This window comes from Ictidomys tridecemlineatus, chromosome 2, assembly GCF_052094955.1.
Source record: "Ictidomys tridecemlineatus isolate mIctTri1 chromosome 2, mIctTri1.hap1, whole genome shotgun sequence".
Taxonomy (NCBI): domain Eukaryota; kingdom Metazoa; phylum Chordata; class Mammalia; order Rodentia; family Sciuridae; genus Ictidomys; species Ictidomys tridecemlineatus.
In genome coordinates, this window is record NC_135478.1 from 178,905,558 (window position 1) to 178,977,646 (window position 72,089).

A 72,089-nucleotide genomic window follows, 5' to 3' on the forward strand; every position below is an offset into this window, starting at 1 on the left:
AGGAGGAGCAGGTGAAGTCAGGGCAAGAGCCTTGGGAGGAAGGCAGGCTGGGTGTCACCAGCTGGGGCTGCAGTGGCCAACATCTGCTGCATAGCAGGTCTGGGATGGATTGAGCGGCTTCATCCCAGTGACACCCAGGCTCCTTATCCAGCAGGGGATGACCTTGGTGGGGACTGCTGCCCTCCCCTTAGTGCTCTCCCTCCCTCCCCCATCTCTGGCCTCCTGCAGACCTTGGGCAGGGCATCTCCTTGTCCTCTCCGTGGGAGAGGGTAGAAATGGCTGAAACAAAATCTCTGTCCAACCCAAAAGACCTCCCCACAAAGGGAGAGGAAAAAGAAAACAGCTTTATTATTAAATCAAATTAAGTCAATGCAATGTGCATCCTGAGCAATCCACTAAGAGACTTCAAAGACAGAAAGAAGACTCATCCTTTAACGTAGCCAAGGTCCTCAGGTAGGGGGACCTGCTGGCACCATTTGTTGCACAGAGTTTATCCCAGATCCAACTGGCCAGATTCAACTGCTAATTGACTTTTCCTTGGTTTTTGCAGTGCTGGGGATGGAACCCAGGGTCTTGTGCATGCTAGGCAAGTGCTCTACCATGGAGCAGCACCACCACCCCCTGCTAGTTTGCCTTCATCCAAAATAAAAAGAAACTTCTCATCTCTTTATGACAAGAGGTAGCTCTACAACTTGGAGCCATAATTAGGCTCCTTCCCTGCTCCCTAAAACTAGGAGATGGATATATCCTTCAATGATTGCATTCAAAGGGAGACTCCCCAGGTCCCTGGGTGGAAGCTGGCAAGGACTTACTGAATTTTTAAAAAGCTGTACATACATTTCAAAGAGACAGAGAAAGTGCTTCCAGTATAAGTTCTCTAAAGTAAGTGCTCTAAGAAAAGGGAGTGGGGTGGGGATTGGAGGGTCTCTCCCATTATCTAAGCTTCTTATTTTTATTTGTTGGTACTGTAGATTGAACCCAAGAGTATTTTAGTATTGAGCTACATCCCCAGCCCTTTTTATTCTTTATTTTGAGACAGAGCTTCACTAGGTTGCTGAGACTGGCCTTGAACTTGCAATCCTTCTGCCTCAGCCTCCCAAGTCCCTGGGATTACAGGCATGTGCTAACATGCCTGGTGCCTCTTATATTTGTCCTTATAGAATTCAGCTAGGCCCTCATGTAATGCCTGCCAGGGAGGGAATGGGCATGTTAGGCCCTAAGGACAGTCCTTGGCCAATGACACAAGAAAATCCAAGGAATAGAGTTAAACTGGATTTGATCTTGCCATCTTGGGAGGCAGAAAGGGTGGATGGAGTGCAGCACTTGGATAGTTTCTAGATTTGGCTAGGATGTTAGCAATGACAGGTGGTCCCTGCAACCCCAGAGCCCCTGACCCTTCAGCCTTCCTCCCTTCTAGATCTCATCTAGTCCCCTTGTCACACCTCCCTCCCTGCCACACCCTGGTATCTTCTCTCAGTTCTCTGTGGGGGAGGAGGGCTATTCAAGATGCTGGCCTGGTATGGCCTGTGGCCTCGGGGCTGTGGCTTTTCTCCTCCCTCCCCTCCCCAGTACAGCTCACGGCTTCTGCTCTACTCCAATTAGACTCTAACCCACTGGCAGCTGTAGCCAATTCTGCAGAAAGTTCAAATCTTTAGGGACTTCATAAATTAGCCTTTACTGCTAAGTATTCTTCAGAAAAGAAAAGAACTGGAGAGCGGGGGCAGGGGAAGGGGGGTACAAAGCGCAGCTCAATTGCTGCTTCTTCTATCCAAGCTGAGCGTTCCTGTGAAAAAGAATCAGGGCAGAACCATCTGGAGAGGGGCGTCGGGAGTGCTGGGGTCGGCACAGGGAGAGTGGACTGGCCCAGAGGGTATTGGGTGACTCTGGGCAAATCGGGGCACAGTCCTGAGGTATAGGCACTGTGATCGCTAATTCTGTGTTGGCAAATTCTGAGCCACATCTTGAATTTTAGTGTATGTTTGTGAGCACATGGCATGAGTGCTCTTTCCTATTTCTGTAGAAAATTCAGCCTGGAATCCCACATTTCTGCACACAAGTGTGTCTCGGCATTCTGTTGTGTACCTACATCTGTTGTGTTTCGTGGAGAGAGGAGACGTTTCCATGGGATTCTGCCTGGCGTGCGGGGGCCAAAGGCAAGGCCGGCAGTTTCTTGGTCCTAGGCAGTGTCAGCAGGGAGGGAGGGCCACTGAAGCTGGGCTGATGGGTTGACAGGGCAGGTTCCAGCTGCTTCCTTCCACACAACTATTCTCTCTGGCCTTGACTGTGCCCTTGCCCACTATTCTTTCTCCACCCCAGAATTTGGTGACCGAAGCTCCCTCCAAGTGTGCAAAACTTGCTCACTCCTCTCGCCATTGCACCTGCAGGTCTCTCTGCTCTTTCTTTTTCTGGCTAAATGCAGTTCATCCTTCAGAGATGTCACCTCTTGCAGAAAGCCCTCCTCAATCCTCTGGGGCTCCCCCCTCTTCTGGATGAGCCTCTATGGTAGCATCTGCCACACCCTATTCGAATCCTTCATTTATTTGTCTATCTCGCCCACTAGACCAAGAACTCCCTGAGAACAGATTGCATCTTATCTCCTGGCTTTCCACCCCCTAACACAGTTCTTGGCAGAAAGTGTGCTTGTGAAATGAATGAATGTTGGGTAACAGCACCCCATATTTGCATAGCACTTTTCCATTCACCAAGCACTTTCACATATATTGTTCTCTGTTCGTCTTCGCAGCAACACAGCCGAGCAGGAGAGGTAGGTGTGGTTTTTCCCCATTTTCTTGGTGAAGATCCAGGAGGTTAGACTGGGGAAGAGTCTCCAGATTCCTGTCCCCCAGTGCCACGCCCTCTCTGGGCAGCACTCCAGTCAGGAACAGTCTCCACCTTGAGGGAGGACTGAGCTCGCTCACCCAGGGCAAACTGGCTCAAGGGAGCTTTGCCCTAAAGCCCCAAATCCCAAACACTGATTGCTAGACATTGCTGGCACACACACACACACACACACACACAGGCAAGTTGCTGTGTGTGTGGGTGCCAGTGGAGATAGTGTTGCACAAAGTGCATCGAGTGGGGCAGCACGTGGACCTGGACCCCTACTCCCTTTGAAATGCCCCCAACCCCTCTCTACTCTCAGGCTCAGGGATCCACTCTATATTTCCCTAGATAAGTGTAGTAGTTAGGATTCTCTGGAGAAACAGAAACAGGTGTGTGTGTGTGTGTGTGTGTGTGTGTGTGTGTGTGTGTGTAAAGACATTTATTATAAGGAATTGGGTGATTATGCAAACTGACAAGTTCAAAATCTGCAGGGCAGGCTGGCGTAACCTGGAGACCCAGAAGGGCATATGTTTCAGATGCAGTCTGAAGGCAGTGTGCTGGAGCGTTCTTTCTTACTTGGAGAAGACCAGATTTTTTTGTTCTATTCAGGCCTTCAATTAATTGGATGAGGCCCACCCACATTATGAAGGGTACTCTGCTTACTCAAAGCCCACCAACTTACATGTGAATCTCATTCAAAACCCCCTCATAGAAACATCTAGAATAATGATTGGCCAATTATCTTGGCCCTGTGGCCTAGTCAATTTGGCATATAAAATTAATCATCACTGTAAGGGATCTTTGGGATCCTGTCCAGGACACTCAGGGAAGGGAAGGCAAGTTGCTGATTCCCAAAAATCTACTTCAGCTGTCCCTGTTCCTTTTATAATGAAACAGAAGTAAATGCAGAGATGGATGGGAGATGGATGGGCAGGTGGGTGGATGGATGGATGGATAGGAGGATAAGAGAATGGATAGAAGGAAGTAAGGGAAGGTAGGAAGAAGAGAGGATGGATGAATGCATGTATGCATCGGTGAGTAGGTAGATGGGTGGATAGAAAGATAAATAGATAATTAGGAATAGATAGACATTAGTAATGGTGACTAGTAACTTTTCAGTTAGTATTAGACTGAAAATTTCAAAAACACAAAACTGGCTGGGCAGGGTGGCTCATGCTTGTAATCTCAGCAGCTCTGTGGGCTGAGGCAGGAGCATCGCAAGTTTAAAGGCAGCCTCAGCAAAGGCGAGGCGCTAAGCAGCTCAGTGAGACCCTGTCTCTAAATAAAATACAAAATAGGGATGGGGATGTGACTCAGTGGTCAAGTACCCCTGAGTTCAATCCTGAGGACCCCTCCCCCCAAAACCCCCCCAAAAAAAACCCAAAATACAAAACTGGAGAATGCAGACCAGAATGATTAATTTATCCACCTCTAAATTTCACATGAGGAAAATGGTACCCAGAGGAGTACTCCCTTCAGGCCACACATGAGTAGAGGTTCTGCTCCCCTCCGGTGTGGCGGCTGCACTGACACAGGAGTGAGGGATGTATGTGCTGGATCAGGCTGAACTGAAGGATCAGAGAGAGGCTCCACACCTCCTGGGCTTGCTGTGTGCTCACACGTGTGCTGGTAAGGCTGGTGGAGGAGATCTACTCCATACTCTGCCTTGACATCTCAACAGGTGGCCTCTGTGGCCCCTGAGGCAGGAGAAGAGAGAGAGTTGGCATGTGGAGTGGCAGCTCTTACATGCCCAGAAGCAACATCTGTCACCTTTCCTACCAGCTACCAACTAATAGAAGAGTGCTGGAAATGCAGGTGAGCACATGGATTTTTTGGGAGAAACAAGGGTTTCTGACATAGAGTAGTTTGTCATCTCTTTGTTGGGGTTCCTTTCCTACAGCTTTGAACCAAAGAAATTGCCCCAGGATATCTCAGAACCCAAGGATCACCCTTGTGCTCTTTGAACCTCCCAGGAATCTGAGTTTACACTGCCCTGAAGGCTTTCACCCATCACGTTGCAGAACTGAACTCAACTGTGCTTTCTGTGTGTATGAAGGTAGGGGAGACATTCCTCTCATCCTTCCCACCTAAACAAGTGGAAGCTGAGCCGCTTACAGCCATTTTTACCTGAAGTACAGAGAAGTGCCAAGTTGGGTCCCTCTCTCATTGTTATTTATTCATTTTCAGGACATTGTCTGTATTTTCCTACTTTAAAAACTTATTCCTTCCAGGATATGGTTTCTTCACAAGTATCGATCAAGCATTATGATGGTTACAAGAACTTGATAGGTTCACATGGCAAATGTGCTACAAACACATTTCCTTTGAAGCTGCTTGCCCATAGTGGAAATGAACTTCCACCGAGGAGCCAGCCACATATGAATTGCTTGTGTCACCAAAGGCAATAGTAATTACAACATTCATTTCTCGTGGCATTGGTATCCTTTAAGTAAATTTAAATAGAGCTTTTTATTAAAATAACTAAGAACAGATAATTTATCATTTTAATAAAATACCAAAAATATCAATTCAAAATAGGCTATATAGTTGGAGTTAGATTCAAAGAAATACAGACACAGGCATAAATTGATGTCTTTAATTGCTAGGGCTGTTGACTTTTATTTAGTTTAATCCTGGTTCTTCTTTAGACTTGGTTAGAGTTAATTCCGACTCTTCGAACTTTCTTAGGTATATGTCAAATATGGTCAGGTTGACCACAGCTTCTCTCCAGCCTTGATTTTCTGTATCTAATTAAGGACTCTTTTTTGACTCTACAATTTTTCTGGAGAAGGCTTTGGTTTCTTTGTTTCAGTCCTATTTTCTTGAAGTCTGCAGAGAAAAGGAGAATGAGTTATAGTAAGATGTGATGTTTCCAGAAAATTTCAAACTCATGAGTTTTTCTGAATCAGCAGTAGGATTTTTTCCTTACTTGAATTCTTGTCTCAGCCTCTGCTCTTTGCTGAGTTTGTTATCACTAACCTCCATGGACAGGTCCCTTAGAAACCAGGGCCTTGATGAGGTTAGATGGATCTGACCCTTTGTGTCACCTGACTTTGCAAAGTCTGCTTTTGGATAGGTACAAAACAGGTCATTCCAGAACATGACTCTTAAAGTATCTTTGAACAGAAGGCAACATGGAGAGACAAAGTGACTTCTACCTAAGCCTCCGTGTGTGCTCAGCAAGATCCCACGGGATGTGAAAATAAAAAAGTGCTGAAGGAGTTTTCACCTGATTTAGGTGGCGGTGCCTGGGGAGTCGGGTACAAAGCCCAAATGCCGAAGCTGGCTTCACTGGGCCAAATTCCAGCATCATGTGGTTCCTCAGTTCTGGGTTAGGACCACCTGTGAGCAAAGCCCTGTTTCCTGCATTTAACCAGGTGCTGTAGGTCTGAATTCTCCTGTCAGTTGATTTCCACCCTTCACCAGGACACCAATGGTCTGGCTCATGGTGCAGGAAAAGAGAGTTGGAAGACAAGGGGTCTGGAGTTCAGTAAAGCTACAGGAGGTGTGTCCTCCAACAGCACATGTGACCGAGAGGATCAGAGAGTGTGCTGGGTTCTGGGTGTGCTGGGTTCTGGGTGTGCTGGGTTCTGGCAGGGTACCTTTCTTGGGGGCGGTCACCCAGTTTCATTCTGGGTGTTGGGGAAGGGCTTGGAGAAGGCTTCAACAGGTACAGGGCTTTTCTTAGTAAAGCTGAACTCAATTGGTTAATGAAGCTACCAAGACTGTTCCTAACAACAGCATCCAAATTATGCCTCTGTGGCCACAGCTGCCTTGGGGTGGGGGAGAGAAGTGGCGTGCAAGCTGCTTGTGGGCACTGGATATATAGAAATCGTTACCATTTATTGAGCACTTGCTGAGAACCAGGCTCCCTGGGAAACGTTTACTTCATTATCTTATTTATTAAGATGCATAGTTTTTTTTTTTTTTAGAAGGGCTCATCACATTTGGGAATAACCTAGGGGCGGAGAGGATTCAACCGGGGAAGGTCTTGGTACCAGATGCTCCCTGGTAGTGCAGGTCACCAGGAGAAGAAACATCTTGCCCCCTCAGGCACTGATCTCCCTGCCCCTTCAAGTTCCCCACCAACCCAGTGCCCAGGGCAAACTTACCAGTCTCTAGGGCTGGCTGAACCCCAGACGGCTTTGCTTAGTGGAGGGGATTGCTCCTTGAGCACTGTTCTGTGTTCTTATCTTTCTGCCATTTTGCTTTATCCTTACCATAATCCTTGAGGGAGGATAATATTTTACAGATGAGGATACAAGGGCACAGAGGAGATGAGGACAATTTACACAGCTAGAAACTGGCAGAGCTGAGTTCTACTCATGTTCAATCTGACTGTCAGCTGCTGTGGAAACCTGCTGAATTCCAGCTCACTCTACATGGCCCCACCCTTGGGCTTCACAGATGGGTGACTGGGCACATTGAGAGTCTTTGTCAGGGTTGAGAGGGTCTGAAGAATGGTGGAAGGCTTTCAATTATCCTGTAAACCTGATCTAAAAAAATCAAACAAGAACAGAAAATACAATCTAGATTGTCGAATGCATAAACCAGCTAGCTCTTTGACAGAATACCAGGGACTGGATGGCTTAAACAATCACAATTCATCTTCTCACAATCCTGCAGGCAGTAAGTCCAAGATCAAGGTGCCCACAGAGTTGGTTTCTGGTGAGGTTTCTGTCCTTGGCTTACAGACACAATCTCTCCTGTGTCCTTGTGTGAACTTTTCTCCTTGCATACCCATCCCTGGTATCTTTTGCGTCCAAATTTCCTCTTTCTTTAAGGACACCAGTCAGATTGGATTGGGGTCCAATCCTTGTGACTTTATGTAACCATAATTGTCTGCCTAAAGGTTCCATCTCCAAAGTCACATTAGAGGCTATATGAAAGACACAATTCAGTTCATAACATAGATTCTTCAAAACTCTCTGTCCCACCCACAGGAGACCCCACAGCAATGGGCACAGTGAGCTACAATCCGGTGCTAGCCCCTCTCTGGAAGGCTTGGAAGCCACTTCAATGCAGCTCCACAGAGAGTTCAATAAAGGCTTTCTCCAGAACACCACTGCAGACTCCTGCAGCTACGAACAACCCAACATTTGCATGTAATTTTCACTTCAGCTAAAGCGTTTAAATTTAAAACCTCAGTGACTGAAGTCACAACCCCCTATCTGATAGTTTCTTTCAATGTTAAAAGTGATTTTTAAAAAGAGTCCTCAAAGCTGTCTAAGGTTCCAGAGAACTCTGTTCTTTCCATACACAAAACCAATGCCTCTGATCCCATTGCCATCCCTGGAATAGAAACTGCACATGCCTTGGTAAACCAGGAAGAGAAGGAGAAGGAGGAGGACAAGGAAGGGGAAGAGATCAAGGAAGGAGGAAGGGGAGGAGCAGAAGCTATGGCCACCTTGATTTGTAGAGTTTACCAGTCCCTATGGTAATAGATTTTAAGCTGTGTGGTTTAAAAATGGTTCACAGGCCTCTGAACATTTTCACTTGGCTTACAAGCTATTATGAGTTCCACTACACCCCTATTTGCCTCTCTCATGTTCTCAGAAACCCAATTTGTTGATTTTAATCTGGGTCAGGTACAGCCTGGGATCTTGATCAAAATGAGGCTGATGCCCTTTCAGGATTCAATTTCACAATTTTATTTCCATTCTCATCATGCTTTAACTCCACTAGCACTAGCCACAGATCTATGTACATCTACTATATGCTCCTGGGTAAGCCTTCCTACCTTACAAGAGTCACCCAACTGCTGAAGGTCAGAGTCGGCCCTCTACCATAAGATTTCTCATGGGTCCTTGGTCTGTGTGGGAAAAGTCAAGAGCAAGTTGGGGTCCGATTGATGACAGGTGTAAACATAACCCAAGTAGTGGTGCTCTGTCCCTTTATTTTTTTTTAATTCAACAAAGTCTGTGGGGGCCTCAACAGGTGCTTCGTGATGATTCCAGGTGGTTAAGGTGGTGATCAAGGTCCCCTTGGATCCTGAGAGACTGTCTGCACTCCGTGTGTGTGATATGTCCACCTCAGAGGCAGAACTGAGAAGACCCATGGGTCAGGTCATATAATTAATTCCGAGCTAATGACCAGGATGCAGCACGCCAAGGGAAAACATGATCTGAGAGCTTAGAGAAAACTGGCCTTAGAAATAACATAATCCAGTAAATCATATTAAAGTGGGAATTGCACCCTGGAACTTGACTTTTCCAGAGCAAATGGCATAGCAAGGGAAGGGCCACACAGAATTGGAATGGTCCCCCCACCTCCTTCCCTGATTGGTTCTGCTCCTCCATCTGGCCAGGCTTGGTGGGCATCAGGAGGAGGGAGGGTCCCTCATCCGTTCTTTCTCTCCCTTCCTCTGAAGTCCACTTTCCAGATTATTCCTGAGTCCTAGGTGAGTCAGACAAAGTGGTTATGATAATACTAATAAGCTGATTTAAGAGAAGAGCTGGGCTTGCTGAACCTTCGGGAAAGGCCTCTCTGCTGGCTTTGCTTGGTAGGATAACAAGCCTCCGTGGGGCTCACAGATCCTAACCCTCCCCACCGCTGTAGTCTGATTTCATATGCTGAAGGTGTCGATAATCTCTCCCTTAAGTGGACTCTGCCTTTCTTCTGGCAATAAAAAGGTTCAATTGTAAATGGCATCCTTGGCATCTCCTCTCCCTTTAGGGCTCCTCTGAGATCAGGGGAAGGTGGGCACAGAGGACTCCACATAGTCCCTCATGCTTGGGGTCCCTGGCCAGTGTTCTCCATAATATTTGATGATCTGAAACAACAACACTCCCGTGTGCTCTTTACTCAGGGCTGTTTCTAGGAATACATGAAATCAAAATAATTATAATTGAGCATCTACTGCATGCCAAATCCTGTGCTAGGTATCTTGTATTTACAAACCTTATAAAAAATATTGTGAGATAGAAGTCATGCCTACCATTTCATAGACAAAGAAACTAAGGGTCAGAATGTTAACAGATTTGCCCATGGTCAGTAAGTATTAAGATTCCAGTCTTGATCTTTTTAACAGTAAAGCTCACTTTTTTTTTTAACTATGTCATTATGTTATAGAAAACATGTCAGTCAGCACAAAACCAGCTTGTACTGCAGTTACAAGGGGCCCCAGAATCCCAGTGGCCTAGAACAATGATGTTTAGCTTCACTCTCTGTGCACTACCTGATTCACATGCAGCACAACTAGCCTGGGGACTCTGCTCCACACCATCCCAGGACTCAGGCTGATGATGGAAGAGACGCCAGACTGATGCAGTTCTCATACTGGAGACTTAGGGGAGCTCTAGTGGGTCTAAAGTTAACAAAATGCTTGGGCGTTGGACTGACATGTTACTTCTACCCATAACTCAATGGCCAGGATTTTGCAGGACTCTTCCACACCGCGAAAGGGAGAAAACACAATCAGAACAGCTGAGGACACATTAAATGCTGGTGAACAGCATTAAAACCTACCATGAGTGTCGGGGACAGGGCTTGGCACCATTTAAAATGGTCAATAAACACCGTGTCATGCTCCCTTCCCTTCCTCAATGGTGAACAGCCATGGTGGAATCTCTTTCTGGACCAAAGACAGGCCCTTCGTAATGTGCTCTGTTGAACACTTTCCTGCTTCTCTGGCTGACTACTGGATCATAGGATGCTGGTAACTGTCCACATCTGGATCAGATTGTTCCAGAGCCTGAGTCTCCAGTGACTTCATGTCCAACCATTCATCAGGGGTCTCCATCAGCTGTCTTGCAGATAGACATTCACAGACACAGCACATGACATCCTCCTGTCAGCATCCAATAGGCTGGGGACAACAGGCACTCCCTAACCTATCGTCCCTGGTTTGCTAGCTATAATTTCACTCCTTCTTCTTCAATACAGGGAGGCATATCAGAATGCAAACGACTGGCAGGGGTGTTCCTAGAGAGACAGACTAGGTCTATTTTAATTGATCAAAAAAGTCATTAATCATTTGAAAACCTCAACAGCTTATTATGAGTAGCCAATTGCCTATGACACACCTCAGCACTGATCCAGGCACGCTGCACATCAGGACATCGCGAGGAGGAACCACTGGTCAAGATGATCCCAGTGCACTCAGTTGTGAAATGAAAAATGGTGCCAATTAATTGGTTGTTTTATGTATCCTGGGCCAAAAAATTGATTGGAGAGAACATCTCGTCCCCACTAACTCCACTGGCTAGTGGTCTTGGCATTGTGTAGACATAGCCTGAATATTAAGAATGTGAGTCTAGTGTCAAACGGTCAGATCACACAATGTTAGACTGGAAGGAACCTCCAGAGATGCTTTTCATACATTCCCTTCATGTCACAGGTGAGGAAACTAAGGAACAGTCAGGTTAAAAGATTTGCTTTAGGACACGCAGCACAATCGTTAACTATTGTTTTAGAAAGGAGGTCAACGCGGGCACATCTTCACCCACAGCATTTTTAACATTTTCTGTAGCTATTTCAGAATCCAGATGCCCACTGAATGCCATTGCATACTTTCTAAAAGTAGACAAGAATTTGAGAAACACCCCGTGGTGCAATTGTTCATTGCTTAAACTTGCTGCTGACTCATTTGCCCTTCACCACTTCTTTACCAACATCAGTGGTGGCATCCGTACTTGTACTTACTGGCTGTTTTCTCTAGCTTGTTCTAGCCACCCTGGCTGAGCTGGGAAACAGGATATAGTGACGTCACCTCTGCACGTCCTCATTGGCTGGTGGGCGGGGTTCCACTGTGAGGTCCTGATGGGATGCGCTGGGCTTATGGGGAAGCCTCCGGTCCTCCAGGCTGAGTAAGCCACCTGTTGTCCAGAGGGCAGGCTGTTCAAAGCAGACAGAAATCTGTTGAGCAAGGTCACTGAGGTTTTCAGGTTTTATCTTTTTGATAAAAAACAAATGTCCCCTCCAAACAAATTCTTATGGACCATGCTTAAGGTGTTGGGTGGGTGGGTGGGGGCTCCTTGGATCAGGACCCTCCACACATCCACCTAGCTGTGAATTGTACAAAGTGAATTTGCATTCACTTCAGGTCCCTGCCTCTTGAAATGCCTTTTTTTTGGAGACAAGCAGTTTGGTGGTGGTCCCTTTAATCATCCCTCACCCCCACCCTCTTCTCAAGTCAATTTCAGAGGTTCTGAAGGCTCCCTGGTTCAGGGCCTGTGGGAAGACTAGTTCTGTCTGGCCCTGGGGCTGAAGCACAGGGTCAGTGGCCAAGATCTAGGCTTTTCACTGTCACTGCCCAGTCTAGGATTTTGGCAGCTCTCCTATCCCCACAGGCCCAGATGCAGCAGCAGCCTTTGGCATGGACAGAGAACACTTAGGCTGGGGGCCAAAAGTCAGCCCTTTACCCCAGATGAACACATGGAGTGCCCCTTCCCCACACAACACACCTCTCTCCCTCTCCCCTGGGCTTACATGGCTTAGAGAAGTGGTAGGGAAGCAGGTAAGATGGAACCATAGGGTGACTTCTTGGGATGACCCTCCCCTTGACCCACAACAAATTAAGAGGGATATCCACCTCTTTTCTGGGGTTGATGCATTGTTGAGAAGACATTAAGGTCTGGCTCTTCCCAGTTTCTTTTCCTTCTTGCCTTTGATACAAAGCTACAAAAATGACACACACATACTCCACCCCATAATATTCAGGCCGGTTGTCCCTTCTTGCTGTTAGGTTCAGATTCTGGAAAATCCTAGTGGGAGAATTCGTGACAGAAGAATTTAAGACTTTAAGGGAGGGCTGGGGATACGGCTTAGTTGGTTGAGTGCTTGCCTCGCATGCACAAGGCCCTGGCTTCAATCCCCAGCCCCACCAAAAAAAAAAAAAAAAAAAAGACTTTAAGGGAAAATAGAAACAGGAGAACAAAAGCCAGGAATGATATAATCCTTGAAATTGATTTTGCATTCAGGAAATAATACTGTCCAAGAGCATACTGAATAAATAGCATTTTAGGAGGTATCATGTGGCACTAGTAGAAGTGGGTACTGGTTTAGATATGCTAGTGAGCAAATTGGACACATGTCAATAACGAGGAATGTACTATCCCTATGGCCCAATAACCCACTTATGTTTGTGGGGTCTTCTCTGGGGAAACATGTACAAGGTTGTTCACTATAGAATCATTTGAGATTGACAACTCATAAATGACTTTATCCTCATCCATTTTTTGTTACTTTATTTTTTAAAAATTGCCTTGGCTGGGCACTGTGGCTCATGCTGTAATCTCAGTTCCTCAGGAAGTCGAGGCAGGAGGATTGAATGTCCAAGGCCAGCCTGAGCAACTTAGCAAGAGCCTGTCTCAAAATAAAAAATAAAAAGGCCTGGAGATGTAGCCCAGTGGTAGAGCACACCTGGGTCTAATCCCCAGTGATGATGACGATGATGATGATGATGATGATGATGATGATGATATACCAGGACTGGTACAAAGAATAGAGGTTTGTTTAGCTCACAGTTCTGCTTGGCACCTGGTGAGTGTCTTCTTGCTGCATCATAACATGCAGAGTGCAGCACATGGTGAAACAGAGAAAGCTAGCCAGAGAGTTCACCTTATAACAAAGCCATTCCTGTGATAACCCATAAATCCATAGGTTTAATCCATTCATAGGGCAGAGTCCTTTGACCTAATCACCTCTTAAAGGGCCCACCTCCCAACATCACCACAATAGCCATTAAATTTCAACCTGAGTTTCAGGGAGGACAAACCATAGCAAAATTAAATATCTATCATTGGGTGAGTGGATGAATTGTGGTTCCCTTTAAACAGTCTGTTATTTAGGTGTCACAATGAATGTGCTAGAATTCTACCAGCAACATGGAAAGAGCTTGGAAACACAAGGTTAGATAAAAATAAGCAAGTTCCAGAATGATAGGGTCAGTGTGACACCACTTATGTAAATTAAAAAGCACTCAAAGAATTGCTAGGTATAATTATGAGAAATTGGGTTGGAACACATGCATGCGAAAAATACTCACCAATTTGAGGATAGTTGCTGCATATTTAGAGAAAAGAAAGGGGACACAAAGGGAATTTTTAACTGTATCTTCAAGTCTTATTTCTTTAAAAAATCTGACATAAGTGTGACAAAATGTTAGCTTTTGCCATCTCTTTTTTGGTGGGGACAAGATTATTGTCATATTTCTCCTTGTATTTTGCTGTATGTTTAAGTATTTCAAAATTGGAAAAGGGAAAGAAAATCTCAGTGGCATTTTGCACACATTTGCATGAGTAATAATGGGTAAGGTACTGTGACTTCCCATTTTCACTTTTTCTAGGAAAGAAACAGGATATCCTTTCCCTGTATCTCCAATGCAATGCTTTTAATGTGTTTTTCTTTGTAGCAGAAATATGCATCCAAAGGGGTATTTTTTCGGCCAATTATTCCATGCCCTTTGGATTCTGTGACACTTTCTCCTTCATGTGGATATGTGGGAAAATGAGAACAAGGTGAAGTATCCTGATCCAATCTACTCTGCAGCAGCTGGAGGTTCACCTTTCCATTGACAACCCATAGGTTCCTTTTTTCTCATGATCCCACCAGAGCTGACCTATGGGAATGGTAGTTCTCATATTTGATTATGCATCAGAATCACCTGGAAATATTATTAAAATGCAGGCTGCTGGACTCCACCTTCAGAATTTCTGATTCAGTAGGTCTGAATGGGGCCCAGCAGTATGCAGAAAGCAGTTTAACGGGGCTCTCTGAAAAGAAAAACAAGCACTGATTTGAAGTGTTTGCCAATTTCCACAGTGTAAATACTGCCACCATGGCTGATGTCAAGCCCCCGAAATGTGACTGTCACTAAATGTGGCATTGGGGAGGGAGTGTGCTCAATCGGTTCTCCCAAGGGAATGCAAGCCATTTCCTGCCCTCCCTGGGCACAGAGACTTGAAGATTTGTGTTTCTAATAAGATTTCAGGTACTGCTGGGCTGTAGATCTCTCACAGTGGTTCACACTTCAAAAACCACTGCTCTAGAAGGCAGAGCACAATAGTGTGGGATTTGGGAAGAGATCCTTGGATTGTGTAAATAACTCTGCAAACTTGACCTTAAAAATCCCATTTTCTTAAAAGAAATCCAGGGCCAGGTGCAGTGGTACATGCCTGTAATCCCCAGAAACTCAGGAGGCTGAGGCAGGAGGTTTATAAGTTCAAGACCAGCTTAGGCAATTTAGTGAAAAAGGGGTTGCGCATGTAGCTCAGTGGTACAGCAGCCCTGGGTTCAATCACAGTACTGTAAAGAATAAGTAAGTATGGGGCTGGGGATGTGGCTCAGCAGTAGCGCGCAAGCCTGGCATGCGTGCGGCCCAGGTTCAATCCTCAGCACCACATACAAACAAAGATGTTGTGCCCGCGGATAACTAAAAAATAAAATATTAAAAAAAAAAGAAAAAGTAAGCAAATAAAAGGGAAAAAGAAAAGAAAAAGGATCCCGGAAGCAGATTTCCTGCTCTAAAAGCAAAAGACATATGTCATGGGGCTGGGCCCAGATTACCCTGTAGATGAAACAAGCCCAGATTCTACCCCAAGCTGGTGCACTGGCCTGGGGGTTCTGCCCCTAATTTAACTACCTTCTGACCGTAGCAATCCAAGCAGCACAGGCCAACAGATGGGTGCACCCTAACCTCTAGAGGCTCTGGAAGGGAGAAACCATGTCTGAGAATGCTTCTGGCCAAACAAGTCTAGGTCCTCAGAAAGAAGGAAAAGGAAGGAAATGGGAAATGAGAGTGAGAGAAGGAAAGGATAGATGTGGAGGTGGAAGGAGGAATCCAGAACAGAGATGCTAATGTGGGGTCATCAACTGCCAGGGATTTGGAGTACACCCCAGATTAGGCAGAAATGAAAGCACCAAATGCAGTTATCCATTCCCCTTCAGCTGACATGCCAGCTTCATGCCAGGGGTTCTTTGATTTTTCACTTCCTACTGTCACTTCCCCCGGGCCCATACTGGGCCAGGCCACCTCTGGGAAGAACAAAGAAGCCCTGCAGGCATCCCATGGATAGGTGGGATGAACTCCCGGAGCACTGCCCCAGGCTGTTGGTTGCAGGATCACACTTCATTAGGATTATGTGTTGCAGTGGCTCCAGGAGCATTTGGCACCTCTAGTGCAGCTGGACTTTCGGGAAGCCACAGCTCTTCACTGCTGGCAATTTCTCTGACTCCTTCCTCCTAGGGCCCAGGATTCCATCTCAGCCTGCCTCCCCCAGGTGCCAGGCCTCCCCATGCCCTCTGTGGCTCCTACCCTCAAGGACAGTGGCTGGGGCCCCAGTCCTCACCTGCCTGTTTGGAGTAGGAGGGGGTGTGGAAGGGGAGGTGGTGGCTGACAGAACATAAAGGCTGGAAGAAGCACATTTCTCTTGTTTTACAGATGCAGAAACTGAGGCCCAAAGAAGGACGGATGCAAGGCCACTCCATCAGCACGGGCCAGCCTGGATCAGATCCCAGCTCTTGGTCTCCTGGGAGAGCAGATGCATTGCCCAGGTGCTGCTGCTGTCTCCTTGAATTGGTGAGAGAGGGGAACATCAGGCGCCTGGAGAGACTTCCCTTTTTGCCTCGCTGCTTCCCTTTATTTCTTGACTTTCCTTCCCCCATTCTTTGCCACCTTCTTCCTCCCTCTCCAAGGCCCTGATGACGCACAGGCCGGGACAGTCCCTCCCAATCTAGGTCTGTGCCAGTAGGGCCCTCCCTGGCAGCTGTACACTCTCTGTCCTTACCTCTTGCTCCCAGGGCCAAGGAACAGGCGTGATGAACAGCTCCCTCCATCTTCTTCAAGTCTCTCCTGCTTAGGTGGGCTCTCCCCTGTTTCCTGAGGACTGGTGGCCACCTTTCCCACAGTGCCCACAGTCCTGGAAACACCCGTGTTGGCTCTCAGCACACCCCTGTCTGTTTAGGTAGGTAAGGTAAGGGGCAAACAGCCATGGCTGATTTAATTGAAAAACTCATTGCCAAACACACACACACACACACACACACACACACACACACACACACACACAGAGCTGTGTACAGGGGGCCAAGCTAATCCCTTCCTCAGGGATGATAGCTGCTAGATCCAGAGTTGGGGGCTCTCTTTTCTATGATAGGGGTCATTCATTGTCCTGAATCCTCTCATTACGAGGTCTCAAACCTGGTAAGGTAGGCATTATTACCTCTGGATTGTAGATGAAGACACTGAAGCACAGAGAGGATAAAGGACTTTCCTGAGGTCACACAGATAAGATAGGGAAAATCTGAGATTTGACTTCAGGTTCTTTGCATGAACACTGGAAACAGAAGCCTTTTTTGTATAATGCCTCCTGGTGGGAACAGATGCCCAAGGGTGACAGGGTTGCAACTCAAGAGGCTCAATGAAAGGCTGAAGGTAGTCAGATGCCCAGAATGTGGCCCCTGAAACCCACTTTGAAAGGTGACCAGATCCAGGAGAGCAGTGGGCTGCAGGCATCCTTGCTGAGACCCAGCTCCCCTGTAGCATCTTTTCAAACCCATCACCTCTCCCTCTCCCTTGTCTTCTCTTCTACCAGCTCTCAGGCCATCAGCCCTTCTGGACTGCTCTGCACAGAACTCAGCTCTGCTGGGAAAGATCCTTGGCATCCACAACAGCACAGGCAGGCTACACTTGCTGAGTGACCTTACACATAATGGAGGGTGTGGGGTGCACTACCCAATATGACCGCATGATGCCACCCTTGAGCTACATAGCCGTTCCCACCTGCTTGCAGGGGGCAGGTGACCTAGCAAGACCTGCTTTGCAGGGGGTGAGATGGAAGGTCAAGACAGCATCAGGGGCAAGAGCTCCAGAGGTGAAGGACAAGAGTCATCCTCACAGCATCACCTGCTGTCATCCTCTCTTCTCCCACTGCTTGTCTCCAGGTTGGGGCTGTTTGCCTCACATACCTACAGTTATTGTTTCTGGCCCATAAACCCAGCCCTTTCTGAACCTCCACAGCAAACCCCCAGCCCCATTCAGGATCCCTCTGCACTCTGGAACTCAGTGTGGCACGCTCTGATTAAACATGTTGCCTTAAAATGGCCTCCAATGGCTTCCGCATGGGGAAGGAACCTTCCAGGTGCCTTATTTCTTGAGATCTGTGGCTCTATGACAGGAGAGGCCTGACATTGTGCCTTACACCATGGGATGCATCCCCCAGGGCTGAAGGGGAGGGATCCAGACAAGCAGGAGCACTGGAGCCCAGCCTTCTCCTGGCCAGAGAGCATCAAGGTGCTGAGCACCTCTCTCAGTAGTGGAGAATGAGATGGCTGCCTGCGTGGCCATCTCTGATCCACTGTGGCCTCATTGCAGCTGCAGAGACCATCCCCCAGCCACCTGCATTGTCAGAACAAAAGGAAACCCACAGATACCTGCAAATGTCATAACTCTTCAAATCTCTCTGTAGTATATAACCTCCTTCCCTCCTTTATCCCAACACAATTCTCACCTAAAGGGGAAGTTTCCTTGGACCTTCACCTAACTTACATATGACCCCTGCCCTCTACTCTCCCTCATCCCTTGAGGGCTTTCTGTAAGGATGGTGACTCAGACCTTCCCCAGGCCTGTCCCTTCTCTCATCTTCTCCAAAGCACACAATCCCTCCAACACACACACACACACGAAAGGACTCTGTATCCGAGGAGAGCCTCAGTACCAATTCCACTTAACCTCAGCATCAAGGATTTTATCTGAAGGACTTGGGAGTGGTTCACAGGGTAAGGGGGCAGATACAAGTCCAGGCCAGGGAAGGACAGATGCAGTCTTTGCAGTGATCTAGAGAGCAGAAGCTCATAATCTTGTCTCACAGCTGCTAGGATCAATTGGCGCCAATCATTTCATTTCCAATCTTGTGTCCCTCTTCATAGGATTCCAATTCCCCAGGCTTTTGTTGGGTCTACTCAGTGGGCAAGGAGGACAGAACATTCTAAATGACAGGAGTGCCCACTGTGTGGGAGGGGTCAATTCCCCAGAGGTGCTCAGAGGCAGGTTGTGTGCAGAGAGATAGCAGAATGGGGGAGAGCCAGGCCACCAACATCCATCAAGCAGTTGTCCCTGCCCTTTAATGGGGCCATTCCTTTTTTTCTTACCTTGTAGTCACCCACTGCACACTGCCCACTAGGAAAAGATCAAGAGTGTGGCGTAACTCTGGGGCACAGAGAGCCTCAGCACTTGACCAAAAGTCACTCAGTAACTCAGGGACAGCCAGTTCCACTAGTTCTTAGGTTTGTTGTGTGACTCACCTGGAGCCCTCGGGGGATCTCTCTTGTGGACAAGGCCTCGCGTAGATACTTTTTGGGGTAAGGGCTTCCTGACTACTGTTGAGAGGAACAGCAAGCCCAGACCGCAAAAAGATCCAAAGGAGACAGCAGCTGGGCAGTGACAGGAGGGGAGGGTACGGTCCCCCAGGGCTCAGCTTATACTCACAGACCAGGTGAGTGAGGCATAGCCAGGGCCTGGGGAGAGAAGGGAGAGAGATGAGGGTGAACCAGCAAGCAGGTGGGCATCAAGAATCCCAGCTGTAATCCTTCCTCCACCACCCAATGACAACTTCATTCTTACCTGGCCAGTTAGTAAAGAGCAGAGCTGTGGCGCCCCCTAGCGTGGGGGCTATTTGGTCTCCCTGAGTCCTCTTCATCTTTAGAGGATATTATGGCCTCCTGTTGTGACTGGTGTTCGGTCAGTGGCCCAAGGGTCTTCAATGCCCTTGGTTCCACAGTGGCAGCATTGGACTTGGGAGAGGTTCACAGGATAAGGGGGACTCTCCAGAGCCTCAAAACACCAAGCATCCCAAGAAGACTCTATCATTGGACGAAACTGCTGAGGAAGATATCTTTAAACTTGCAGGCATGGTCTGCTTTAGTGGACACCACTGCCAGGGTAAAGGCAGAGCTACCAGGCCAGGCCCAGCTCAGTCTGAGTCAACCTCTCCTATTGTTTTCAAGCAGCTGCTCTATAGAAGTGACAGCTGAGTCCCATAGGGGCCTGAAGCTCCCAGGAGGCATGGATGAGGTCAGCAAAGCCGCTTTGGAGTCCCCAAGCCAGTCAGGCAAGTCTTACCTGCTCTATCTGAAGGGCCCTCAGAGGCCACAGCCACTGGACACAGGGAGGCTCTTTCTAGAAGGATCATCACTGCTGGTTTGGAGAGTGGATGGTTTCTGCCTCTGGTCCACCGCTGAGCTCAGGATGGGTTGGTTGGTCTCATGCCTTTCCTGAAAGGGTCAAGGAGGCATCCTAGACCAGCTCAAGAGGGTGGCCTTCTGTTTTCCCCAGATCCCCGACAGCACAGAATCCCCAGGGGGCCTGGAGGGAAGGGAGGAGACTGGGAGGCTTCACTAGGAAGTCATGTTTGAGTCCTCCAGGGAGGATGGGAGGGGATTGGAGACAGGGAGGAGGGGAGAGGATGGAAGTGAAGGCGGGAGGCGAAACCTACTGGGGGAGGAAAGGCTGGTTTGTAGGCAGAGCCAGGAGAAGGAGAAGGTGGGGAAGAACCTTAGTGTTTAGGCAGCCGCGGAGCTGGTGTTTTCTCCAGCAGGCAATGAACAGTCTCGGGAGGTTTTTGATCAGGAAAAAAAAAAATTTGTGAAATTGACTGGAAGAGGGAGAGGCTGCTGTTAGAGAAGAAAATAGAAACTACAACAATTCTGATGAACGGCAATGGGGCGCGGGGCTGACCCAGCAGGATGGAAGGAGGAGACCGGTGCAGGGAATTTATGAGACAGGAATGGATAAGGTACAGTTCATCTGAGAGGCGTGGAAAGGGGTCCGAGTGCTAAGAACAGAGGAGCCATCACGGGAAGAAAGTAAGTGGTTGGATTATATACCGCACGCAGTCCAGCCTAATCATGTGGAAGACCCACGACATACAGGGTTCACTGTCAGCTCTCAAGGTGTAGAACTTGACAATGATAAGCGAAGGGCAAAAGAGACAGGGGGAGGCAAAAATTGAAGCTGGAGGAGGAAGGCAGGAGTGCAGGTCTGATGTGCACGCTGCGCCGTGCACACCTCCACTACGATGGTCTACCTGGCACTGTCCCAGCAGACAAAGTGATGGTCAGCGGGGCGGTGCAGGTAGCTCGGCCTTGGAGGGAGGGACTAGGAGCCACGCCCACACCGGGGTCTGGAAAGGGCGTGGCTTCTGAGGTCGCAGGAACTTGACTCTTGCTCTGAGTAAGACCATCAAATCCTACATCCCGGTGCTGCCAAGGGGTGGGCACTGCGCACAGGTCAAACCCCTGGCATTCAGTCCCAGCTCTGCCCACTGCCTGGGTGACCTTGGTGGTTCACTGTGTATTTCTCAAAAATGGCCAACGTTATACCCTCCCGGCTGCTCCTACTCCAAACCTACAGACCACAGCGGCACCTTCAGAGTCCTCTTCCACATTTTCAACTTCTAATATGTCTCAAGGTCAGACTCCTAAATATCCTTCAAATCTACCCACCCGTCTCCTGCCAGTCCTTTGCTCTGCCTTGCGGAAGACCTCCATGCCTTGTGGACCATGGTGGCCTCCTACTGGGCCTCTCTGCACCCACCCTTGCCCCTGCAATCCAGGACACTTTTTAAAAATGTAAATCTGCTTATGTTCCTCCACCTCAGACATACTTAAGTGGTTTCTTGCCATTCTTAAAAATGAAGTGGTGTTGATCACCTGCCTTTCCCCCCAGGCTTCTCCTGTGTCAATCTTTCCCTCTCTCCTGATGCTCCAGCCTCATTGGCATTCTTCCAGCTCCTTGAACACTCTGAGCTTGCCTGGGGGCCTTTGCCCTTGCTGTCCCCTCTGCCAGGAACACGGTCCCTCCCACTCTACCTAGGTAACTGGAACAGCCTGCAGCAGGGAGCCTAATTACCACTCCCGCTAAGAGACCTTCCCAGAGCACCCAAATTAAATCCTCACCATTAGTCCCTCGCAGAGCACTTAATCTCCTTTTACATATATTTATGTATTGCTGTGATTTCTTTGTCTTTTGTTTAATGTCTGTCTGTCCCACTGGACTGTAAATCCCCGATGGCTTCTAGTCTTGTCTGTCTTGTTAGCTGCTGTATATCTTAGTGTTGATGGAATGAAGGAAGGGAGGAATTAAACATGAAAGGGGGAATGGCATGAAGGGAGGGAGGGAGGAAGGGAGGGAGGGAGGGAGGAAGGGAGGGAGGGAGGGAGGGAGGGAGATAGATGGAGACCATCTCTGGATTCAATTCTAAGATTCAGTTTGGCAGAAGGAGGGTGATTGATCCTTGTCTCCAGGATAAACAGTTTATCCTTCACAACCAGGGGACAGAGGAAGAGCAGGAGAACAGGCCCCATGGTCTAATCTGGGTGCTCTCTGTCCACTGACTTCCTGGTTGTGCTGTGGGGTCAGAAGAGAGGATCAGGCAGAGGGAGGCTGAGAAATATGACTGAGAGAGATAAGATAAAGAAAGTCATTGTGAGTACAGGTCACTGGCCTTCTGACAGGTCCAAGAGGGAAAGGGAGCCAGACCTTGTGACCTAGGCCAAGTGGGCAGAGCTGAATCCAGGCTTGGCCTCATCACAACTCCTGTTCTGGGCCTGGGTCTTGCTCTGAGAGCCATGCTGCTGCCACTCACAAGGGTTGATTCTCACCACGCACAAGTGCCAGTGGGTTTTTCAGGCTGCAATCAGCTGCCCAGACCTCTAAGAGCCGTGTGTTCCTGTTGTAATTGTTACCACCTCAAATGACCCTCCCTACCCAGAAAGCTCTGGGAGATGGGCGCTGCAAATGCGCATCCGAGCTATTTCTTTGTGCTATGATTTGGAGGTGGTTTGTCCCTGCCAAAACTCATGTTGGAATTCAGTTGCCAATGGAGCTGTGATGGGAGGTAGGGCCTCTAAGAAGGATTAAAGTCTTTCTCTTGAGACTGAATTAGGTCTCTTGAAAATGGATTAGTTCTCTGAGAGCTAAAGGGGGTCAGCTTCTCTGTTCCTCCCTGTTTTCTGCACATGCCTACTTTCTCTTTCCACCATGCATGGAATGGCACATGTCCAGAAGGCTAGAAGATGCTGGCACCATACTCTTGGACTTCCAGAACTCTGAGCCAAACTAAACCTCTTTTCTGTGTAAATTACTCAGACTTGGGTATTCTGTTTTAGCAACAGAAACAGATTAAGACATTATATAATAGAACTCCCGTTAAACAGTGGAAAGTTTTATAATGCAATTTTATCACCTGGCATATGACTTATACACCTTTCTTTACTTTAGCTCCATATTTCTTGATTTGTCACCTGCTTGGCAACAAGTTGCCCCTTATAATTTTCCTCCATTATCTTCCTCAGTTCATGTTAAAATAGAAATACTTCTTACTTATGTGTTACTAATTTATAGGCCAGTATTTATATTCTTTTTATCAGCTCTATAATAATATTTTCCAAATCTATTACAAGTTCTTATTGTCTTCATGGTTTCATTAGCCATAAAATGAAACTAAATAGAGTAACAGTTGTTCAATTTAACAACTGAATCTTATTCAGGAAATAATTTAGGTAAAAATAACTACTGTATACTCGGAATGGTGAATGAAGTGAGATATTGCCATTTATAGAATTCCATTCTATTAATAACTGCATAGTTTCCTGGTTTTCTTTCTTATGCTAATGTAAATCCAACCTCCCACTCCCACTCCACCCATCTGAACTTGCTATATTAGGCAATTTGGGCTGTGAGATGGAGGAGAGGATCGAAAGCTGAGAGCTGACACCCTTTACTGGGTTTCTCCAGGGGTCTGACCTTAAGGAAAAAGAACATTTCTCAAGGGTCAAATATTTATTTGTGCAGAGGGAGCCCTCTTCCTCATTTCAAGTGCAGATCAGGACTGATAGCATCTTTTTCTGAACTTGGAGGGACAGGAGGCAACATAAATGGCATAGCTGGTAAGCATATTGCACCCTGCTGTGGCCCTGGGAATTATGCTAATGGATCTTCCTGAAGGGGCCCTGAGAGATGTCCCTGGAGCTCAGAACTGCAGCCAATTAGCTGGGAGCTCTAGCAAGTGCAAAGAGCTGGTTGGAAGGAAGCTGAGGAGAGGAAAATGGGAGCAGAGGGTCAGGGCTGGTTTTCTAGCTCTGTCAGGGAGGTGGCTTGCTCAGTCTCCAGGCCTTGCCTATCACTGAGTGACCTCATCCCAGTCTGGTGAGAAGCCTTCTGGTTATCAACACAGCTTTTTGGACTGTGGTTCCTGACACAGCCGTAGACAGCTGCTGGACAAGAATGTGACAGGACTTAGAGAGCTACTGCTGACCCCCTTCTACACACAGTCAAGGAATAACCTGCTTCCAGGTCTTCTCTATTATTCATGAGCCTGGGTCCCTAGATGCTGCCCCATCCTGGGTGAATAGATAGGAAGTCCTGATTTTGAGTTTGCAAAGGTTACATCCAGGCTTGGGGTCCAAATCACAGGCCCATGTAATGCCCTGAAGAAAAGTCATCCACTGCCCATCTCCTGCCCCGGCCCCTCTGCCATCTCTTCCCTTGGAATCCCCTCTCTAGGTGTCTGTCTTTGTCCTTCTGTCCCCACCTCTGTCTTTCTGCTTATCAAACCTACCTCTAGTGAAAATTTTACTGTTTTCTTTTTAGGGCAATAAATGAAACAACAGAAGGAAAAGGCAGTGAGAAAAGTGAGGGGGAAAGTGTTTTCCACCCAATTCCGACCCCAGAGCTCTAGAAGGGGAGACCAGGCTGCCATGGGAGGGAAACTGGAGGCAGGTGAGGCCAATGGATACCAGCCACGTGCTGGGTGCCACACCGCGGCTGAGGTATGAGGGAAAGAAAAACTAAAATGTGCTGAGAGAAGTCTATTTGGCATTGGGAGTAATTTCGGCCACTGTTCGGGGGCAGAGGAGGCATAAAACTGGAGTTGGGCTTTCACTGCTAGTCACATTAGAGTCACTAGTACCGGACTTGCCCTCCTGACTTGATCAACAAAACACAGGGAGCATATGTTTCCAGACATGGGGTGACAGCACAGGACTCTCGTTGTTGAGAGAAATACATGAAGAGGCTCACAAGTACCTTGGATTTCTACCTAGGGTGCTTTCCAGATGGCAGAGATCGGAACGCAGGTCTGATGAAGTGGCTACAATCTGAGGGCTAGGATAGCTGTTATGGGATAAATTCTGTCCACCCCAAATGGACACATTGAAATTTTAACTCCCAGTAGCTCAAGATGTGACTATATTTGGAAGAAAGGCCTTGAGTTAAAAGCAGGTTCTTAAGATGGTGCTAGTCCAATCTGACTGTGTCCTTAGAAGATTTACAAACACAGAGAAACACCTTGATCTCATACTTCTAGCTTCCAGTAGTGTGAGGAGGAGATTATGGTATCTACAAGGACTCCCAGTGGGTGACTGGCTGAGGGCTAGGTCGCTAAGTACAGGGCAAGATTTAGCAAAGCCTGGTAAAGAGTGGTTTCTGTGGAGTGAGAGGTAAACAGGGTTACCACAGGTCATGCAGGGCCTGGACACAAAAAGTAGTAAGACCTCAGTAAGGACTTAAAGCATTCAAGTGATCCCAGAAAGGACACGCCTTAAGAATAACAACCATGTCCTAGAGTAAGTGCCATACTCGAGAACCAAGTGAAAAAACTACAGCAAAGAATAAATAAATAGTCTACCAGGATTAAAATGATCCACCTATAATATAATGCCTATCAGAATAAAATTCAATATCCTTTAAAGGAAGAAAATGTAAACTAGATTCCCTATAATATATCACCCACAATGTCAAAAATACAATAAAAGAGCTCGGATTGTAGTGAAGTGGCACCCTCTTTCTCTACAGAAAAGCCCTCTTCACCATGGCTGATTTTAGGACTGTCAGCAAAAGAGTCTCTGTGAAAGAGTCCAATGTAGATAAACTTCCTATTTTCGTGTTGCCCTGTTTTACTTGGCCACTGGCCAGGAAGATACCGGCACTCCAGGTGCTGAACACCCCCTTACTAGTTTTCACGAATGTATCCATTATAGTACTTTGAAGAAATGTGGAAACAAGGCCTCTGGCCTTGAGCTGGGCTTCACAGAGATGTCTACATTTTTAAGATAAGTTACAATTGGGCTCCATGGTAACAGCTGGCAGGGGAAGGGAAGAAAGGGGAGAAGAAGCTCTCCCCTTCTCAGGTGTTGTCCTTGAAGAGTTAACTTGCCCAGAACAGTGAAAGAAAAAGCTGCTTTTATGTGAACTTCTGCAGACTGTGAACTTCTGAGCCCCTCCCCTTACATGCTGGGTATAATACTCTGAAACTCCCTGAATTTGGGGTTCAGGGGGATTAATTGATTATAGCAAAAGCTGTGCCCTCTGAACCTGGCTGCAGCCAAATAAAACTGTTTCCTGCTGTCTTCAGTGCCTTGCCTTGTTTGTCCCTACAACAGTAGCTCAGTGATAGAGCACTTACTTGCCTAGCACATATGAGATCCTGGGTTTGTAAAGGTAAAATTTCTAAGCTGATTATAAGCTGCAAAGCCTGAGTTAAAGTGTAAAAGACCGGGCATTGTAAAGTTTCTAAATTGCAAGGCCTGGGCTAAAAAGTAAAAGACTAGGTATTGTTAAAATTCCTCTGCTACCCCCAGAACCTGTAATCCCTGTAGCTGTTAAGACAATACTGGAACTGTCCAGTAAATATTTCCATTGATTCCCTGGTTGTTTAATAGCTAAGGGCTCTGAGTAGCTCGGCACGTAGGCATCCAGGCCCCAAAACCAATCAGTTTAAATGTGTACCCCGCTTAGGAGTGACCAGTCACCTCTGCCCAGACTGTTCCCGCCAATGAATGTACTAATCATGTCTCAGAGTTGTTGTTCAATTTTCCTGCACCTCATGATGATTTGTTCTGATGTATGCAAAGCCACCCCCACCCCCGCCCTCTCCAAAAAGTGTACTTAAGCTCGGCTTGACCTCTGCTCTGGGCTCTGGGTTGCTCTATCTTCCTGAGTGAGCCTGGAACCTCAGCATGCTGAATTAATAAATCCCCTATGCCAATTGCATGAAGTCAGTCTCTTGTGTGGTCTCTTCCTCGAATGCTCCGCCGGACCCTTACAGGTTCAATCCTCAGCACCACATAAAAATAAATAAAATAAAGATACTATGTCCATGTAATACTAACAATATTTTTAAAATAAAGAATAGAATTTAAAATATTTACACCTGAGAAGAAGCAGGAAAATGTGACTTATGATCAATAAAAATAGACTCATAATTGTTGTAAGCCAATAAAACAAGCCCTAAGAAATGAAGTTATTAGAATTGGTTGATAGGACTTTTAAGCAGCTACTGTAAATAGGCAGGAATCTAAAAGAAAAGGATATACACAATGCATGAACAGATGTAGGAATTTAGCAGAAAAAATGAAAACTATAAAAAGATTCAAATGGAAATTCTAGAACTGAACAGTATAAGACCTAAAATTTTAAATTCACTGAATAGCTTAATATATTGGAGAAAAAAAGATAAATAATCTTGAAAATAGGTCATCAGAAATTGTTCAACCTGAAGGCTACACATAAAAATTAATTTTAAAATTGAGCAAGAACTCACTGACCACAGAAAGAAGGTCAATGGTGGCTTAGGGCCAGGGAGTAAGACAGGTCATAAACTGCAAAGGGATGTGAAAGAAATTTTTAGGGAGATGGAATAGTTCTATATCATGATTGTGGTGGAGTTTACATGTCAATATACAATTAACAAACTCATCAAACTATATATCTAAAAAATAAATTTTATTATAAAGTATACCTTCATAAAACAAAAATATTCTAAAAGTTGAAAATTTGGGCGAAAATACAAAGAACCTAGAGTATCCAAAAAAATCTGAAAAAAAGAAAACAAAGTTGGAGAATGCAGATTGTATTGTTCCAGCACTCTAGGGCTTATGGCCCTCTGTGTGGACAGTGTGGTGACCAAGCACCAGGAAGGGAAGTATACCCAGGTTAGGAGAATGAGCCCCTCCTCTCAGGCTCTCACATGGTGGGCCCTCACCAGCTGGACTCCTGTTTTCAGGGATGGCTCCCCATGCCACTCCAGGTAACACAGAGGTCCTTGCAATAGGAAAGTTACATCCTGCCCTTCTCCAACCTCCTCTCCCACTTTCTCAAACTCACCAGACACAGAGACCTTTGCTCTAGATGTTTCCTGTGCCTGGAATGCCATTTGTCCAGATATCTCTGAGTTACTCCCTCACTTCCTTCAATCTTCACTCAAGTTTTACCTTCCCAACAAAGCCTGTGCTGATCCCCTTATCCAACACTGTAAACTGCTCCCTCTCAGGATTCTGCAACCCTGTACTTGGCTCTATGCCTCTGTTTTTTTTTTCTTTTCTTGTAAGTCTCTTTAACCTTCTAATTTATTCTCCAAATTACTTATTTCTTGTTTCTGTTGTCATTGTCTGTGTTCTCTTGCTGGAATGCAAGCTCTGGGAGGGCAGAGGTTTTCAACTAACTTGCTCATCAAAATACCCCAGGAGTATAAAAAGGGTAAACTTCAATAAATATATCCTGAACAATGAGTAAAATTTCTTTTTATGTCTTTTGACTACTGTTTTTCCCCCATGTAAAAAACTAATTTGTAGAAGGCCTTTATATATTAACTCTGCTTAGTCTTTTCTGGTTTAATATGTTGCTATTTTCTTCCAGTTTATGACTTAATTTTTTCACTCTTCTTATGATTCATTTGATGGACAGAAGTTCTTAATTTTAATGTAGTTATTTTGTGCTTTTTTGTGTGTCTTGTTTAGAAAACACTTGTCTGCTCAAGATTATGTTGAGAGCCACAGTTTAGTCAGAATGACGCCTGGCATTTTTGCCAGAAGGAATGGTTGAAAGGTGACCCTGCTCCGGGATTAGGGCAGATCCTGCTGGGAATAGGGCAGTTTGGGGATTAGGGCAGATCCTCGGGGCGCCCACTACTTTGGAGTTCCCGTTGAGTTCTCACGGGGTTCCAGGAGAATTGGCACACAGAGCCCAGAGGAGGGAGTATGTTCCTGGGAAGTGTGTGTAGAGTGTCGGGGAGAGTTCGGGAATAAAGAGTTGCTGTTTGAATCCACAAGGCTTTGTGGTGGCTCGGTTATTTTGTGCCCAGCCAGACTGCGGCAAGATTATAATATCTGTTATCTTTTAAACGTTATATAGTTTTGTCATTTGTTCATTCATTCATTCCTTCATTCACGATCTTGCCATATTACCCAGACTGGTCTTGAACTCCTGGGCTCAAGTGATCCTCCATCAGCTTCCCAAGTAACTAGGACTATGGGCACATACCATCTAGCTCAATTCACCTTTTAAATTAATGTATTGAATATACATGAAACGGAATTTTGTGAAGGGTGTGAGGTATGGCAACAAGTTCACTTTTTTCCCCCACAGATAGCCAATCATCCCCACACACTTATTGAATAGTCCAACCTATTTGGATGAATCTGAGATACCCATTCTTGCCATAAATCAAGTTTCCAAATGTTTGGTTCCCTTTATCTATTTGTTTGTTCCTATACCATGCTATACTTAGTTACTATAGCATTAAAATAACTCTTCTGGTAGGGTACATCTTCCCTTAAGTTCATTTTCTCCCTATGATGTTTTAAAGTTTTTATTCAATGCATAAATTGTTTATACTTTTAGAATAAAAACACAGGTATAATAAAATATTGAACTTGATAGAAATATTCATGAAAAATAAGTTTAAAAAATCAGGTTACAAAACAGCTTGAATAAATTATTTTAAGTTGAAAGAATTAAAATATATATGTGTGTATGTGTGTGTGTGAGTGTGTGTGTGTATGTGTGTGTGTGTGTGTGTGTGTGTATATATATATATATATATATATATATATAAAGCTGTATTACTAAATACTAACAGTAATTATCTCAGGTTGGTGAAATTGTGGGTGCTTTATTTCTTTTCTTTTTTTTTTCCTGCTTTGTCTTCATCTCTATTTTTCAAATTTTCTGCCACGAGCGTATATTATTTGCCAGAAGAAAAAAAAATTAGCTTTATAAATTATTTTAAGGTAATGATGTGTAACAGAAAGAAGAGAACAGAAAAGTGCTGTGAACATTAAAAAATCCTCTGTTCTAGCCATTTTGAAACAGAACAATCAAAGAAATGATAAACGTTGGAAATGATGGATACCCTAATTGCCCTGGTTTGATCATTACATAATAAATATCAAAGCATCACACTGTACCCCATGAACATGTTCAATTATTATGTGTCAATCAAAAATAGAATGAAACTAAAAAGAGAAAACTCCAGTGCTGTGGAGGGAGCCGGGCTGATCCAGGGATAGCCAGGGTGGGGCTGAGGGCAGGCGGGAGGCCAGCAGCCTACATTTCCACTGCAGAGATTCCTGGGAGGACAGAGACGTTAGCACAGAGAGAAACCACGAGGAGGAGCTCATTTGCGGGGAAGAGGAAATGTTGAATTCATTTGGATGTGCCAAACTGGGGGGCAGGGAGAGAGTCCAGCCCAGAACTAGGCTCAGAGGAAGCCCAGGCTCCCAGGCATCTTAATTAGGAGGGTCTGAAGAGCCAGGAGCAGGGGAGCCACCAAGGGGGGATGTCAGGGACCAGGCACCTCCTGCTATCCCAGGGGTCTGATTAGGAGAGTGTAAAGGATGCCAGGTAGAGAAAAGGGAGGAGGAAGAAGAGAAGTAGGAGGAGGAAAGGAAGGGGAAACGAGAGGGAGGAGAAGAGGGGACCGCCTTTGAAGCAGGGTGAGCTCTGAGGAGGGATATGGGCAGCAGGCCTCACAAGAGAATGCTTAGGAGACGAGGCCTGCAGACCACAGTCTGGGCCTGAGGAAGGGGACAGGGGCCATGACGAGGGTTTTTTTGTTTTGTTTTGTTTTTGTTTTTGTTTTTTAATTTAGAAGTTTCTGGTCAGGAGAAGGGAGGCCAAGAGATTGCATCAGCAGCTGAGAAGGCTGAGGGCTGAGGGAGCTCTTCATGCTCACAGGCTGTGAGGAAGGAGCAGGAAATGATTCAAGATGGAAGACAAAACAAACAGGCTGAGCCGCCCTCCCATGCACGCCCTCACTGCCCAAAGGACACAGCAGTCCAGGTACCCCCTTCACGGAGTCCCTCACATTGGAACACACTTCCTGGTGTCCCAACAGAACATCCCAACAGCAGAGACTTTTTATAACTGTCAAGAACGCGACAGAGCGTGAAATCCGTTACATAAGTGATCTAGCTGGAACCAGGGTGCGTTCTATTTGTTTTGTGACAGGGCAAAAAATGGAAAATTTTGCCTCAAGGTGGGAATGAAAAACAAAGACAAAGCACCATCGTCGCTCCCGAGAGCCTGCCGTGTGGCACGCGCCCTCCCAGCTCCTTGCCATCGCCCTTGCTAAGGCATGGGACCTGCACACCTCCCTGGCCTCGTTGTCTACTTTCCATGCTCATCCATCAAAACCCTAACCCCAGATCGACCCCGCAATCCTCTTCGACTCCCACAGTGCCCCTTAGAAAAATCCTGACATGATCTTGCAAACTGACACCATACACAAAAAAATCATAGTTCCATGACAACCCTTTGAGTTGTCCCACCCCCACCCCCACCCCCCGCCCTCAGCCACTGTTTCCAACTTTCATGACTTGCCTGTAGCCCTTGCCTGTCAACTTGCAGACAAACTTGTTTCCTCCATCTGGTTGACCACTAAGGCCTCCAACTGTAACCTTTCCCAGTGTCCTTCTGCCCTCAGTGATCTGCCATTTCACCAGCTCTGTACTCCTCCCTTGCAGCCTCCAAGTGTGGATTGTCCACACTGCAAGTCCACGGGGAAGAGGAAATGTTGAATTCATTTGGATGTGCTGAACTGGGGGGCAGGGAGAAAGTCCAGCCCAGATCTAGGCCCAGAGGAAGCCCAGGTTTCCAGGCATCTGAATTAGGAGGGTCTGAGGAGCCCAGAGCAGGGGAGCCACCAAGGGGGATGTCAGGGACCAGGCACCTCCTAGTAACCCAGGGGTCTGATTAGGAGAGAGGTCCTGCTCAGGGCCAATGTGCTACTTACTAGTCCCACTGCCTCCTCTTGGCAGCAGGCACTCTGTTGGCCTCTTTCATCTCCTCAAGTTCTTCCTTTCTCTGGCAACCTCCCCGAATCCTATTAATAAGCTCAAAATGCACTTCCTTCACTCTGCGCTTCTCTGGGGCTTGAGCTCTCTTGCCTTCCCTTCTCAGCTAAGCTTTCTGAAAGACTAATCTGTTCTCCTACACCAACATCAATGGATGCAAAAATAAAATATTACAAATAGAATCTGTCAGAAAAGTAAGTAACAAAAATAATAATATAAATGATAAAGTGACGTTTATTCCAGGAATGTGAAGGCTGCCATGAGAAAATCTATTAGTACAGTTTATTGCATGAATAGATTAAAAGAGAAAAATGACACAATCATTTGAGAGATGCCCAAAAGACATTTGATAAAATGCAATACACAATTTCAAGAAAAAAAATCCCTCTCAGAAAACTAGAAATAGAGGATAATTCCAAAGCAGAATAAAAAATACATTTAAATCTGGAACAAATGTTATGCTTGAAGATGAAGCACTACCCTATCACTACACAAGAGTGTCCTTGATTAGAGCAATCATGAAAACCCAAATTGTTTGGAAGTAAGCTCTAGTCAATGTAATCATTAAAGGAAAAGAAAAGGGAGATGAGGGAAAACCTGCTTGATTCCATAGAAACCTGGAGATTAGAGGAATTTATTCTAATTAATAAGACAGTTTAAAAATGCAAGGAGTTCCAAAAGAAATACTGTAGATTTTATTAGCTTTTCTATTTAGTGGCAGTAACCAGCTGAACATACAATGGGAAAAAGGATTTCAATCATAAAAGCAAACAAAATACAAAATATTAGGGGATCAGGCTGGGTGTGCAGCAAAGTGCAAGGCCCCAAGTTCAAGCCCCAGCACTGCAAAACAACAGCAAAGAAAAAAAAAATCAGGGAAGAATGCTAACATTAAGAATGAAGGTCCTTATTAAGAAATGCTCACTGTTTTCCGAACAGTCAAGTTAATCAAGGGCCATACCTTGTTTCAAGCCAGGAATACCCAATATTATAAAAATGTCAATCTTCTCCAAACTCATCTACATACTTCCCATAATGGCAATCCAAATCTCAAAATTAAGTTTTGAGTTGAATTTGATTAAATGAATCTAACATTAATCTGGATGAAGCTGTATGAGAAAAATTCATAAAATTTGGAAGGAAAAAAGTCTGAATTGGAGCAGGGCATGCTTGTCATATCAAATATGAAAAAAATGTATTTTAAATCCATAGTAATTGCTGCAGTAAGGTCCTGGTGTCAGAGTAAACAGACAGATCAAAGGAGCAGAACAGAAAATCCAAATGGCATTTCAAGTTGGTAGGGGAAAATGGGCTATTCAGAGAATGCTGCTGGGATAACATGAAGACGGGCTTCTTCCAGTTTGATCTGATTTACTGAAACATAAAAAAAATTTCCATATGTCAAAGAAACTGCACAACAGAAATGTTTACAGAAAAAAATGATATTTATAGGAAAAAATAATATGCTGCCTGGGATTTGCTTTGAAATAATAGGGGGAAAGTTGGGAGGGTATAAATGAAACAAAATGATGTTAATGATAATGGTTGAAACTTTGTGGTGGATGTGTGGGCGTTTATTATACTACTCTGTCTTCCTTTACACATGCTTGAAGTTTTACACAATAGAGAGCTGTAAATATCATATGAATTAAAAATTCCACCTAAAATATTTACAAGATGATGCACAAAAATACATGTCCTTAAGATTCAAATTGCTTTTACAAAGAAATATAAGTATTCAGTCTCAATAGTGATCAAAGAAATGCAATTCTGTTTTAGAATAAGATTTAATTTTCAGCCTACAAAAAGAGCTAAGATGAAAAAGAATGTAGTGATTGAGAGAGGTAAATGTGTGGAAAAAGGTGGCCTCTCATATACAAGGTAGAGAGTAAACTATTATGCTATTTAGGGATAAACTGTCCATGTGTATGAGGACATTTTAAATTATGTTTACACTTTGGCCCATTGATTCAGTCTTTAAGCATTTAAATTCAAGCTAGTATCACCCTGATACCAAAACCAAACAAAGACACATTAAAGAAAGAAAACTTCAGGCCAATATCCTTAATGAACATAGATGCAAAAATTCTTAATAAAATATTGACAAATTGCACACAAAAACACATTTAAAAGACAGTGCATTATGATCAAGTAGGTCTCATGCCAGGGTTCAGCATACAGAAATCAATAAATGTAATTCATCACATAAATAAACTTAAAGACAAGAATCGCATGATTATCTCAATAGATACAGAAAAAGCGTTTGACAAAACACAACCCCATTCATGTTTAAAAAACTAGAAAAAATAGGGATAGAAGGAACATACCTAAACATTGTAAGCTATAACAACAAACCCAAGTCCAACATCTTTCTAAATGGAGAAAATATGAAAATCTTCCTTCTAAAAACAGGAACAAGACAAGGATGCTCACTTTCACCACTTCTAATTAATATAGTCCTTGAAACTCTAGCCAGAGCAATTATGCAAAAGAAAGAAATTAAAGGGATATGAATAGGAATAAAAGGGCTCAAACTATCTCTGTTTGCTGATGACATGACCCAAAAAACTTCATCAGAAAACTTCTAGAATTCATCAATGAATTCAGCAAAGTAGCAAGATACAAAATTAACACTCAGAAATCAATTTTATACTCCAATGAAAGAGAAATTAGGAAAACCATCCCATTTACAATAGCCTCAAAAAAAATCTTGGGAATAAATCTAACAAAAGAAGTGAAGGACCTCTACACTGAAAACTACGGAACTCTAAGAAATTGAGGAAGACCTTAGAAGATGGAAAGACCTCCAATGATCTTGGCTAGGCAGAATAAATATTGTCAAAATGGCCACACTACCAAAAGTGCTAAATATTCCCAATAAAATTCCAATGATATTCTTCATAGAAATAGGAAAAGTAGTCATGAAATTAATCTGGAAAAATAAGAGGTCCTGAATAGCCAAAGCAATCCTTAGTGAGAAAAGCAAAGCAAGAGGCATCACAATCACAGAACCTAAATTATACTATAGAGCTATAGTAACAAAACCAGCATGGTATTGGCACCAAAACAAGCAAGAAGACCAATGGAACAGAATAGAAGACTCAAGAGACAAACCCACAAATATACAGCTACCATATACTAGACAAAGACATCAAAAACATACAATGGAGAAAAAGATAACCTCTTCAACAAATGGTGCTGGGAAAACTGGAAATCCATATGTGGTAGAATGAAATTTAACCCCTATCTCTCACCCTGCACAAAACTCAATTCAAAGTGGATCAAAGACCTAGAAATTAGTTCAGAAACCCTGTACATACTAGAAGAAAATGTTGGCCTAACACTCCAACATGTTGGCTCAGGAACTGACTTCCTTCACAAGACACCTAAAGTGCAAGAAGTGAAATCAACAATCAATAAATGGGATGGTGTCAAACTAAAAAGCTTCTTAACAGCAAAGGAAACAAGAAAGTGAAGAGAGAGCCTTCAGGATTAGAGAAAATCTTTGCCACCTGCACCTCAGATAGGGCATTAATTTCCAGGATATACAAAGAACTCAAAAAACCTAACACCCCCCGACAAATCAATAAATGAGCAAAGGAACTGAGCAGACGCTTCACAAAAGAATAAATATGAATGGTCAACAAACATATGGAAAATGTTCAACATTTCTGGTAATGAGAGAAATGCAAATTAAAACTACACTGATTTCATCTCATTCTAGTCAGAATGGCAATTATCAAGAATACAAGTAACAGTAAATATTGGCAAGAATGTGGGGCAAAAGGTACACCTATACACTGCAAATTGGTGCAACCTCCCTGGAAAGCAGCATGGAAATTCCTCAGAAAACTTGGAATTGAAACACCATGTGACCCACTCCTCAGCTTATACCCAAAGGACTTAAAATCAGCATAATACAGTGATGCAGCCACATCAATGTTTATAGAAGCTCAATTCACAATGGCTAAGATGTGGAAGCAATCTATGTGTTCTTCAACAGATAAATGGATAAAGAAAATGTAGTATATATACACAATGTAGTATTACTCAGTCATAAAGAAGAATGACTTTATGACATTTGTAAGTAAATGGATGGATCTGGAGACTATCATGCCAGGTGAAATAGGCCAGTCCTCAAAAGCCAAAGGTTGAATGTTTTCACTATATTTGGAAGCTAACTCATAGTAAGAGAAGAACAGATATTCGGTACATTAGACAAAGAGGAATGAAGGGAAGGGAGAAGATATAGGAAAAGGAAAGACAATAGAATGAGTCCAAAATAATTTTCTTATGTACTTACATGAGTACATCATAGTGAATCCCACCATCATGTACATCCATAAGGATGGGGTCCTAACTAGAATAAGATATGTTCCATGCTTCTGATTGTATCAAAATAAATTCTACTGTCATGTATAGCTTAAAAGAACCTATAAAAAAGAATTTAAATCCAATTTAAAAAAAAATTCTCATAGATACATACAAACAAGTTCAGAGATATTTATACATATGTACACACAACAATATTGTTTATAATAATAAAATATTGTGGAATTGCCCAAATATCAGTCAATAAATAGTTTAGCTTAAATGAATTATGACACAGCCATACATCAAAAGGACGATGCAGATTAAATTTTAATGAAATGGAAAGAGATGTTTTTGAGTGCGAAAGATCAGTTTAAAGTGTTCAATCCTTTCTTTAAAAAATCTATTTTGCCAATCTGCATCTTTTAATTGTGATGTTTAGATCATTACTTTCAAAGTTAATTATTGATACATTAGGGCTTAAATATGCCCTAGAATTATTGGTTTTCTGTTTCCTCTGCTTGTTTTTCCTTCCTGTTCCTTCTTTCCTGCTTCATGTGATTTGTTAATCATATTTATAATAAAATTTTTATTTGACTGTGAAAAAAAAAGTAGAATGCAAGGTAGAAAGCATACTGCTTTGAGGAAATGTATCAGGAAACGTTTTCACATGGCAAAATGTGAATGACTATTTTATGGGTAATAAGACTCAGGGTTACCTTTGCTTTCTTTTAATTCTCTTTCTATACCTTCAGATTCTTTTTTTATGAGAAGCAAATGCACTATTACTTTTATAAGTAAAAAATAAAATTACATCTATTTTTTTTATATTTTGCTATAAGGAATTGAACTCAGGACATTCAACTACTGAGGCACATCCCCAGCTCTATTTTGTATTTTATTTAGAGACAGGGTCTCAGTGAGTTGCTTAGTGCCTTGAGGTTGCTGGGGTGGGCTTTGTACCCACAAACCTCCTGTCTCAGCCTCCTGAGCTGCTGGGATTATAGGCATGCGCCACTGTGCCCGGTACGTCTATTTTTTTGAAGGAACAAAGAAAAGAAGAAAGGAAGGGAGGGAGAAGTAAGGGAGACAGACAGGAAGGATATCTGTATTTTGTATGTTCTTTTTGGCTCTATATGTCTTTATTTCTTTAAAATTCAAATAGTAATTAGTATACACAATGTTCTGTTTTTGTCTTTTCCATTTGACAGTAGATCTTGGTCATGTCAAACTAATCTCCCACCACATCCTTACCAATACACTGTGCTACCCAATTTTTTGAACTTTGCTGAGTTTTAATGGACAACTGATTGTAATTTTAATTTGAATTTTCCTCATTATAAAGGAGGTTGAACATCTTTTTATATGTATATGGGCATTTAACTTTTCTATATCTGTGAGCTTTATTCACATTCTCTGCCCATTTTTCATATTTATTTGTAGTGACTCTTTATGTAGAAAGAAGTAGACATTTGTCTGCCATATATGTCTGCAAATTCTCCACAATTTTCCAATTGTCATTTGATACTTTTTATATATGTTTTTTTTTCCCAACACAGAAGTATGTTATTTTTATACAGTTGACTTAATTGCTCTTGTTGGACAGCTTCTTGGGAACAGGATCCTTCCCTACTCCAAGATCATATATATTAAATGCTTCATGTTTCCTTTGAATACATCTATGACTTCATTTTTTAATATTCTCTCCATTATTTTGATGTAAAGAGTGAAATAGGGATCACTTTTTCTCCTATGACCCTGGCTGCCCTAGCCTATATATTGAACAGCTTGTCTTTCCCATCTGATGTAAAATGGAATTTTATATATACTAAATTCCTATACCAATTCATGTTTTTATTCTGTTCTATTGATTCAACTGAATATTCTCCAGTGCTTTCCATTTTAATTAAATTCTCACATGGGGTAGAGTCAATCTCTTCTTATGGCTCTTCTTTAAAACAATTTCCTGGTTATCTGTGCATGTTTGTTTTTCCATATGAACTTCAGAATAAGCTTGCCTGAGTCCAAGAAAAAATTTAGCTAGATAATTGCATACAAATCATAATTTAAGAAAAATTATCATCTTTATAATACTTGGGATCAATAGTTTCCAATTCAAGAATGAGGTTTTTCATTTTCATTTTTTAAGTTATTCTATTGTGTTCCTAAATAATGTTTTAAACTTCCTCATCTGGACCTTGCATATTTGTTGCTATTACAATTGTTTTTCCCTCTTCAATTGCATTTTTAATTTTTTTTGTTTTTATATATGGGAATGCTATTAACTTGTCATATCAATTTCATTTCAGCAAATTTTCGGTTGATTCTCTTGGGTGTTAAAGTAATACAATAACATAGCTTTACATTATTGATACAATTTTATTTACTATTTTCTAATTTGGTGCCTCATTTCTTTTTCTTTTTTAGCCACTTAATTAATACTTCATCTAACTGCTCCTTACTCTAGTGGGGGTCCTTCCATAGCTTTGTCATTAAGCTAAGCAATGCATTTGATTTGAAATAAATAGAAATAGAAAAATAATCAAAAGACAATATAGATATTTGACAGAAGAGGAAATTAAAATGACTCAAATACAGGAAAAGATGCTCAACTTTATGTACAGCATTATTAACCCGCCCTTTAAAGGCTAAAATTCAGTCCTTGGTCCATTCTTTTCCCCCTGGCAGCTCTTTGGGCCATTGCCTCTATCCCTTCCCACCCCCACACCCTACTGACAGCTTTCAAGATGACAGTCCTAGACCTGACTTTGCCCTGAAGCATCCTGTGTGTATCTGCCACAGCCACCTATGTATTCCCACTTGGATTTTCTGCAAGTACCTTAAACTCAACATGTTCAACACAGCACACTATCTCAACCACTGAAACGTGAACTGTGTGTCATCTGCCCAGTTCTCCCAGGTAAATCTTCCCTATTCCTCATCCTGTCCCTTCAATCAATCGAGTCTTGCCTCCCAATTACCTTCTAAACACCCTTTTTAATGTGCCTCTTTGCACCCCCTACCATTGTGGTTCAGACCCTCAGGTGCCCCCCTACCTGGGTTGGTACATGGGGCCTAAATGGATTTTTCTTTTCCTCTCATGGCCCTTTTAGAGCAAGCTTCCAGATTTATTCCATTCAATGTATATTTCCAAAACACAAATGTAATCTTATTACTTCTTAAATGTAAGTGGCTCCCCATTGCCACCAGGATGAAGTCCAAGTTCCTGGCAGGTTCTGCAGGCTCCTGAGACCTGTTCCACCCAGCCCTCGTTGCAGCCCATTTGGACACTCTGCTCTAGTGACACTGAGGCCTCCTGGTGATAATGTGCTGGTTGTCTCACCACTGGCCAAACTCTGGGTCTAGGCTTCCTGAATCTTCTTTCAAAGAACGCTGCACCACTAACCACATTTTGATTTAAAGTTTTTATGTTAATCAAACCAATCCATTCATGGCTTAAAAAAACCTGATTGTATCGAAATAAAAACCAACCCAGGCCTAACCCCACCCCACCCTCTGTCCTACTCCTTGGAGGCCACCATGTTTAACTCTTTCAACTATTTCTTCTAGTGTTTACTTTTATATCTCCAAATAATGTATTTATAAAGCCATGTCTTGATTTATCAAGTGTATAAATCCTTCTTATTCCTTCCATATTTTAAGAGTTTAGCCCTATTATACTGCTCACATCTCGACTCTCCCTGTATATCTACCATCTTCGGTTAAATAATATTTCCATTATCATGCCTACAGAAGAAGCATCATTGCCAAATCAATTACGGTACATGGACTACATTTTGTTTGTGTGTGCAGATTTTCAGTTTTCCAGGAATCTCTGTCTTTTTCTTTTATCATCATCTCCTTTCCTCAGCAGCTTTAGCTTCAGGTACTTTATCGGGTCTCCCCCCCTTTTCAGGACACTCCCTGTCATGGCCCTCTATCCTCTGGCTCCAACTGGACTGCAGCGCCCCTCAGACACCAGAGAGCTCACAGCCTGGGTCTTCTCCAGATTGCTCTACAGAACAGACACTCTGTTCCTGGATTTTTTTGTTTTTCTGCCCTCTTTGACTTTATCACTGCCTCTACTAGGGCACATTATTAATAACTTCCTTAAATAGGGTGCTGAGTCCTTGTATATCTGAAAAACGTCTTTTATTCTACCCTAATGTGGGATGGTAATTTGTCTGGATATGGAGCTCTGGGTTGAAATTACTTTTCCTCTGAATTTTGAAGGCTGGCTTCCTCTGAATTCTAGGGTTTGATGTTACCATTAAGGGTTGCCACCCACAATAATAATGTTCATTGGGATTCTATATTTTTTCTCTGGAAGTTTTTGGGTTATTTTCTTTGTCCCTGATATTCTGAAATTTGAGGTTGACATACATTGCTGTGGATTGATTTCGTTCTTTGTGCTAGGTTGACTCAGCGGGTTCTTTAAAGACCTCTAAACTTCAGGGTTGAGAATTTTCCTGTATTATTTATTTGATCATTTCCTCTCCTCGCTTTTCTCTGGGCTCACTTTCTGGAATGCCTATTAGTCCAATGTGAGCCTTACAAATGAATTCACTTTTCTTTTCTATTATCTTTCCAATCTGTCGTGTTATTCTGCTTTCTGAGAGATTTTTCTCAACTTCATCTTCCAATTCTACTGAATTTTTATCTTCTACTTCCTGGGAGATTTCCTTAACTGTATCTTCAATTCTGCTGCATATTTTCTTTTTGGGCAGTCATTTAAAAAATGTTTTAATTTCCCAGAGCATCTTCTTGTCCTCTGAGTTTTCCTTCCTGGTACTGTCTCTGGATATGAATGAGAGGTTTTGTTTGTTTTTAGTTCTTTTCTGTCCTTTACATTATTTCTAGTTTCTCAGGGGTCTTCTTTTGCTCTTTGTTTCCCTTGGTTTCAATCATCTTGGAGATTGTCCTTGGGATGGATTATCTTTGATGTATCTATACATATATTTAAGAATAAGACATTGGCCATTTGGGAACTGTGGATATGGGTGAGGTTTTCCCAGAGGTAATGGCTGTTACACATGGGGACCATCTGTTGTCCTGAGAAGAAAATTCTGATCTCCTGATGGAAGGGTGCAGTCCTGTCTGTAAATATTCTGTTTAGTGTCAGGGTTGACTGTTAAATAAATAGACTTTCTAGTCTGGTACTAGCCTTCATTCTTGCTTCTGTCAAACCTGGCCATTTGGGGACCTCTTCTCAGGGCTTCTCCGGGGGCAAGGAAGGCTTTTCCTTCCCCTCTGCCTTCTTGAAGCGTTCCAAGCTAGTTTCCGCCACTCCTACAGGATCATCCATACCTTCACCTGCTCTTAGTCTTCTAGAATTTGATGAAAGCTTCAAATTTGCTGATGGCCTTTCCTCATCATTGCATGTCAATGTTTTTTACAGACATCCCTTTCCTGTCAGGCAGGGTGGCACAAACGCCTCTAATCCCAGTGATGTGGGAAGTTAAGACAGAAAAATCACAAATTCAAGGTCAGCTTCCACAATTGAATAAGGGCCTAAGCAACTTACAAAAGCCTGTCACAAAATAAAAAATAAAAAGCCCTGGGGATAAAGATTGGTGGCAAATCACCCTGGTTAAATCCCCAGTACCTAAAAAAAAAAAAAAAAAAAAAGCAAAGAAAAAGACTAAAGATAAGAAACCGCCTTCCTATAAGTCTAGAGAGGTCTTGGGTCTTGGAAGGGAGGGGTAACCGGAATTTGTGTTCCACCTGCCATTTTATGGGATTGTTTTCACTGGCAGCTAAGCTCCCAGGGACAACAGCTGCTTCTAAATCATCTTTGAGTTCCCAGAGCTGAGCAGAGTGAATGGCATAGGTCAGCCAATAGCCTATAAAATATCCATCAAATGGAATTGAACTTTCTGGTCTCTCTAAATCCCTCATGTTTATTTCCGTGCCTGAATTGGTTAGGATAATAAGAGGGCACAAAAATCATGTCACATGTGGAATGGACATTCTGTCTAAAGAAGGGAAAATGGGGGTGGGGAGGTAGAGATGCATGGAATGTGTGGCATCTACAAATATGGGGGGATTTCATGTAGAAGAATTGACATTTTCTGTGTGGCCTCGGAGGACAGGCTCAGGAGTAGTCAGAGGTGGGAGATGCTCAGTGACAGGTCTGGCTCCTTAGGTGCAATCACTTTGAACAACCAGTTTCCTGATGATGAGCCTGGAGAGGTGATGAATTTCCACCCTGAAGATGTTCAGGCAGAGCTGGATAGCCAGCAATAAGGCAAGCCACGAAGAAAATTCAACTCCCCAGAGCCCCAACCCTCTGGTTCTTTGGCTGCCAGCAGGAGACTATGCCTCTCAAAGAATAAAGAAAAGGGATGAGTACTATTATAACACCTTTCTCCTCCCCAAGATGAGTCCTTTCTGTTCTTGGAAGCTCTGGACTAAATCCTCTAACTCACTTTTTAAAAAAATACCCTCATTTATAGCAAATGTTTGATAATATCTTTTTAACTACCTTAAACTAAAATAACAGTAAAGTCTACTTTAAAAAATAACATTTAAAAAATCAAGGGCTGGAGATATACCTCAGTTGGTAGAGTGTTCCCCTCGCATGCACAAGGCCCTGGGTTCAATCCCCAGCACCATAAAAATGAATACATAAATAAAAATTTAAAAAATTGATAAAACTCCCTAATTGACATTGACAATAAATGACATAATTTATAATATAAGAATATGCATTTCAACATGTAAATGTTTAGACATGATGATGCAGAATAGAATTAAATAGTGAGACTCTTACTGTGTGTGGAATTGTCACCATCAACTGGTATGAGTACAGACTGATATAGGGGTGTTTTCTCAATGACTCCATTACTAAGAGAACTTTTGCCTTCCAAGGTGGTGATTTTCCAAAATGACACACAACTCTTACTAAAATTCTAAAGCACAGTCTCTCCTCGATTCACACACAGAAATAGTCTCAGACAATTTGACTGTGCTTATGTGTAAACATAGTTCACAGATAATTTTGAATAGCTTTTTGCTGCTGGGCAAGGCATTTGAAAGCTGTGGGAGAGAAGCTCTCATCGCAGCTGTGCAGGACTGACTCGTCTTCCACCTACTAAATGTCAGTAGCATTCCTCCAATCACTGTGACAATCAAAAGTGCCATGTATTTCCAAATGCCCCCAGAGATCACCACTGCCAGAAAGCCACCAGACTAAGAAACTACCAAGGTCCCTTCAAATCCTAGGACCCTCAGATTCCTTCAGGACCTAGAGAACCAGGCAGAACCAGGTGAGACTGGTAGTCCACAGTCTCAAGAGCCATCTAGGCTGGTGTAATAATCACAGCAGTAGCTGCTAGGGGCCTCTGTGGGGGTCCCCTGCCTCGAAGCAGATCCACATTCGCAGGCAAGGAACCAGCCTCCGGGTTATTTGGCATCCCCTTTGAAGTTCCTTGAGTGGGTGTGACCGACCCTGCATTTGCTCTTGCAAATCAAGGAGAATGAAGATGGTGGCATCAGTGCATCAGTGGTGTCTCCCCAGCACCTCAACGCCCTTCCTTCCCTGCCCTTTCACTTGGCTATTCTCCAAACCTGAAGGAACCAGCTGCCTTCATTCTCCCTGCCCCCTGAGCTTCCATGGCTGGAAACAATGCAGCATGGTGCAGCTTCTTGGAGCCATGCAAAGGGCAGCTGCCACACTTCCTGCCTCCATCCTGCTCCCCAGAGCCCCAACCCTCTGGCCCTTTGGCTGCCAGCAGGAGACTGTGCCTCTCAAAGAATAAAGAAAAGGGATGAGTACTATTATAACACCTTTCTCCTCCCCAAGATGAGCTCTTTCTGTTCTTGTAAGCTCTGCTCATTAGTCAGCTTCTCTCCCTCCCCATTTTCAGCCACCTTTAACCCTTTCCTCTCTGCTCAGAAATTGGCTCATCTTCTAAACTAAGTGGGAAACAAAGCCCCTTAGTCTCATCTCCATTTCTCCCTCTCTTCCTGCCAATATCATGGCACTTCCATCCTCTTCAACACCCTCCCTTGCTATAACTTAGTCACTCTCTCCACCATACCACTGAATCCAATGGGTTTCCATTGGCCTGATTATCAAATCCTGTTTCCAGTCTTCATCTTCCATTTAAATTCTCTGCAGCAGTTGATTCCACAGATCATACTCTTTTCCCTGAGTATCTGATTTTGTTCTCAGGTGTTCTGTTTCCTTTTCGGATCCATTGTTTCACATTATCTTTGCTGGCTCCTCTCTCTCCCTGCCCTCCTGCCCGACCCCCATGAGTTCAACAGCTGCTGGATGCTGTGGAATCCTAGATCTCTACCCAGCTTCAACTTACCTCCTCGGCTCCAGTCCCAAAGACAGAACTGCCTGCACAGTCTGTCCCAATTTGCTCTGCCTGCCCTGTCATTACCCACTGAATGCTGTCACCTCCACCTGTGACTGAACTGCACACCTGGAAGTTGAGATCAGCTTCTTTCACTTCCATCCCATTTGCAATCTGCTCCCAAATCTAGTGGATCCTGTATCAGAACAATCTCAGGGGCTTGGCCTTCTTCTCTATCCTCTCTGCCACCCACCTCTTTGCTGGGCCTCTGAAATCTTTCTAGATCCCCAACTGGTCTCCATAGTCACCAGATCCTACTTTACTTCTTTAATGTACTTTTCTAGAATTCTCCGTCATGACCATTTGACTCATGATATTCTTCTCCTTCTCACCTAATGCTTCCATGGGCTTCTCGTTATCTACAGCTAAAGCCAAGGCTCCTCTGAAGGGCATTGCCACACTGTCCTGTCCACCTCTCCTATAGCCATCTTGAGTCTCCATAACCCCTGAACATGCCAATTCCTGCAAGAGAATTCCTTTGCTCCCAAGACAGTGACGGGCATACTCATTGTACCCTTCTGTACAGTATGCTTATCAAACTTCTACAGCTGCTGTCATTACCCTTATGTCATAGCTGACAGCTACCTGCTTGCCTCATCCCGGACTCATTCCTCTTTGAATAAGCAGTAAGTGCCTAGCATGGTAGCAGCATATAGCAAGGGTTCAGTGATTATCAGTAAAACGACAGAATCAATGAATAAGCAGAAGAATTGATTAAAAAATCATGCCCTCATCTGCCTCTTTATCATATCATTCCCTAGGCCAAATCTAAATGTGATACAAATTACTTGGAAATCTTTTTAAAATGCAGATCTGACTCAATGGGTTCAGGGTGGGGTCTGAGCTTCTGCATTTCTAACAAGCTCCCAAGTGATCCTGATGCTGCTGGCCTGCTGACCATGCTCAGAGGAAAAAGGCCCTGTCCTCCACCAATGGCTCCGAAACTTTACCAGATATTAGAACCACCTGGAGAGCTTTGACAATTCCCATTTTTTAAAAAACCAATTAAATCAGAACTCTGAGCAAGGGAGCCAAAAATTGTATTTTTATAGATTCCCACATGACTCCCAGGTACAGTGAAGCCCAGGAAGTCCTGGCCTGTGCCCTCTCTTACCTCCTTAGCCCTGCCCCTCAGCCCTGGATGCTCATTGAATGGCCTGGGGAACGCTTAATATCTGCTGATGCCTGGACCACTCCCACATCAATTAAATCCGAATCTCTGGGGTTGGACATGAGAATTTTTAAAGCTCCCCAGGTAATTCTAATATACAGCAAAGGTGAGAACCAATGTTTTCAGGCTCTGCCTCCAAAGAATGATACAAAGGATCAGGAGTCCAGAATAAGGAGTAGAGATTAAGTCAGACCCTCGGCCCCATTACCCAGTTATGTGCTATATCATCCCAGAGAAGTTAATTTAGCCTCATCTCCTATATGAGATTAAACATGCATGCCCTCCCCCTTACCTTAAATTTAGTGGAGGCTTCTGAACGTCATCAAGACCGCAGTGGAACTTGGGAAAGTGTCCACCTAGGAGTCTGTCTTTAATGCACAGTGACCACTTGAGTCCCCACTAATTAGCTGACTGCCTGTGGTAGAGAAGTCTCTATCCTAAATGAACTCTCAGCTGTAAGCCCAGCTAGGGAGCAGATGGTTTAGTAGAGCCAGGCCACCAAAGGGGAAGTCACGAGGACCTACATTTGCAGCCGACCAAGAGGTGAAATCAAACACAACCCCTGCAAAGCAGCCTGGCCTGCAGCCTGAACGCTGCATGGTGGGCTGGCCAGTCCCACGCAGGGGCGGGGCACACCCGCTGTTCTTAGGACATACCGCAGTGCTACCACCTGACCCATGGCAATGAGCCTGTAGATTTGCACCAGGCTCTCTCTTAGGAGCTGTCTCTGTAAATCTACCCTGGTGCTGCAGGAAAAGCACGAAATAGCCATAGAAATCTTTGGTTCAAATCTGGCCTACTGCCCCGGCTGCGTAAGCTGGATCTGTTTCCTCCACAGCTGTCATTACTTCCTATTTTATCAGCATCTTATATACATTTACCAAGCTAGAACACCCTTGTCCCTGAAGGCAGCAGAAACCCCAGGTCTCAAGGGAAAGGGGTTGGGGACAGAGGAGGCACATTCCAATATGGAGAGGTTCTGGGTCATAGTTATAGAGAATCTTAAGACATACCTATGTTAAAAAGTTGTCTTAATCTGAAATTAAAACTTAACTGGGCATTTATTTTTAAATCCAACAACCCTACAGGAAGGGAAGGAAGGAGTTAAAAGATATAGCAAGTGCTTGGGCCTGAAGAGACTGACCTGGAGGGAAAATGCCCGCTTGGCTGAACTGGGTGAACCAAGCGCTTCACAGGACTCTGAAAACCAGATGTCGAAAGAACACACACTCTCATGCCCCAGAGCATCTTCTGGAAATTAGCCTTGTCCAGCAAAGTCCAGTTACTTCCCTGAGGCAGGTGAGGCTGGGCTGGGGATGGGTTTTAACTCGTACTCCCACCATGTCATCATCTCTTCACCCCAAGGACTGAGTCAACATGAATTTCTCAATACTACAGGAGAAAATATGCTCCCATCACCTGCTTCCCTGTGTAGATAGGGCCTTTTATATCAAAGTCTTGGAGGACGCAGCACTCCAAACCAAAGAACCTTCAAACACATCCAATGTCTTGTGGTTATGGCTGAGAAGTCTAAATTCAGAGAAGGATGACCACAAGTCTGCCAAAGCCACAGAGCAAGTGACAGACTGGAACCCAGGCCTCCTACCAACCTAATCAGCTCAACCCCGTGCTCCTGAACCCACCCTTCAGAATAGAAATGCTGGTGACTTCATGAACAATTCCATTCATCAGCTCCACAAACTGGAACAGAGAGGTGTCAAAGAGGGCCTTAGGTTCTCCCCAGTTACATCCCAACTAGAAGCAAAACATTCTGTTCTGACAAGGGCGAAGGGCCTTCCAGGGGCATCTGGGAAGACCACCATGTTGCCTAGGGCCAGCCCTACTCACTGGCCTGCTGAGAAGTCACTGAAGATATTAGAGACAGCATGCACTGTGGAGTCAGGAGACCTGGCACCCTGCCTTATCTGGATGGGTTTGGCTCATACTCAGCCTCAGTTTCCTCATCTGTTAAATGTGACTATCTCACACGGGTATCATGAAAATAATGAGATCAGGCACAGGGCTGAAAGCTTTGCATGATAAAGCCTAACCTTTTAAGTACTGCCTTGACATCTTGAGTCTCCAAAACCTAACCATGAGTTCCCCCGCTCTCTCCAGAAATGCCCCCCACCTGGTGGGAAGTTCTCCCCACCTGGCTAGTTTCCCTAGCAGCCAGGCCAACTACACTCTATCTCATCTTCAATCTAAGTGGTTCACCTCTTTGCCAGCCCATGAGATTATTCAAACAGACCAATCGCACTTCCTGAAGGAAACAGGAACACCCCAGCCTCTTGTCACCCTGCCTCTCACAGCCCCTGCTGGTTCATTGAGTCCTGGTGCCACACCTGAGTGCAACCCTCATGGAGCCCTGCATGTCATGCCCTGGCCTCCAACCACAGGCTGTGAGTCCATGTGATTTATAAACGGCTGCCAAGCACATCTGTCCCTTGTCACAGGTTGTGTGTTGGCCACCTCATACAATTTAGGGCACAGAATCCCTCCTTCACCAGGGGATTCACTCTGGCTCAAAGTCTACAATCTCACCAGGTAGCTAAGTAAGATTGTGGATTCTGTTGCCAACCTCTAAATCCTAGCCTTCTGGGGTGGGAGGGTCCTCCTTCCACTCCTGAATGGGAGAGGCTGAGACCCTGACAGCAGGAGAACTTGCAGCAAGAAACAGCATTTGGTGTCTTCTCAGCATCTCTAGGTTAACAGTGTTTCTCTTCTATCCCATGACATACTCATCTTAAGTACATGTCATCAGATTCTAACTACTGCCGCATGAAAGGCATTGTCCAATGCTTCACCTGTTTTTATGCTGGGAGGTGAAATGACTAGTCCAAGGTCACACAGGCAAGAGAGGTAGGTCTGGGTCAATCCCACACTCATTCTCCAGTGTCAGATCTAACCCTATACCTGAAGCCTCTAGGGAATAGAAGTGCTGCCCCATGAAGTTTGTCCCTCTGTGCTGAGACAACACCCCAGAAAAGTGACTACAGGATACCTCCAGTCCCTCAAGGACTGCAGAATCCAAAGGTTGGCCTTGGGCATGAGACCCATGTTTCCTGGGAAGTTCTGCAGAAGAAAGAGAGCACAGTGACCTTGTCCCAGCTCACTTAGACTGTGGCTCAGTCCCTCCTGGTATCAGTGTCCAGCTGATGGACAGTGGGGTGGTCAGGAGGCCTGATATGATCCTGCAGGTGGGGACAAGAAGCTTGAGCAAATACATAGGACCACTGCAATTTTGCTGTAGGCCCCCCTCCTTTATTTGGGAACAAGGGGGCTGACAAGTAGAGCTTAAATTGGGGGTCAGGGCTGGGTGACTTCCACCAGCTTGGAGCTGTTCTTCACACACCAGCAGAGAGAAGTGCATTCTCTTATTTCTCAGTGGTAGAATTTGGGCTTCCATCTACAGGGAGAGACCAAGACCCTGGGAGGAAGAGAAGTTGACCAGTGGGCAGAAAAGTCACCACTGGAGCTGGATTGGGCTTCCCCATACCCCAAGGCACCGAAGCCTCTGGGATCCTAGGCATTTTCATGAAGGAAGGACTCTGAAGGCTAGTTTTGATTTCAAATGCTAATATCATGTTGTTTAGATGGCCTCAGAACAAACTGACTCTCAGGTTGTGGGTGCCATCTCTGCTTCAGCTAATTCCATTATGCAGATGAAGAAACTGAGTCTCACCATAAGGACTTGCTTAAGCAATCAGCTTGAGGCTGAAGGGAGTATTTGGGTCCCCCAGTGCCAGCGATGGCGGTGCATCCGTCCAGCTCCCTGCTGAGCACCCGACCCCATGACTCATGAGACCAGATGTTCCTCTGGCCCAGGATGCTGTGGTCAGGCAGAGACACCAACACAGTTCTGGGCTCTTTCCTACAGCCAATTCAATGTCGCGTTGGCTTCTGCACAACTAGAGGAGAAGTCAGGTGCTTATCCATAGGGCAAACTTCCCTGTATGCACTTGACCTTGGCCAGTCTTTCCCGAGGCCACAGCCAGATGTTACCCAGCTGAGCACAGAGGGAAGCCAGAGAGTCAGGGAAGCTTGAAAAGTAGCCAGAAGTGGGACTGGGCAGATGGCAGCAGCTTAGCACTCCCAGAGGAATGAATTTTGTCTGCAAGACCCCCAGGGAGGCCACTGTCCTTTAGTGGAAGGCATGTCTCCTTGCTGTCTGTGGTTTTGCCTTCACTGCTACCTCTTTAGCCTGGTCACACACAGCTCTTTTTGCCAAAAAAAAAAAAAGTTTATTTATTTTGGAGAGAAGCGGTTTCACGATTCCCCTTGAGAGCTGTGGAAACTCTGAGGATCTCGTGAGTGCTAGGCTTAGGTTCGACCTGTAAGAAGGAAGTACCCTGACCGGGGCAGTCATCTCTCCTTCCCTTGTCCCCAGCTTGGGGGCCTTTTCTCTCCTCTCTGGTAGCTCAGAAGCAGGCAGTACAATGGCTGAGAAAAGGCCATTTCCTGCTGACAGTGTGCAAGAATGACTCCAGGGCCCAGCGTTTCTGCAAAGATGTGAAGACCTCCTGTAGTGTCCTGACCTCAATAGGCCAAAAAAAACACTTGGATCTGCCTCTGGATCAGATCTGACAAGGTTGGCCTAATCTCTGCTGTCCCCGAGGAGAATATCTATGGAGTAAGTGCTGTGAGGTGCCCAGGCAGGGAAAGGGGCTCACAGCTGGTCTCCAGCTTGCCCAAGGTCCCTGGACCAGGGCAAGGCAGGATGGAGAGAGGTAACTTCTCCATCCCTGAATCAGCTGAGGCATCGATAGCCCATCTGCCCTTCCTGAAAGAACTGGCATGACAGTAAGGAGATACCTGAATGAGGTGGAGAGAGATGTCTGGGACAATATCTCAGCACCTCCTTGGTGTTTAATAAGTTCAAGGAACCCAGGTGTGGAGGCAGTCTCAGGTAGAGTTTTGTATCCTGGATTCCACTTGTGCAGGAAGGTGGGGTGGGAAGGTTCCTGAGTGGCCACAGCCCAGTGAATGTGGTCTGCACAAAGCTCTGTCACCACAGAAATAACTTCTGGGGACCTCTTGGGCAGTCTAGAATACTTCTCTGATGAGAAGCTACTAAGACACCATCCTGCACCAAGCCCCCAAAGCCATGACATCATCTGAGCCCTCTCTGCTGCCAGAAGTAGTTGGGATTCACCCCATGCCCCTTCGCACAATGAGGAGTGACTTTAGGAAAAGAGACAAGGAAGTGGTTGTGGGAATGTCTGGAAGGGGCTCACAGGGGCCAAAAATTGGATTTTTACAATCCAGAAAATACCGGACTCTGTCTCATGCTTTCTGAAGGCTGGCTTGCTTTTTTGGAAGGTGGGGGGGGGGGGTCAGGGGACCTGGCATCATTCACTTATTTTAATTAACCGAGGTGAGAAAGGAGAGCTTGAAGCAGGGACAGGAATCAGACTCTCTCCAGAGTCATTTGCCCCTTGCAGGAAGCTGTCTGTTATGTGGTGACTCCTGCCAGCCAATCTTAAGAGATTTTGCAGTCTGGCTTTACAGGTAGAAGCTCCTGACCACCTGGCAAGGACTCGACGTGTGTGTATGTGTTAGGGGACAGGAAGAAGGGTCTAGAGCGGAGTTCTAAAGCTAGTCAAAAGCGGGAGAGGACGGGAAGACGGGGTGGGGTGGCAGGGTGTTCCTTCCCAGACAGGGCGTTCAGCGCTGTCAGGGAAAGAAGCCCAGGGACCGGTTTGGAGCTGTCCGGACTATGGTGCTGAAAATGGCGAGTGGAGGCCTAGAGGGTGGAGAGCATCCAGCGAAGCTTGTGTTTCCCAGGTGAGAGGGGGTGGGTGAAAAGGGATTCCCTCTCCACCCCTATCTCCTCTTCTACTCAATAACCCAAGGAAGAAAGAGCACAAGTGACCTGGGGCTAGCAAGATTGTTGAGCTTTGAGAATTGCGCAAGCCTTCCGAAAGCCAGCCAGTGTAGTTACAGAAGGCCAGGGCTCAGCTGGGAGTAGGGTGCAATCTGGGCCAGCTGTAGGGGATGGGCCCAGAAGAGACCCTGGACCTGGGCGGATCCCTCGCTGACCTCCTACACTCTAGGCAAGTACCACAGATGCATTTTAAGGAGGGGTGCACCAGATGGTCCTAGGCTATGGCACATTAGACTTTCGTGGGATACACTCCCTGGACACACTGGCTATACTCCCAGAACCCGTGCACATCAAGCACACACAAGCAGTCCAGTACATGCTCCCTACACACAGGTACCGGCTCCCACCAGGCTGCCCAGGCTCCAATTCAGCCTTAACCCCCCTGGCCCCTGGCCCCTGGCCCCTGGCCCCAGAAGTCCCTCCCGCTTTGCTTCCAGGCCTTGAATGGTGTCCCTAAGTGAGGTAGAGCCAGTGGGAAGCCCCAGTTCTAGCCTGAGGCCGTGAGAAGTGCTGAAGTGGGACAGATAACCAATTCCTACACCCAGAAAGAAGGGGGTGAGACAGGCAGAACAGGTAGGTCTCCGATACCCCTTCTTCTTTCCCAGAACTCCCAGTTATGGTGCCAGGACAGGAGAGTGAACGGGAGGGAGTGTGTGTGCGTGTGTGTGTGTGTGTCTCCCTCCCAAACTGAGGACACCCGGAAGACCAGCGCGTACCTGTGCGTGGGAGGCCCCGCATGGAGCCCCCTCAGCGAGTCCCGACCTGCTGGCTCGTCTGGCTCCCCCTGGATAAAGGTGGGGGTGGGAGTGGGGGTTACCCTGCTTGCCCTCCACACGGCCTCCTGGATGTCCGTGGGCAACGGAGTTTCTCCGTCCCGGGCGGCGGGAAGTTGCTCATGTTCGGGCGCTGGGAAGGGGCGCCCTCCGGTCCCTAAGCTTGGCCGCGGCTCCCGCGCCCCCGCGCCCGCCGTCCTAGCCACCTCGCTGGCGCCCTCCCGCCCGCAGACTGCGCCGAGTCTGCAAGCCCGGAGCCCTCCCGCCCGCCCTCCCGGAGAGTCTGCTGCTGACCTGCATTGACGTCATTGCGTCATTAGGTTTCCCCTGGAAACACTGGCTCGCCCGAAATAGTAACACATTAATTCAGGCCGGGGGAGCAGGGAGAGACTGTTTGTAACCCTGCAGCTAACTCGGCGCGCGCGAGCAAGCGCGCAGCAGCTCCCACCCCTCCCGAGGGCAGCGCGGGCCCGCTCGCCTACTATTTTGAGAACAAAGGAAGGCAAAATATAGAACCCCTGAGAGAGGGTGCGGGGGACGCCTAGACCCTCTGTCCTTGCACGCGCGCATACCTACACACACACACACACACACACACACGGATTCATACCCCACCTGGGACTGTCTACCCTCCTTTGCTCGCTTTTTCAGGGATCTGCTGGGGCGTGTGCGCTAGACCTCTGCGCGCCTGGACAGGTCCGAGTCAGGGCTTCCTGCCCTGCCCTGCCCTGCCCTGCTGGGGTAAAGGATGAACTCCTTCCCACACCCGCCGCCCAGCAGGCCTGGAGAGTCCGCCACCCTTCTTTCACACACCTGTCCCACCCACCCACGAGGGCCCGAGAGGAGACAGGCACACCCTGCCCTTTCACTCTCCGCGGCGCCCCGAACTGCGTGTGGGGGAAACCCTGCCGGGATCCAGCCCCCGCCCTTGGTTCTCCACCTCACCCGCGGATCGGTTGGCGGCGGGGGGGGGGGGGGTAGACCACTCTGCGGCAGGGGAGGAGGATAGGTTTGGGATAGAAAGACTGGAGGACAGAGTTGTTGTCGCAGGTACCAGAATCGTCTGGGCCAGGGAGCGATCCACTTTTCTAAGCGTCACCTCTCTCCCGCTCACGGCCAGGCCCAGCAAGCAGAAAGGAGCTGGGGAACCCCTGGCGTCAGAGGCTCTCGTTAGTTGTCGCTCCTCCCCTGACTCGGCCCTTGACTCAGTATCTCTCGGAGATAGAGGAGAGCACTCCCGAAGATCAAAATAGCAAGCTCTTAGCCTTGGGCTGTAAGCCCAGCGGGGAGACCCGAGATCACCGCGCGGCGCGCGCCAGCGGAGCCGCGAGGACTCCCAAGGCGCAGGATGCTAGTGGGCGCGGCTGGCCAAGGGGCTAGGCACTTCGCGGGTGCCAGTATAGGTGGGGAGCGGGCGGGGCATTGAAGGGCTCCACCTTCCTGCTCCTCCCAGAGGCAGCTCAGCAGCCTGGCCAAGGGCACCGAAAGGTCTCTGCCGTTTTATTCCAGTCTGAATTTGTCTTGCCCTTGCAGTCTCTGGGCGGGGAAGGAGGGTGAGCCTTGGATTAAGGAACTGTTCCCCAAGGTCTCTATCTCTGTGCGTGCACAGAGCCCACCTCAGTAATTTGGCTCACAGCACACCCCTTCCACTGCAAGAGGACAGATGGCCTCTCAAACCGCACCCCTGAGCCCAGGTAGCCTCCTCTTGGCTTCTGTTCCTTGTTCACCACAGAGATGACGAACAAGCCATCACGAACTGACTTTCATGGACGAACAAACCCAGTTGTCCCCATAGGTAGGAGCCAGACCAAATAACAATATTTGGAGGGGACAGGCCTGGCTTTGCCCCCTTAAGCTCTGTGTGGCCCTTTCTTTGAATGTGACTTTTTCTCCCTAAGCCACATCGCCTCATCTGTAGAATGGGATCATGAAGCCCACCCCATGGGCTTCTGTAAAGATGACAAGCGATGGCATGAGGGTGTGCTGGAGAAACAATGTCCAGTCCTATTCTTGCCTTTCTCACAGCAATAAGGGAACCCACATGCCTCACCATGTCCATGCCCCCTGGGGACAAATTTGGGAAAATTGGTCAAGGGACACTCAGGAAATAATGAAATTGAATACCCCAGCCCCCAAAGAGTTGGCACCTGCACTCTCCTTCTATACTACCCATCAGCCTTTGACCTAACCCTCCCCCCAAAACAGGTCTCTAATGCTTTCAGATTCAATCAAGAGGTGGGGGAAGACATGGGAGCTCATGATCTGGCTCTGCCTCCCTCTCTTTAGGTTTATTTTCCAGTATGATATACACAAAAAGTACATGGTGTGGGCCCCCATGAGCCCTACAACTATCAGCTTCCTGTCTGGCTCCCTCTCTGGGCAGTGGCAGATCCTCTTGGCTCAGGATTCTGACACAACAAGTGACATTAATAATTTGTAAACAAATTATTAATGAAAAACTTTTGAAAAACTCTTGCCCCACCCTCCTGCTTCCATCTACCTCCCTATGTGAAAGTCTTTGCAGGCCTCTCTGATTCCCAGGGTTGTGAACTCACACTCATATGTCCTTCATCCTTGGATTACTTGGAAGTATCTCCTGTAATTCTGTCCTAAATTGCCATTCTTTAATTATACATTTTCCTGATGTTTTGAAACCCCTCAGAACCAGAAGTAGGTCTTATCCATTTCCACATACTCCATGTGGTTTGGCTGTGCCAGCCAGGCATGCAGTAGGTGCTCAGGAAAAGGCTACCATGCTAAACTTTGCAGGTCTGCTCATGATCTCTCAGTTCTGGGAAGGAGAGTGATGCTGATGGCAATATCTCTGCAGATGTAGGCTAAGAGAGACCTTTCCATGTGGTTAAGAAATGTCTCAGGCCACCCAGCTCCAGGAAAAAAGACACTGAAAGAGCATCCTTCCTACTTTCTTCTACCCTGGGGGACAGTGCAGAGTCTGTCTGGTAGCTAAGAAGATGAGATGGGGGTGAGGAAGGAGGAGACCCACCAGGGTGAAAACCACAATCTGTCCCATGAACTGTCACATAAGAAAGCCAGTGTCTTACAATCACAGGATACACCCCCTTTATCCTGGTCCACAGTAGTGTCTGGAGTCAGCCATGGGTCTCCTCCACAAACATGTAAGCTTGTGACTAGTTCTTTCTGTGGTCCAGCCTATCCTGGCTACACTGCCCCCAGACCATCTCAGCTTTGTACCCCAGGCCTGTCAGCAAGACTGTTTCATCTTGTGAGTCCCCAAAGGAGCCTCCTAGGTCCTTTAATGTAACATTCCCCATCCTCCAAGATGGGGATGGGAGATCCTAGGGTGTCTAGAAATACCTGGAAGGCTACTTGGGGTCCTAGGGGTTGGTTTCCCACCTGGGCTGTTTTGTTTCTCAGAGGCAGCAGGAGCTGCAAAGTTCCAGGTTGAGTGCTGCCTCGAAGGTTAATTGTAACTTGTCCACCCGTCTCCTTCTGTCTTTCCCTCTTCATCTTCAGTTCAAACTATTGTGAAGGGGAGAATGAGGATGACTTAGGTAAGTACCAGGGTCTCTAACGAGCCAGAGTCTCTGACCTAGGTCACCTCTGAGATCCTGGGATGTCCAGAGATCTACAGCTCTGGGGTCAGATTTCCCCAACTGGCCCAGTTAGTGGGATAGGGAGGATGCCCTTGAGCAGAGCTCCAGGAATCATGAGTTCCTTGGAAAAACTCTGATTTGATGTGTTGAGCACTGTGGCCAGCCTGTTCAATGCCGTCACAATTAAGGGTAAACTTTAAATTCTCCCTCTGTCCCCAGCGCATAAGTGAAAGGTATTGAGGATTGGTGGGCAGTGGGTTTCATTGTTGAGCTGATCTTCACACCAGGCCTTCCAGTGTGTGTGTGGGGGTGGGCAGCGAGAAAGCAGTGGCCAGGCTCACTGTGTGATGCTATGGCAACAAGACCAGAGGGCCAATGATCCAGTGTGGACCCACAGGCTGTCTCCCCAGAGGACACTCTGTGTCCCATGTCAATGCCCACTTGGTTTTCAAAAACAGGCCTGGCCAGAGAAGACCTGGTACCTTCTGCAGAATGCAGGTGCCAGGAAGAGAGTCCCTCAGACCTTCACTAGAGGCCTTGTTTAGAGCCCCACAAAGTGACTAACATGAGCAACAGTGTCAAGAAGAATGAGTTCTGGGCTGGAAATGAGGAGAACTGACTTCTGATCCCAGCATTACCATTTAAATATGATATAACTCAAGACAAAGTTGTCCCCCTACACCCCAGGACTATTTCAGCTACCTGCTCTGGTGGAATAGGATCATCAAGCAGAATTATCAGCATGGACATGGAGACCCTGTCCACATCCTCAACTTTAGTGGAAATTGGCCCAGTTGACAGCAGGCTGTGTCCTTGAACCCAGGGCCTACAGTTGGTCAGGTGGTAGAGTGGGCAGCTCTTCGGGTTTGGCCATATACGGGTCTTCTCCCAACCAGCCCTCCATTCGAAGTCTTCTTATCCATTATTGTCTGGTATCTCCTGAATAAGCAAGTGTGCTATAGGCCCCCTTTTATTGTTCTTCCCAACAGTACAGGTAAAGATCCATTCATTCTGTCATTCTGCAACTTCTCAGGTGGCCCAATGCCATTTTAACCTCAAATTGTTCTTTTCTCAGTTCCTGTTCTTTAGCCACCGAAATTTATCCCAGGCTCTTCCCAGACTCTGCTCTCAACATTTCCCAGCCTTTGCATCCAGCCTGTCCCCTAGAGGCACCATTGCCCCCATCACCATCTTGCTGACCTTCAGATCTGCATCCGAGAGACTGGAAATCCCTGGCCCACACTCCCCTCCTCCACCTCTCTAGTGCCCCTGCCCCTGACCCACAATCTGTTCTCCCAAATTCTCCTGGCTTCTAATCCCTAGGAGGGGAGCACTGAGCCAAGGAGGTTGCTTGGCAAAAATATGAGTTCAAGTATTGCTTTCTGATAGGGCTTGATTATTGTTGCAGTTTTGGGCAGAGGTGGAGGTAACTGAGCAGTGAGGGATTGGATATGGAAAACCTGCCAAGGATCCAGTGGCGGGAAGCCAAGAGCTAAATTCAAACTAAGGGGTAGAATAGGTGCCAGCTTAAATGGGGTGGACAAGTTCTGCAACCAGCATTTGGAAAAGGGAGGGATCACATAGGCTGGAGAAAGCAGGTCACAACCACAGGGCAGTGGCATTAGACTGAAACCCAAAGGCAGGTAGGACATGGGATGGGAAGAGGGAATGGGAGAAAGACAGCTGGAGGCACCTGGAGAAAGCAATGTTCTTACCCTGACTTCACATTAGAAACTGCTGGGGGTCGACCTGGGCTCAGCCTAAAGCTAATAGGAAAATTCAGATTTCATTGGTTTGGGGTGAGGCCCAGGAATTTATAGTTTTTAAATTTTCATTTTTACTTTGTGACTTTTTGGCAATTATGTGCCACGCTATCAGAAATCATTTTTAATTTGTCATATAGTTTGAGAGACCAAAGTAGTGCCCTGTTGGAATCCTGGCTCCCCACTCACTGGCCATCTGATCAGGAATGGTGCCCTGAGATTCCTAAGTTTCTTTTTTTTTTTCTTCCTCTGCAGAATGGTGAAAGTAATAGTGCCTATATCTCCCAGGGTTGTTTTGTGATCCCATGAGGTAATACATTCAAGGTTGAGTGCTAACCCACTGGACACTGGTCCTGTTAAACAGATTTCCAGATGGTTCTAATGTATACACAGGGCTAACCTCTGGCATAAAACAAAGGCAGTAGTTAGGACAAAATAGGTTGTGTCGCAGACTCTTGGGAGTTGGAGAAGATGTGTATCAGAGCCAGGAGAGACTGAAAAGTTGGGTCAAGACTCTATTATGGAACAGTTGAATGACAGGGTGAAATGTGGACACTTCATCCTATTAGGCACAACAGAAGCCTAACTTTCAGGGTTTGAGGATGATGTATGACATGATGAATGTAACGCCTCAGATATCTGGGGGATGCACAAGCTTGACTGGAGAAAGCAAAAGAATAGTGTGGGATCCAAAAGGCGGTGGAAAATGCAATGGAAGGATGAGTATAAGGTGATGCACAAAGGAGAAGTTAACAGGATTTAGGACCTTGGTGGACATAAGAAGTTAGAGAGATAGAGGGGTAAAATATAAATATAAGCTTTCAAGTCTAGGAGAACTAAGGAGATAACTCCTGTGTTGGTTAGGATCATATTTAACTATGAGTACCAGTCCAATCGGTTGTGGCTTAAATAAAATAGGGGTTAATTTCTCTACCAGTTTAAAGACCAGAAGTTACTGGTGTGCACACCTCTAATCCCAGTGGCTCAGGTGTGCACGCCTCTAATCCCAGTGGCTCAGGAGACTGAGGCAGGAGGATTGCAAGTTCAAAGCTAGCCTCAGCAATTTAGTGAGACCCTGTCTCTAAATAAACTATAAAAAAAGGGCTAGGGATATGGCTCAGTGGTTATGCTCCCTGGATTAAATCCCAGTTTAAAAAAAAATCCAGAAGTGGCGGTTCAAAGTCAGTAAGCAGTTGTATTCCACATGACACTTGGAATCCAGGCTTCTGCCAGTTCATGCGTCTGCTGTCCCCCTTCTCATGGTACCGGATGGTGGTAACACTTAGGTTTCAGCAGCATCTATGTGGGAAAGGAGTGGAGAAGAACAGGGAAAAGTCAAGAGCCAGAGTCTCCTGAGGGAGGTCCCTTGTAGCCACATTCACTTAGATTCCATTGTCCAGAAATTAGTCTCATGATCTGCACCCTTTCGAGGAAAGCTAAGAAGTGTGGTCTCTACTTCCTAAGCAGATCTGTACCCAGCTAAAAATTCTATGGTACCCACTGTGTTGAAGTAGATTCTATTTCCATAAAAAGGAGGAATTCAGATCCTGAGGGAGAACTACGGTCTCTTCTATTACCTCATTTCTTTACCTGGTAAACTTAAAAGAGTTTGGGAAAATATTTTTTTAATGTATGAGTAGGAAAATGGGTGCCAGCTAATGGTCTTGGGTAGGCAGAATTCTAAGATGGCCCCAATATTCCTGATTCCTGATGTCCACATTTGTCTATCAGAGGGACTAGGGAATATGATGGGAGCTTTCTAGGAAACATTAAGAGTGATGTGGTGAGGATGCAAGTTAGATGAGAAAAGTTAGTGAGGAAATGGCCAATCAGAAAGAGGAGGCAGCTGTCAACATGAAAAAACCTTAGCACAACACACAAAATTCACCATGAGGCCAGGCACAATGACCCACACCTGTAATCCCAGCAGCTTGGAAAGCTGAGACAGGAGGATCACAAGTTCGAAGCCAGCATCAGCAACAGCAAGATTTGTCTTTAAATAAAACACAAAATAGGGCTCAGTGGTTGCATGCCCCTGAGTTCAATATCCATTACCCACCCCCCCAAAATCCTCTGTGATTTGGCCACTGGCTTCCTCTCTAGAACTCTTCTTCTGCCAATCTCTTCTGCTTGTATCTTATTTTAATTTTGCCCAACTGCTGTACATCTGCTGGTCTCACCTCTGGGCCACCTAGAGGGCCCAGCACCTGTTCCCTTTGGCATGATTAACTCCTGCACAACCTTCCAAATTCAGTTCAGACATTGCCTTACTAGGAAACATTCACCAACCCACCAGAGCAGTTAGCTGTTTCTTTGTGGTCCTCCCATGATGCCCTCCAGCCTCACTCCATCCCTGAATTTGTTGCATTTTTAGAAGGTTACTGTTGATTTTGAGTTTGTCTGCCTTGTGAACTCCTGGAAGGCAAGCACAGAGCAGATTGTCTTTGTAGCCACAGAATGTAGCACAATTCCTGGTGTACAGTGAACTCTCAAATATGTGGGCAGTAGATGAAAAAATATCCCTCAAGAGCTGGTATCAAGGGAACATAGGACAAGGGACATTTATTCTGGGACTGGTAGACAGAATGAGAGAACAAATATGGAGTGAGATGCTTTAAATGAGGACTTTTTATAATCAGGTTCCACTATCACAACCCAGTAAGGACGTTTCTTGGCATTTTTAATAATCAAGCTCTAGTGAGCATTGGTTTAGGGAGTTAGAAATGTGATATCGATGTAAAGTTTGAATCTGAAATATCCCCCAGAGGCTCATATATTGAAGGCTTGGTCCCCAGTGCAGCAATTTTTAGAGGTAGGGCTTTGGGGAAGTGAATGGATCACAAGAGCTCTCCCATGGATTTGTCCATTGATGGATTCTCAATTTGGTGGCATTATTGGGAAGTGGTGGAGGTGGGACCTTTTGAAGGGAGTGGGAACTTGGGGCATGCTCTTAAAGGCTACCTCTTCTCCCTGGTCCTTGCCTACCCTCTGCTTTGTTTCCTAGCTGTCGTGTGAACAGCTTTCCTCTGCCATCCTTTCCATCGGTGATATTTCTGCCTCACTACAAGCCTAAAAGCAGTGGAACCAGCTACCATGGATGAAACCATGAGCTAAAAAAAACTTCTTCTTTTTAAGTTGTTTTTCTCAGGCACTTGATCACAGTGATGAAAAGCTAGCTAACACACTTGATAACAAGATAGGATGGCAGGGTGAGGAAAAAAATGCCTCCAAAGAGGGGGGGCGGACCTGAACCACAAGGGAAAAACAAAAACAAAAGCAACCATAAAGCTGACATTCAATCCATAAATTAACTACAAATATCAACTGCAATCCAGGGATATCAGATTCTGAGTAGAATCTCAGGGCTCTTTTTTCCTGGGCACTGTGCCCTCTTTAAGTTCAATTTAAGTCAGCAAACATGAACTGATCACCTACTGTGTACTTGAGCACTTGCCAGTGCAGTGGGCCAAGCACCAAGCAGGCAGCTATGAAGAGGATGAATACAGATTCTTCTCCATGAATGAAGACAAATATCAAGCAGGAATAGTAATTGTGAAGGCCTTGAAGGAATCATAGGAGACTCCTTAGGTCCCTGAGGTCACGTCTCCTCAGCTCACCTCTGATTTTAGCCACAGATATGAGAACAGTTCCACACAAGCCCAGGCTCATCCCTTGCTGGTAGTCTCCCTTTGAAGTTTGTGCACTGCAAAGGTTTCATTTTCTGCCTCAGGATCTGTGAAAGTCCCCTTGGAAATAGCATAGAGGTCTTGGAGGAGGCAGTTTTTGTTAACCTGGCGACCTCAATAACACCCCTTTCTACTGGCCTTTCTCCTTCCCTGTCTCTCCCAATTCCTGCACTTCTGTTGCATGATCACATTCCCATATATCACCTTCATAGAAGTCTGTGGCTCATGCTTTGCTTTAGTGAGGCTGACCAAAAACAATGGAATTTCCAGGTGCAATGAGACAATATCACCAGGGAATTTCACCTGGTTGCACTTCCTAAAGTCTCCTTTAGGTAAATCATCTTAGGAAGTAATGTCTAAGTTGAGACCTAAAGGATAGGTGGGGTCCTTCTGGAGAAGGAGATGGAGGATGGGCACACAGAGGGCCTGACAGGTACAAAGGCCCAGCATGCACAGGCATGGCATCTTTGAGGACCTGAAAGGCAACCACTGGGGTCAGAGCAAGAGTGAAACGAAGTGAGACTCGTTGCTGAATAGAAAATCTCATAGCCATGGTGAGGATTTTAGACTTCATTCTAAGGCAAGAGGATACCAACTGAAAGTTTTGAAGTAGACATGAACCATATTTAAATGGTTTTTTTTCTTTTAAATTGTTTTGGCTTCAGTATGAAGAGTAGCGGGGATCAGAGGAGATAGCCTGTTTAAATAACCGAGAGGCTAAAAAGTAATCCAGGGGAGTGTAGATAAGCACCATGGCAGAGTGAGGGAGAGAGGTGAGCAGACTCAAGGAGGCAGGACTTGCAGCCCTGGGTGTTTGATTAGATGTGGTTGTCAGGGAACCATGAGCCAAGGATGACCCTCCAGCTTCTGGTTTGAGAAACTAGGTAAATACAATGGAAGATCCTGGCAAAAGCATGGATTTGAGGAAGAAGACAAGGGATTCCATTTGTATTGAATTTGAGATGTCCCTGAGAATATCAAGGGAAGGGATCCCAGAAAATCTGAAATACTCAGAGGAACAGGAAGAGAAAAAAACAGTAGTCTTAAAGATTGTTTCCCTCCTTTTTTGTAAATTAGCAGTTTACTAGCTTAGCAGGTCTGATTCAGCTCATGGGGATTGTTTTAGTCAGCTTTTTGTTGCTGTGACCAAAAGACCTGACAAGAGTAATTTCAGAGGAGGAAAATTTTATTTGGGGCTCATGGTTTCAGAGGAGATAGCCATAGATAGCCAACTCCATTGCTCTGGGGCCAAAGGTGAGGCAGAAAATCATTGTGGAATGGTTCAGAGGAAGAAAGCAGTTCAGGATATGGCACCAGGGAGCAGAAAATGAGAGAAAGGTCTCCTCTCACCAAGGACAAAATATAAACCCCAAGGCATGCCTCCAATGACCCACCTCCTCCAGCCACCCCCTACGTGCCTACAGTCACCACCCAGTTAACCCTTATCAGGGGATCCATGCATTGATTAAATTAAAATGCTCATAACTCAATCATTTCACCTCTAAACTTTCTTGTATCATCTCACATATGAGTTTTTGGGGAACACCTAATATCTAAACCATAATTTTCTGCCCCTGGCTCCCCAAATCTCATGCCCATCTCACAATGCAAAATAAATATAGTCCATTTGCAAGAGTTTCCATAGTTTCAGTAGTTCCATAATTGCCCAAAAATCCGAACCCCAAATCTCCTCTGAGACTCAGTGCAAACTCTTAGATGTTTTCTCCCGTAAAAATCAAAAGCAAGTTACATATATCCAATATATAAAGGCACAGAGTAAACATTTCCATCCCAAAAGGGAAAAATAGGAGCCCAGAAAGAAGATGTGAGTCAAAAGCAAGACTGAAATCCAGCTGGGCAAACAAGTCCTGTATTTCCACATATGACATCTGGAGCACATGGCATCATGTTCTCTCCGAAGAGCTTGTGTAGCTTCGTCCCAATGGCTTTGCTGGTTGCAGTCCATATGGCCTCTCTCTTGGCTTGTCTCTGATAGATTCCTGCACTTTTTCTTGGTAAACATTCCACTGTAATGGCATTTCTTAATCTTGGGGGTATCTACTGCAATTTTGGCTTCCTTCTCACATCTCCATGAATCATCCTCTCAGAAGCATCCTGCAGGGACTCTGACCCTGGGGTACTTTGCCTGGCCTCCCAGGCCTTCCTTTGAAACCTCAGTGGGAGCCTCCATGACCCCCTAACTCCAGCAGACTCAGTATCACGTGATTGATACCAAGGTCTGCCGCCATCTCAAATAGTAACCAAGACTCCTGGGACCCTGGCTGCAGCACCCTCTGAATGCCTGGGTGGAGAGCATGGTGAAACAACTTCCTAGCCCCACCCATGCAAGCAGGGTGTCCCACTGGTCTCTTCTCAAAGGAATTTTTACTTTTACCCCTTGATCCTATGATAGGTGTGGTCTTGCCAATTCCTGAGACACCCTCAAGCCACCTTTTCTGTTGTTCTGGGTAAAGTACTTAGTGGCATCTCTTTTGTGGCTATAACCTATTAAACCACCACAACTTCCTTAGACCCAGCTTTACTTATAATTTTCTGGCCAAACTGCAAGTTTTTCAAATATTTCAGCTCCGCTTTCTGCTCCTGATTATCACAATCAACTTGGCTAAAAGCTACCAGCAACATCCATACCACCTCTTAAAGGCTGTGCCGTCTTAAAATTTCCTCCCCCAGAATAATCAGTTCATCACCTTTAAAATCAGTCTCACGGAGAGTCTCAGGACACGGGCAAAATGCAGAGATCATAACATGAATGGCCTCTAGTCCAGTTTCCAATAGAATCCTCCTTTTCCTCTGAAACCCCATGAGCTCTGTCTTTATGGTCCACAGTTCTATCAGCATTCTCATCTTCTGAACTCCCACCAGAATTGCCCTTTAAGGTCCACTTACAAAATTCTAAAGTTTTTCCAGCTTCCATCACTAAACTTTCCAAAATTCCTCCCACAGATTCAAAAAAGCTCCAAAGCTTCTGAACCACATGGTCAAGTTAGTCACAGCAACAACCCCACTTCTCAGCACCAATTTCTGTTTTAGTCAGCTTTTTGCTGCTGTGACCAAAAGACCTGACAAGAGCAATTTTAGAGGAGGAAAAATTTATTTGGGGCTCACAGTTTCAGAGGTCTCAGTCCACAGACAGCCAACTCCACTGCTGGGATGGAGGCGGCTTGAGGCGAGGCAGAACATCATTATGGAAAAGTGTGGAGGAGGAAAGCAGTTCAGGATATGGCACCAGGAAGCAGACAGTGTGAGAGAGGTCTCCTCTCACCAAGGACAAAACATAAACCCCAAAGGCATGACTCTAATGACCCACCTCCTCCAGCCACCCCTACCTGCCTACATTCACCACCCATTAGTCCTAACAGGGGATTAATGCACTGATTAAATTAGAACCCTTATAGCTCAATCATTTCACCTCTAAACGTTCTTGTATTGTCTTGCATATGAGCTTTTGGGGGACACCTAATATCTAAACTCTAACTGGAAGACAGGCTCAGCACAGTGTTGAGCTTGCGGGGGGGGGGGCTCCTTTCTAAATGGCCACTCCCTTGGCCAAGGAGCTTCTGCTGTTACAGGGTTACTGGGATGATTCTACCCTCCCGCACACAGTCTCTATAAATAGATGGAGCTAAGGGAACACAGTCAGTCCCTCCCCACCAAATGGTTCCAGTCTCATCTTTAGATGTCTTCATCAATATCTGTGAAACAGAGTCTAGGAAAAAGACTAAAAAAGCTATCTTTATTTAGCATGGAGCAGAGAAGGAGGGAGAGCTGTGAGGTTGCTAGGAATAAACTGCTGCTCTTATCTTTTCCTCCTAAGGAGGCCAAGAGGTGGACTTGGGATTCAGTTACAGAATTGACCCTCAAGGTGGAGGGAGGGGAAGATTTTTGCACCCCATTTCCACTCTGGAGACATTTGTTTGGAGTCAGTTCAGCTATCTTGACTGATGGCAGAGGAGTGTGGTTTGCCACTGGCATCTGGCAGGTAGAGGCCAAGGGTGCTACTACAGACTTGTTAAGGTATAGGGCAGCCCCCGCAGCAAAGAATGATCTTGCCCCCAGTTCCCATAGCGCCAAGGGGAGATACCTTAAATTAGAGGAATTGTAGTTTCTTAATTTCTTTTGGAACAATGAATTGTCACTCAGTCCCTCTTAAGGGAAAGGGTATTTACTTGCTTGGTTGTTGGAGAGTGTACTTGGTTGGGAACTGGAATTAGGACAGGACAGCAGTCAGGAACCTAGATCTCTCAACAAGAATGTCCATTTTTATTTGCTGCCTCTCCATAGTGGCTGTCCGAAACTTTTAAAATTCGAAAGCAAGCAGCCTGATAGATTTAGTCAACCATCACTGATCCTTTAGAGGCTCCATGATAGGCCACACTTTTCTGGGCTCCAGCATCATCCTGTGGGTTGAAGAACGCTCTTTGAACAACAATCCAATTAAAGGTCACTCTTATACAAGGAACAGTCTAGACACCCTCTCTGGAGAGTAGGCTAGGAGCAGGGCAGAAGGGGATATTGGATCCAAACACACCGTAACCAGCCTTTATATTGGTCTTTCTGGCACTTGGCTCTTTTTCTTGATACAGTAAAGACAGGGTCAGAATACAAAGCTGTAATTTTCCTTTTTACTCCAAAAGCTGCACTATCCAATATAGTAACCACCACCTGCATATGGCTACTTAAATTTAAATTATTTAAAATTAAACAAAACAAATAATTTGGTGGTATTAGCCACATTTCAAGCCCTCGATAGTCCCATGTGGCCAGCGGCTACCATATTGGATAGTGCAGATGGAGAATATCGTTTTCATCAGAGAAAGTGCTGTTGGACAGCACTACTCTGAAGAAAGAAGATGCCTACCAACCTGCAGATTGGACATGAATGGAGAACACATTTTAGGGTCAGCCCTGTAGAGCAATCTGTCTTCTCTTAACTCATTCACAGTCTTATGGTATGCATGAAATACTGTGTGCAATTCTGTTTGTTACAGAGTTCATGCTTCAGCTGGGGATGTCCCACAGGGATTATATGCCTCTGCTCACTGAAGCAGGAGCTTGGAGAATAATTTTACCTGAGGAGGATTGCTGTAACTTACCATTTAGAAGGTTCCTATCCGTGTTTAAGGTAAAAAGTAGTGAAGGAGCTATGAATAGTTCATAATAAGCTTTCCAAATACCATGACAATAGATGACACAAAGAAATTTACGGTTCACGTAAACAAGAGCACAAGACCAGACTTATCAGCCTCACTGACATGCCTATACAAGCCTTCTGGGTATTTCTCAGCTCCCATCTTTCTTGTGCTCTCCTCTTCTACCCTGATCTTATCTTGCTTCTAAAGAATACACTTTTTTTTTTTCCTCCGCATGTAGTTGTCTTTACCGTGTTCCTACAATACTCCCAATCCTCTGCCTTCTAGGCTTAGGACAGGATGGCACTTCTGACCCTCGTGACTGGGGACCAAGTCCATGTGACAACTCTGGTGAGTGGCACTTCTCCTCCAGAGTATCTGATTGCTGATGTGGGTCCATGTAGAGGTCTCTTCGTGGCACGGCCACCAGCAGTATTCATTATTGCAGCTGGTCACTATCCTGTATCCCTACCTGAACACCATGCTTGACAGCTCTGGAAACGCCTGACAGAGGCACAATGTAGGCATGAAAAACCTGTGTGGTATTTGGGGGCTTTTTTTTTTTAACCAAGGCATGATCTAGCCTATCTGGCCTCTCAATGTATCTTTCACATATTCATATCCTCAGCATTGATGGCTACAACTTTGCAATCTGGAGAGTTTATTAGCTGAAGTTGTTTTCTGTTACTTAGAAAAACAAATGAGTTGAAACTTTTTATATTTGTACTGATCACTAAATTTGGATGTTAGCATACTACTTATTTTTTTAAAATAGATTAGAGCGCTTGATACTCAAAAGAAGGGACCTCTTGACCTGCTGAGAAGGGGAAATATTTCTTCCCTAAAATGGCTAAGACCCAGCTGTCTTCTTGGTTCCTCGGAGAGTGACCTTAAAACTAATAACATCTTTGAAAAAGAAACTCATAATGGTTAATAAAAACAATGAGACCCCTGCTACTCAGGGAGGCTGAAGCAGGAGGATCATTAAGTTCAAGGCCAGACTCAGCAACTTTGCAAGACTCTTCCTCAAAAAAGGGCAGTGGGGGTGGGGGGATAGCTGGAGATGTGGCTGGGTGGTAAAGTGCCCCTCAGTTCAATTCCAGTACAACAAAAACAAACAAACAAACAAACAGAAATGGACCCAAGAGTAAAATAAAACACTGAAGAGGGATTGACAGGAATTTTCTCAATCAGCAGAAATAGACACATAGCTCCTATGCCAGGAAAGTCCTCATTCATTCCTTCACTCTTTCATTAACATATATTCATTGAAAATTTACTCTGTGCTCTGCCCAGATGGAGCTTATGTCCTGGTGGGGAATCACAAGCAATAAACAGGTAGATAAAAATAAAATGAAGGAAGCAAACAGGAATGGGACTAACTAGGGGAAGGAGTGGAAAGGAAGGCCTTTCTGAATAGATAGTTGAATCTGAAGACAAAGGAGTCCATCATGCAAAGAGCAGAAGAGCAGTTATACAGAGAAACAGTGGTTCAGAGGCCTGGAAAGCAAGGGGCTTAGTATGCATAATAAATATGGGGAGCAGGGGACCCAACCTCAGCTTAACCAGGGTGCTGCAATTGAGGGGACAAGTAGAGCAGATGAATCAGAGAGGTGGGCAGGGCCTTTAGGCCAAAGTAAGGACCATGCGTTTCACTCTGAGAGGAACAGGAAGCCTTGGAGGAGATTGGGAGGGGGATGATGTCAGTAAGTGTTGTCCCCCCCTCCCCGCAAAAGCCCAGCAGGAGCTGGTCTAGGCTGTGTAGACCTCATAATGTTGGGTGCAACCACACAGCTCTCTGGACACAGACAGTCAATACATAAATGAATGAGCATGGTTGTATTCCAATAAAACTCCACTTATGAGCAATAAAATCTGAATTTCATAATATCTTGTGCCACAAAATATTACTCTCCTGACTTTTCCCCACCATTTAATAATGTAAAAATCATCTTTAGTTCGTGTGAACCATACTAAACCAGGCAACAGCCCAGATTTGGCCCACAGGGGGTAGTGGGCAGACTTCTGATTTGGATTTCTGATTCAGATGGCTCAGGCAGGAGGGCAGATGAAGCAGAGAGACTGTTCAGGAGCCTTTTGCAGAGCAATTCCTCAGCAGGTGAGGAGGCTTGGGGTGGTGGTTACAGTGGCGGTGTGAGGATTGTGGTTGTAGACTGGGCCCAGGTCACAAGGCGCAGGGGTGAGAAGGGAGAAGTCAAGGACAGCTTTGTGGTGGTGCCATTGGGCAGAGAGGGATCCGTTGGGAGGGAGTAGGTCTGGAGGAAGCAGGAATCCAGCTGGGCCACTTTGAGGTGGTTTTTGCTTAGACCTTGATGAACTTAGCCCAACTTGATTTGCAACCCAGGAAGCAGACTGTTACACCTGGATTTTTCTAGAGGCTTTGCTTCCAAGTTGTTTGACCTTGGGCAAGTCACTATGTTCAATCTTATTTCTTGTCTCAGTAATGGGGAAAAAGTATTTTCTGCTATCTCCTGTCTACACAGCAATGAGAAGCAAGTGAGATTTCACTTGAACCTGATAAGGAATTCCTTCCAGTCTCAGCACTTCAGCACTCCTACCCCCACCCATTCCAAACTCAGCTCCAAAGGAATTGATGGGTGAGTCTTTAAATTTTGTGAGGAAATGGTCATATCATTCATTCATTGCACTGCAAAACTTTCTGAAAACCCACTTTAAACTTCTCTGTTCTTTCTACAAAGTTCTCTCTGGTGTTGCTGCCTCAGTCTTCCATAGTCTCACCCATACCCCCTATTTTTTTCTTTTTCTTCTTCTCTTATGCTCTCCTCTGTCCCACTACCTACTCTAAGTTCCCCCTGGCTGAGTTAGAGGGGTAGGGGGACCTTGTGGTGATGGAATGGTTCTGTACCTTGACTGTAGTAAACACATAAGCCTACACATGCAATGAAATTGTGTAGACCTAAACACACACACACACACACACACACACACATGCTGAAAGTGACCTTGAGAAACTGGAATAATTTTGGTAAACTGTACCAATACCTCTTATCTGATTGTGACATTGTGACTATAGTTTTACAAGATGGTACCACTGTGACAAAGTAAGTGAAGGGTATATGGAATCTCTTTGTGTCATTTCTTACAAATGCACGTGAATCAGCACCTCCACTGCCACCCCCAATGGCACATCTAGGCCCCCTGCCCAACTCAGTAGGACACCAGCAAATGCTTCACTTCACAGGATGCTCCAAAGCAGTTGTCACCAAGCTTCTACCTGCATTTACTTTTATATCAGCAAATATTCATTGGGACAGTTCATTGTAATACTGTAGTTGATCTTTATAACCTCTTTGAATGGCAAACAGTTAAGAGATTTAGTTAACATAATACAAAAATGTACAAGTTAAGATGGCCTTGTCTACATTCTCCTTCTCAAGAAATCACCCCTGTATAACACATGGACATTTTTGCCCTTCAGACTTGTGTATTATGCTTATGCCTTAGAAACTTGTATACATGGTGGCGCATGCCTGTAATCCCAGTGACCTGGAGGCTGAGGCTGCAGGATTGTAAATTCAAGGCCAGACGTAGCAACTGAGTGAGACATTGTCTCAAAATAAAGATAGAAAGGGCTGGGCTGTGTCTCAGTGTATCTCACTGGAAGAGCACCCCTGGGCTCAATCCCCAGTATGGAGAGAGAGAGAGAGAGAGAGAGAGAGAGAGAGAGAGAGAGAGGGAGGGAGGGAGGGAGGGAGGGAGGGAGGCAGGGAGGGAGGGAGGGAAGGGAAGGGAAGGGAAGGGAAGGAGGAGGAAAAGAAGGAAGGAGGGAGGGAGGGAGGGAGAAAGGAAAGAAGGAAACTTGTATATAGAAGTGTATGAATACAGTGTCCCTTACCAAAACATTTAGGCATAATGAAGGCAGCTGACTTCATACCCAACTCCACCTCCCCTGACCTGTACCACCCCACCTTAATCCCCTCCTCTACCCCAGGAGACACACTATTATGATTTTGATGAGAGCTCTTTCCAATCATTACAAATGCATTTTATGTATATAATCATGTGCACAGAAGATACATGACTTTCTTCTGTGGTTTTTATTTGCATGATTCCGTGTACCGCAGACATCCTTTAGCATTTTGCTCAAGCATTGTTATTTTTTGAGACCTCTTCACGTTAATACATTGTCCTAACTTCTTGTAACTGCTAAGCAGGTTCAAGCATCAGAGGGGACACAGGACCTGATTAGGTTTCCTTTCAAGGTTTTTGATGGTGCAAAGGCCCAGCGCTCACTCATTTCCACGCTCTACATCTGCCCCCTTCCCCTGTCCCAGTGGGGTAGGCTGGAAGCGCTGTCTTTGAAATATCCAGTAAGGAGGGATGGTTCCACATGGTTGGAACTTAAGAAGACATCAAGCTCAATCTTTGGAGGTGGCTACATTCATTCCCAACTGCCAGACCCAGCATTTCGTTTTACTAATCCTTGGAAACAAGCACCTTTTATTCCTGTGTCATGGGTGCCACTCAAGATTTCCAGGGATCAGTCTGGCAAAGACCTAGAGCAAATATCACAGGATGCCAGCCCAAGTAGTACCACACACTTTACTTTTCCATCCTCCTTTGTCAGGACAAGGAGGTCACAGGTGCACTGGGTGTCCTTGCACGGGGTTCCCTGCACCTGGGTTTGAGCAGCAGTGCCACTACCACGAAATTGCCACAAGTCCACGGAGCCGATTTGCACCCAGGATAGCATACACAGAGTTTTGATTTCCCTTCACCAATGATGATACTTGAAATGGGCAGATTTTAATGATTTTTTATTTAGCTCTCCCATTCATAGTTATTCAAGACAAAACAAAACCACAACAAAACCACAAGGACAAATGTAAAACCCATCCTCCTCTCCACCTGCTATGGTTGGATAAGTTGGAGTGGGTCCCCCAGAGGTTCATGTTTTGGAAGCTTGACCCCAGTGTGGCAGGTGGAGGTGGTAGACCTTTAAGAGGTGGGGCCTAGTGGGAGGTCTTTAGGTCATGGGGTAGGGAAGTTGTCCTCTGAAGGGATCAAAATAGCTCTGTGGAACCCATGAGCTCCTGTAAGAGCCAGCTGTTATAAAAGTGAACCCAGCCCTGAATTGCTTTCTGGCTTCCTGTTTGGTGATATAATTTTTCTTTCCTCCCACACACATTCCTGCCATTCCCATCTGCCATAAGATAATACAGCCAAGGAACTGCAGCCTTGCCATAGACTGCATCATGCAGTTTGGACTTTCAGCCTCCAAAATTTGAACAAAACAAACTTCTTTTCTTTATAAAGCTGGCATGCCTCAGGTATTTTATTATACTAAACAAAAAAAATGAACTAATACATCATCTCTCTATGATCTCCCCATTCATTCCACCCACTATTTAGGTCGATTCCATTGCAAAAGCCACCAAAAGATCTTGCTCCCTTCTAAACCACTCTCCACTCAGATGCAGGATGCTTTCTTTCAAATGAATCATTTCAAAACTTGAAGCAAGTAAAAAGAAT

At 45.4% G+C, this 72,089-nt stretch overlaps 1 long non-coding RNA gene across 4 annotated transcripts; it reads right to left on the minus strand.

Moving 5' to 3' along the window:
• Window positions 1-5,405: 5,405 nt before the first annotated feature.
• LOC144375422 (uncharacterized) lies at window positions 5,406-52,628 on the minus strand. Of its 4 annotated transcripts, XR_013435256.1 has the most exons (7): window positions 52,345-52,628; window positions 19,385-20,034; window positions 16,113-19,278; window positions 13,811-13,827; window positions 12,356-13,320; window positions 11,467-11,658; window positions 5,406-5,652 (listed from the first exon to the last, which is right to left on the minus strand). It is a non-coding gene; the product is annotated as an uncharacterized LOC144375422 (long non-coding RNA). The 4 variants fall into 4 exon arrangements; XR_013435254.1 differs by having other exon boundaries at window positions 12,356-13,827; XR_013435255.1 differs by having other exon boundaries at window positions 13,811-19,278.
• Window positions 52,629-72,089: the final 19,461 nt, after the last annotated feature.